The following is a 60,948-nucleotide window of genomic DNA, read 5'->3' as shown; positions in this document are numbered from 1 at the left end:
ATTTGAAAACATGATTTGGAAACTCTTTTTGTTCAAAACCGGGGGGTTGTGCCACATACACTTCTCTATCAATAAAGCCATTAAGGAAAGCACACTTAACATCCATTTGAAACATTTTGAAACCTTTATGGGCGGCATAGGCAAGAAGCAATCTAATTGCTTCCATTCTAGCTACCGGAGCAAAAGACTCATCAAAATCTATACCCTCTTCTTGATCGTAACCTTGGGCCACTAATCTAGCCTTGTTACGAACAACTTGTCCATCCTCACCAAGTTTATTTTTAAATACCCACTTAGTACCGGTAACTTTCTTACCATCCGGATGAGGTACTAGTGTCCAAACCTCATTCTTGTCAAATTGAGAAAGCTCTTCTTGCATTGCTTTAACCCATGATGGATCCTCAAGAGCTTGTTTGACATTGTTGGGCTCCATTTGTGACAAGAAAGCAAAGTTGCTAGGTTCGGTTTGCCTTTTGGTGGAGGATCTTGTAGTTATGCCATGAGAAGGATCACCAATGATGAAATCATGAGGGTAACCTCTCATAGACTTCCATTCTCTAGGCTTTCGGACAGGTGTAGAGCTTTGATGAACTTCTGGTGGTCTCACTGTTTCAGTTGCTCGTGCCTGTTCAGAAGACAAAATGGAAATGTCTCCTCCAATCTGACGAGACAAAACCGGGCTGACAGATTTTTCACTTTGAACAGATTTGGGATTTTCTTTACTTGTTCCAGCCTCTTCACAATCTGAATCAATATCCTTCACAATACAACTTTTCCAACAGCCACAATTTTTCCTTTTGCATAATCCCCGAAAGTGACAAGTCCTCCATCATAGTCATCAAGCTTTATGAAGAAGGTTGCCTTTCCGGTCATATGCCTAGAGCATCCGCTGTCCATATACCACATATTTTCCTTCCTTTTGGATGCTAGGCACACCTACAAAACAATGCTCAAGTAACCTTAGGTATCCAAATCTTTTTGGATCCTTTTACGTTAAACCATCTTCTATGTCCTAAGCCATTGTAATCAAAAACAATTTTATAAACCTTGTCACCAACCATTCTTTCACCGAAAAAGCATTGAATGGGAAAGTGTCCATTCCGATTGCATAATCTACAAAACCTTGGAGTTGCCTTTTTGTTAAAGTAGGTGGGATCTTGAAATCTTGTGTCATTAGAAGATGAAGCAATATTTTCAAAATGTAAATTTTCAGATTTATAAAATCCCAACCCAGCCTTATCATAAAGAGGTTTTTGACTAGCCAAGATGTGATTCAAACTTTCAGAACTTTGTGTAAATTTGGCCAAGTCTTCCTCAAGTCTTTTAACCTTTTTTAGCAACTCTTCATTTTGTTTAAAACAGTCCACATATGCAAGAACACAATGGTTACTTTCACAGCTTCTAACTTGAGCTCTTAACTGCTTATTTTCTTCAACAAGATCACAAGCAGTTTCGGCCTCTCTCACTTTTTCTTTTAGAAAACTGTTTTCGGCCTTAAGAATGGTAATTTGCTGTTCAAGTTCTTGATTTTCCAGCAGAAAACATCTTATTTTTTCAGAAAGGTGGTCTATCATAAGATGGAGATCTTCAGTATTAGGGTTATGAAAGACTACCTGATCTATGTGGTCTGCCATGAGACATGTTTGTGACTTGGTCACGGTTTCTTCATCATCATCATCAGAGTCATTCTCCAAGTCTTCCCATGTGGCCATCAGTCCTTTCTTCTTTCCTCTTTTCGGCTTTTCTTCCTTTTTCAGCTTGGGACAATCAGATTTGAAGTGCCCCATTTCCTTGCAATTATAGCAAGTTACCTTGCTAAGGTCTTTCTTTATTCTCCTTGTGCTGCTGCCTTTGCCTCTGAGCTTAGCCATTTTCCTGAATTTTTTTGCAAATAAAACAAACTCATTTTCAGAAGAGTTATCACTGGATTCATCATCCAGAGGGTTAGTCACAGAAGAAAATGCAATTCCTTTCTTTTTTGTATCTTTTTTCAAATAGGTATTTTCAAAAGCAAGAAGATTTCCTCTCAAATCATCAAGTGTCATGGAGTCTAGGCTACTGCTCTCAGAAATAATTAAAGCTTTAGTCTCCCACTCTTTTGTGAGACATCTCAACACTCTTCTCACTAGCACAGAATCAGAATGTGTAATTCCCAGAGCATCTAAGCCAACAATGATAGCATTGAAACGTTCAAACAGTTCATCAATGGACTCTCCTTCCTTCATTGCAAACGTTTCATATTCTCTGTTTAGCATATCTGCCCGAGTCTTCTTGACAATGGTGGTTCCTTCATGGGTGATTTGCAATTTGTCCCAGATTTCCTTTGCCGTTGTGCATCTTGATACCCGTCGGTACTCCTCAAAGCTGATAGCACAATTGAGCAGATTTATTGCCTTGGCATTTAACTCCACCTTCTTCCTATCTTCCTCGATCCATCTTGCTTCTGGTTTGAGAGAAACAACTCCTTCGGCACTTGTGATAGTTGGAAATTGTGGTCCTTCCAAGATAATTTTCCATAGTCTGTAATCCACTGCTTGTACAAATATCTTCATCCTCTCCTTCCAATAGGTATAATTTTTCCCATTGAAAAGAGGGGGTCTGTTGCTTGATTGACCTTCAGTTAGATTATAAGACACCACATTTGCGCCACTGTTTTCCGCCATGAGGATCTTTGCTCCAAGCTGCAAAGCTTGATCTCTTTGAGACCAAGCTCTGATACCAATTGATGGTTTCAGTGGCTAAGAGAAGGGGGGGTTGAATCTTAGCCCCTTTTTCGCTTGCTAACACTTGCTGGATTCAGAGGAGACTTTTCTGTTTTTAGCTCGTCCCTAGCCACGAGACATTTTTATTTTGTCTCGTCACTTGGCACGAGACATTTTTGGTTTTTGCTACTGTGCAGTAGAAAACAGAAATGGAGTAGGAGAGGAAGAAAAATACACCCAGATATATCCTGGTTCGGCTGCTAAGTGCAGTGCAGCCTACATCCAGTCTCCATCACAACAATGATGGAATTTCACTATAATCAAACAGATTACAACTTGTAAAGTGCTAACCCAACTTACAAGGGGATTCCCACAGAATCATGAAACACAACATAGATGAGCAAAGGAACTCTAAGACATCTATGGCTTTTTCTTTTAATTTTGCACTCTCTGTCTTTTTCCGCTCTATGGCTTTTTCATTACAAACCTCACTGTTTGCCTTTTACCATGAGACTCAAGACATGACAAAATTAAACAGAAAAATACAAAACAGAATACATTGAAGGAGAAGAGAAAACTGTTAGCTCAGGTAGCTCTGAGAACTCTGTGCCTTGCACTCTCAAATTTTCTCCTTGCTTCAAACAGTGGCTGTCCACCCTTAATATAGAAGAGGGGAGCCTCCACTTATTGAAGCCAAAACTGAACCAACTTATTCTTCCTTCAACAAAACCGGTTCGGCCACATAGAGAGAGAAGAGATAACCATGCATTAACCAACATGCAATTACCTCTAGTCCTTTCTTGATCATCACCCTTCATCAATCCGAGCTCTTCATCCTTGGCTTGCTCTCCAAGATGAAATTCTGGCCCTTGATGCTTCATGATGATGATGACTTCATCTGCTTCAATCTCTGCCTTCAACCATCACTTCGCCACTCTAGCTACTTCCTGTGGTGGTTGAGCAGAATCGAAGACAAGCCATGCTTCAAGAATCTCCTCCAGCTGGCCGAAATCTTCTTCTTCCTTTTTGAGCATGCAAAGCTCAAGATAACCTCACCAAATCTGACCATATTTGGTAAGTATCTTAGCCACAGCTCATTTTTATTTTAGTATGTTTTCTTGCCATCATTGTGATGGTCTTTAAGGCTTGCTTTCTCTCCATTTCGGTAGCTCACTTTTTCTTCCATGGCTGCCAATGTTTTCTGAGTAATGACCGAAGAGAGAAAGAGTTGTGAGAGAGAAGAGAGAGAAATTGAACATTAACTAATGTAAGATTGATAAAGCAAAATAAATGTTCACTTCCCTTTACTGAGTAACGTGTAGCTCAATGATGTCCATCAAATCAAAGTCACTCATATTCTCTCTCATAGTTCCCATGCAACACATTGTAATTAAATGAATTTTGGAATCCATCTAACGTTTGAATCCTTGGATCCGTTGAAAGCAATTTTGCTTTCTTCCTTTTTTGGTTTCGGATCATGCATGAGGAACTCTTATAAAATATGGGCTTGATTGCAACAATATTTGATCTTGGCCCATTAATAACATTTGCTTTCCTGATAAAACTTGGAGCATGCATAAAACAAATGGAAAGCATGTAACCCACTTGGGCTTAGAGTAATCAAAATCATTTGGGCCCAAGTAACATTAAAACAGCCATTTTCATTATTTATTATCAAAACCAAGGCTGAATGTAAATTGGGCTAGCACCATTTCTTTTTATTTCGGCCCAATAAGACCTGCAGCAAAATTATTTAATCAATATATGTTGAATGAAAAATTCAGATTAATAATTTTGCAATTAATTAATTTTAATAATGTTTAGTCATCACAAATATTAATTTAGAGTTTTCCAAACTCATCACTATATATTAATATACTATAATTATTTTGATTAAAAAATTTATTTATACCATAAAGACTATAATAAATATATTTGACAATTGAATGTGATAATAAAAAATAAAATAATTGTTTAAGAACATATATAGAAAAATAATATTTAGTTATATTAAAAATAAAAAAAAAAGCTATTATAATTTTTTTTGTTATTTTGAATATTATACTATGTGTGAAATTATATTTTTATTATTTTAAATACTATATAAGTGATTGTGTGTATATTTCTAGTTCTCATCAATATTTATAAATAGTTCTAATTTAAAATTCTAAAAATATCTAAACTAATTTGAATTGATCAAGTAATCAACTTACTCGTCCGCTTAAGTAAGTATTGGGGGTTCGAATTCTATCTCGTATATGTAGCAACTCATTGCTAGCCAATTGCAGACTCTTAAATGGAACTCAAATCTATGACGGATTAGTTTTTAACTTGTTGGGTATCGTGAAAAGCCAAAAAAAATATCTATACCTAAATTTTATTATATTTTTGCCCCCATAACTAAATTTCTTTAGGTTCGTCACTGGATGTGAATGATTTGTGTTGCTACTAAATGCTTACAACCATGAACATATATATAGATAAAATGATATGCTACAAACATAATGCCACTTGAATGATTGATAAGATTCAATCAAGGGCTTTAACCAATCAAGAGTTAATTTTCAACAATTTTAGTTAGATGGCTAGAAGAATTTGCTGCAGAGAATGATATAATTGGGATTGGATTTCATCAATTACACTACTTTCTTAGTATTCTAGAGAAATAACTTGGTGTATCTAAATCAAAAGACCATAATTCAAAATGGGCCTGCTACACATACAAACAAAAAGGCCCTACAAGTTTTACAAGTTTCCCACCCACACTTCATTCACATGCGCACTCATCTCTCTTTGAATGGAACGTAAACTACACGCGCCCCACTCAACGGTTGCTCTTCGCAAAATAGCGCTCCTTAATGGCGCACTCTTCCACTTCTCCAAGTCCTTCGAAGAAAATACAAACCGTCCGTTTTCGAGCAACATTCCAAACTACAGAGATAGGACTCGTCGCGAAGATTAGAACTCTCCATCAACACAACATAGAACTCTCGATCAACAATCTCCAGAAAAAACGAAGTTATAATACTCAAGGTACGTTACGTTACTATTTTACTCATATTGTATATTTTTCACATTTCGAAAACGAAGAACTAGGTTTTACTGTTCTTCTACGTTCTTCTAGGTTTTACTGTTCTTCTTGTTCTAGGTCTCATTTTACAGTTTTTAATGTTCTACTTGTTCTAGATTTTACTGTTATTCTTGCTTCTAGGTTATTCTGTTCTTCTTAGTTGTTCTAGGTGTTACTGTTCTTGTTGTTCTAGTTCTTCTGGTAACTGATTTTTGGGAGTATATTGCGTGATTTGGTGGGTGTATATTGAGTATTTTGTTGGGTGTATATAGCATAATTTGTTGGGTGTATATTTCTGAACTGATATACTGTAATATAGTCAACAGTTTCAACTGTTCTAATATTTGCTTGTCCATGGGTGTATATTGCTTGACCTTGTAATGTTGTTTGACCTTGTATATTAATGCATGTTTGAGTGATATCTGACTGATATCTATGGGTGTATCTGACTCATATCTATGGGTGTATTTTTTATTTCAGAAAAAATGGCAGGCAGACACCAAGCTGAAAAAAATGTAAGAACAAATATATGTCTTAGATGAAATTAATTTTATATAATAGAAATATATCTGACTATAATTTTGCTTTGTTTACATTAAATCAAAGACCTTAAGTGTACAACACATTTATTAAGTGAGAAATTCAGAAACATGAGCGAGGAGAAGAAAACAATTGTTAGGGATTTGGGATTTGGTAGCCTGATGCACATCCCGCCACTAAGAGTGCATCACCAAATTGTCAGATAGATTCTAAGGATATTGACACTGATTAATGTAAATGTTATATAGTCCTGTAACAAATTGAACACATGCTGTAAAAATTTTCCAATTATAATCCAGTTTATTGTAAAATTTCTTTCAATAATTAAACTCTCTCTGCTGTATTCAAAATGTATGAATTACAGGTACTATAATATGAAGGAAAACATCAAACCAAATATACACCCATAACCTGCCATTTTTTACACCCAAAGAAAGTTAAATATACACCCAAAAATCTATCCCCCTGATATTTTATCCCTAAAACCCTGAACCCTAAACACTTAAAACCTAAACCTTAACCCCTAACCCGTAAACCCTAAAACCCTAAACCCTAATACCTAAAACCATTAAACCATTGTTAAAAAAAACAAACAGTATTTTATAACATAAAAACAAGATTCTGAAATATATATATGTATATATATGTAAAATGTGAAATACAAGAAAATTCAGAAATACACCCAAAAGAACACTGCTTTTACACCCAAAAGAATGCATGCTCTCGCTCTTTTGTGTGCTTCTCATCCCTGCCCAGAAGTGGTGATACAGATAGATTAGAATCTATATATGACGGACTTCATAGAGATCTGCAGAATACACCCAAACACAGACTATATATACACCCGAAAAAAAATTAAATTTACACCTCTGCTGCAGATTTTAAACAAACATTACCTGAAAGCCACTTGTTGTCCACAAGACCAAAATTCAGCAGAAAATCATTCCAATTCCTATCAAATAAGTCTTTAAGCACACCCACGCTTCTCGCACTTCTCTCGTAATGTAATTCCTCACATTCTTTTCAATAAAATTTAACTCGCGATGACCCCGGCAGCCGCAACAAATGATTGGTAAGTTTTGCTTGGTCTAATACCAGCCTCCTCGTTATTCTCTATTGTACGACGAATGGACATACTTAGTTCCCTGTGCTGTTTGAGATATTTTAGATTTCCATTTTTCTTCTCTGCTACATGTAATCAATTGATTCTTAATCTCGTTTCCCTTCTTATTTGTGCTCCGAACTCTTGTAGAAAACCCTGCAGCCTTGACGTAGTTCCTGTAAACTTTTCCAGCATCTTCAAGGGTGGTAAATGTCATTCCAACCTTGGGAACAAACTAGTCATCAACAGAGAGAGGCTGCAGAATACACCATGTCAAAAACAAAAAATACACCCAATCATGTCTGATCTAATACACCCGAACGACAACAACTCAACTAAAATAACAAAAAAAAGCTATAAACTGTAAATACACCCACACTTCCTCCAAAAATACACCCAAAAAATTCTGATCTACACCCGAGCGTCTGCTACAGAAATACACCCAATATAGGGAGAGACAGTATATTTCTTCTTGAAATCAATACACCCAAAAGATTACAGAAATACACACAAAGGATTACAAAAATACACCCAAAGGATTTAAGAAATACACCCAAAATTCGTTGAAGTACACCTTATGCATAATTTAGAACTCTTTCTCTTTTTTCTCCTTATCTTCTGCTTCTTCTTCTTCAAAAACGATTTCAGAGCTTGATGTCAAAAAATAATGGAAATCGAGAATAACGAAGAAAGAAAACAAAGAGAAAAGCACGTACATGAAGAAGAAGAACAGGAAGAGGAAGAAGAACGTGCAGCAAGAAGAAGAAGAAGGAGAAAGAGAAGGCAAGAAACGTACCTTGAATAATGTTTCTTCGTTTTTTCTGGTGATTTTGATGAAGGAGAAAGAGAAAACGAAAAGAGGAGAAGAAATTTCAATAAAAAAAGAGAGAGGAAGAGAAGAAAAAGAGACACGGAGAAAGAAGAAGAAGAAGAACGAGCAAATTTGGAAAGAAGGAGAACAAAGAAGGAAACAAATCTTTTAAATTTGGTAATTATATATAGCACGTGTAAGGGACGTAGCACTTACAGCGTGTTTTGGGGGGTTAGGGGTTAATTGACTTGTAATGCTTACAAGCCCTAATCACTTGTATGTAGAGCTTTTCCAAATTCAAAATGCAGGAAACTAATTCAATTAATTAATGTTCAATTTAACCAATTTATTAAATTTAATCATATGCTTCGTTCCTTCATTTCACTAATTCACATGGTGGAGTGCTTAATGTGTTTTAGAAAATAAAATTCTCCAGCATTCCATTATAAATAAACATAACTGAAGAGAATATACCAAAGAAATTGAGTCTATAAGTATTTAGTGATTAAGTGTATAAATTCATTGAAATTGTGAAAAAATTTCTGATATTTACATCCTTGACATCTCATTTAGATGATAGCTACTAATTTCCACTACAAAATTGTCTCTCAACTAATCTATGTCAGTCTCCTTTAGAATTACTTATATTAAGCAAGAAGTGAGGTCCAAGAAAGCTTCCTCACTGCATGGAATAGTGAGACCACCCATTGGATGATCATATCCAAATTCTTCTTCTGCTTGGCTTAGTAATTCTTGAAACGAAGTCTGGTTCAAAGACGAAACGGGAATCAGAAACCGCTTCATATTCTCTCCAACATAGACAGCAAGATGGCCTTTTGGGACTTCTAAAGCTTTTGAAGATGCTTGGTTCGAATTAAATGATAGCTTTCTTCTGATACCAGCTAAATGAAAACCCATTTTTGTATGTATTGATGAAAGAGTAGTCTTAGAAATGACTTATAAATAAGATCTAAGCCTTCGAGTTTCTTATTATTTGAGGATGTGAATGAGTTGTGTTGGTCCTAAATGCTTGCAACCATGAACATTTATATAGATGGAAGGATATGTTATGAATATGTATCTCCTTGAATGATTGGTGGAGGAAGGCTATGAGATGGGACCTATTAGGAAACAATGGCATGTAGGAGATCACATGGTATTGTCTTAAAGAACTTTCATGTGTACCAACTTCTTATTCTACATAATTCAAGGTCCTCATTATAGAGGGTAGGCCAAAAAATTGTAACTTATAATCTGGTGTACTTGAAAAGTTGAGGTCCATAATGGCTTGTGAGACCAACTTTTGGTTCTCTTCTGGCCTCAGAACCCCATGTTTCGGAGCTATAAATGTCTATCTGAAGAAACATGTGAGATGTTGGAAGCATGTTTGATAATAGAGACCTAACCTTTGATATAGAAATTTCCAAGACAGTACCATGTGATCTCTTGTGATCATTTGTCACTTTGCAGACCCCATTTTACAGCTTCATCAAATTTATTTCTTTGGGATAGCAACTATATATACACTACTACTTGTGTTCTCAACCAACACAAATCAGTTGCATCTCCTCAAGTATTAGAACTCACATATTTCTCTCAAACAAATCCTTCAACAACAATGGCTTTTCGCATTCCAAGTATTAGAAAGGCATCACTTTCTGCAGCAAAAGGGACTAATGTTCCAAAAGGCTATCTTGCAGTCTATGTGGGAGATAAGATGAGGCGATTTGTGATTCCTGTATATTACTTGAACCAACCTTCATTTCAAGAGTTACTAAGCCAATCAGAAGAAGAATTCGGTTATGATCACCCAACAGGCGGTCTCACAATTCCATGCAGCGAGGATGCCTTCTTGAACCTCACTTGTCAATTAAGTGGGCAGTAAATTGTGCTCATAGAGACTGACATAGATTAGCTGAGACAAATTTTGTAAAGAAGGATCCTTTTTTTTGTTTTGAAGATTGTCCATTTTGGTCTCTTCCTTATATCATTCCTTTGAAAGTGTAAAAATTTAGATGAATGAAAGAAAGTTATTGCATCTCATTTGTTGACTAATTTTATTTTTTATTTTTGGCTTTTGTTTTATCTGAATGACCTCTTATATTTATGCAGCAAATCAAAATTAAGTTCAACTTTGTTTTGAAGAAATTCACTGAAATTGATGATTTATTTAATTTAAATTAGAATTTTGAATAGTGGGTTGCAACTACAATTGTAAATCTGTTAAGAAATAATTTTCTTATATTAGAAGTAAAGGAAGAGTCATTCCATGTCATTATAAAAAGTAACACAAGCTCGAGATATTCCTGGATTGAATGTCACAAACTTCAATTTTCACGGTGATTCTAATTTTGTAGAGGACAGTGTTATAGAAATGCAAATTCATATCTGAACATTTAACATCTCCATTTGCATTCATTTTTGGACACATGATTGCTCATAATTTCAGAATGCAGAAAAAAAAAGGTGAAGGGACATTTAATTATCCAAACTTGAATCCAATTTTGATGATTTGTTGCATAAATAAGAGATCATTTAGAAAATTTAACCAAATATTGAGTAAAATTGCAGCTGGCCTTGGAAGAAAATAGAACTTAATCAGTTAAATTCAAGACTGATCTTTGCTTTTTGAAAATGTTAAGGCATGGCTAAAACTTCAATAAAGAAATAAGAGAACAGACATATATGAATAAATAAGCCATACATCCCATCTTAGAAATTTCTTTAGCTATAGAGGAGATGTTACCAGTTGAAATTCACCCTTTGTTAGTGTAAACTTGCATTGGCAGTTGGCAGAAGCAGCATCTTGTGTATCATTGGTGCCATGAATTAAAGTTTTCCATGCATGTTCTTTTATTTAAAACACTCATAATTTTCTATCCTTTTTTTTCTATTTCAAATCTTATAATTTTATATACTTGTGTATTAGTGCAATCTATGAGAACAAATGAACAATGAAGTATGGCTTTTCTTACACCAGGCAGCATTGTCACTACTAGATACTGCATAATGTTCTGTTTGTAGAGAGAAGATAAAATATTTTAAAAAGAAAGAAAGATGAAATACTAGAGTAGTTGAATTCTTTCTTTTCCATTAAACCAAAAACAAAAGAAACACTTAGAACTTGTCGTAGTAAATAGTAATGATCATTCTTCTTTCATTTACTTAGAAAAATGTGTAATCTTTACAAGTTGCCTATTCTACAAAATTTGTATACTAATCTAGGTCAGTCTCCTACAGCGTGAGATTCATCGTCAATTCAAGCGAGAAGTGATTTGTTGGAAAACATCTTCACTGCAAGGAATTGTTAGGCCTCCCATAGGATGATCATATCCGAACTCTTCCTCAGCTTGGCTCAACAAGTCTTGGATTGAAGGTTGGTTCAAATATGAAACGGGGATCACAAACCGCTTCTGTTTCTCTCCAACATACACTGCTAGATGCCCCTTTGGGACTTCCACAGATTTTGAAGCTGCTTGGCTAGCTGAGAATGATGATGTCCTTCGAATAACAGGTAAACGGAAACCCATTTTTTTAGTATATGTAAGAAACACAGCAAGGAGGAGTTCCAAGTTTCAAAGAATAATGTGTTTTTTAAGTGTTTGACACTTAAAAGATTGCCAATGAGTTATGTTGTTTTTGAAGGCAAGAGCAAGTGTATTTATAGATTTTAAGATTCTTCAGAAAACTATTTCTATGATAAAAGATTGTTGAAAATGATAGGAATGCATACACATCACTACATGAGAGATCACATGGTATTGTCCTAGAGGCCTCTATCAAGGATTAAGCAGTTGTTTGAGAATGCATACCCCACCTTGTCAAGGAATGGCTAATAAAGCAGCCACTTGCAATCAAATGCTAGGTGCTCAAGTGAAACTTAAATGTCAATTCATAGTAGATAATACAAGGCCCACCATATATATGCAAGAGGAAGTGTAATTGGAACATGTTTGCCCATGGTTTTCAAATTCCAGTTGGTACTGCTTATTATCTGGTGTACTTGAAAAAGATGAGGTTCATATTGGCTCATTACAAATAGTTTCAAAGCTAACAGATAAGGTCATGGTCAAGGTTTACAATTTCATTCTTAGAAGCAATCTCAATTTGAATAAACAAGAGCTGTCTAGAGCATGTCTATTAACTAATGGAGTAGCTTTAGTACAATGCATAAGCATTATGTAAGGTATGTACTGTTTTGATGTAGATCTCATTAATTTCAAGAGGCTAATCTGTTGGCCATTATATGAAGAGGTGGGGTATGCACTCTCGATGAACTTCCTAACACCTTCAAGACAATATCATGTGATTTCTTGTGATGCATCATTGTCACTTGGTAGATCCTATCTTATTCAAAATTATCTCTTCAGGAAATTGGTTTGCAGAAGATCCTAGCGACTATATATATATATACACTACTTCTTGTGTTCTTGAGCAACACCGATCATTCGCATACTCTCAAGTATTAGAAGTTTAGGAAAACTCAAATATTTCTTTCTCATATTAGTCCTTTACCAAGAAGCATAAAAAAACAATGGCTTTCCGCATACCAGGTATTAGAAGAGCAACAAAGAGCAATGATGTCCCAAAAGGATATCTTGCAGTTTATGTTGGAGATAAAATGAGGAGGTTTGTAATTCCTGTATCATACTTGAACCAACCTTTGTTTCAAGAATTACTAAACCATACAGAAGAAGAATTCGGTTATGATCATCCGAATGGTGGTCTCACAATTCCATGCAGGGAGGATGAGTTCTTAAACCTCGCTTCTCAGTTGAGTAGGCTGTAAATCATGCTAATGGAGAATAGATTAGTTGAGAGTAACTTGTACAGAAGGCATTTTCTTTTTGAGATTTTATATTTTGTTTTCTTCCTTGTATCAATCATTTGATAAATGAGAAATTCATGACAAGATATTGTTTAAACAAATTTAGCTTGTGTCAAATCTGAATGAAATCAAATTTATGCATCAGTAGAATTTTCATGTTTCAGTTCATATATATCAGATAGGGATTAGATTCCTTATTTGTCCATGAGCTGATCATGGAACAAAATAGTGTTATATTAAAAACTTGACACATAATACTTCATACTATTGTCACATAATCATAATCTTGCCATTGTCAATCTCTCATTCACTCATTTTCACTCTTATGTTGTCATACCAATGAGGACTATGTAAATCAATAGAGTTCGATAATTAAATAGCATATTAAAAATAAACATTCATTCTTATGTTATAACAAATGTATTCAAGAAATAGAGTTCTTAGAGTAAGCTATGATAGTCTTGAAGAATCCTCCTAAAGACATTCAAAGTGTTCTTAGAGTAAGCTATGATAGTCTTGAAGGCAATGAAAAGGATATTTTTCTTGACATAGCATGCTTCTTCAATGGGAAGAAATGGGAATATGTAAAAAATGTATTACATGGATGTGGTATGTTTACAGAAGATGGTATTAGAATACTAGTTGATAAATCTCTCTTAACTATCAACGATGGTTACTTGAGGATGCATGATCTAATACAGAATATGGGTAGAGAGATTGTGAAGCAGGAGGCACCAAGAGAAGTTAGTGACCGCAGCAGATTATGGTTTCATGAAGATGTTCTTGAACTACTACCCGATGATAAAGTGAGAACTACACAAACTTTCTTTCTTATTTAACTTTTACCTGTCAGATGCAGGGTATTCTAGTTATTTGTCTTCCTCCCATCAATAGACATTGCAAAAGTTTTGAAAAGTTTTGTTTTATTTTGTTCCTTCAAGCCTTCCTCGAAAATAATAACATTTAATGTGACATACTCTTATTTCATAGGAAAATAAAAAAATTGAAGGAATAAAGCTTGTTCAATGTGAAGAACATGATTGGACTGACACTGCCCTTGAAAAGATGAAGAAACTTAGAATTCTCATTCTTCGGAACACAAACCTTTCATGTCGAACTATTCTTCTACCTGAGCAATTAAGGCTGCTTGATTGGAAGGGGTATCCTTCAAAATCTATTCCGTCGAACTTAAAAAAAAATTGTTGCCTTCAGTTTAAGTCATAGTCCTCTCACGTTGGAAAACTCGTTTCAGGTACAACTAGTTGTCTGATTCCCTTCTTATAAAAAGTTCACTTTTATTGTGGATACTACTTTCTGCTAAAACTTGAAATTTATACACAAGGATCCATTTAGACCATGCGTAATTCTTGTTAATTACACCATTAGACAACTTGCCATTGCTAGCTTCTCAGAAAGCCTCAAAACTGTGGTAAAAAATTTGAAGCGGCTTATGGCTCCAAGAGAAGAAGAGCAAAGCATTTGCTTAATGCAACAGGATGAGGATGAAGATGAGGAAGGAGAGTCAGACATGGAAGCATAGAGGCAGCTAAGGTTCCCCATAGGAAACATGTAATGAGTTGACATTTGACAAGGTTATAGGTGACCAATTCTCACTGTACTTGGTCCGTTTAGTTTTGTGCAAATAATTTGTCGTCATAAATTAGCTTTTATTCTTCACGTTGGGTTATTAATTTGCATTTTCTCAGAGACCATATTCTACAAATAGAGCCATCGGATGTACGGCATCAGAGAAATAGTTATAAACTTTCTGAGAAGTGCAGAGGTGTTACATACATAGATTAAATGAAACAATATGTATTAGAGACACTGAGAAGCATATATAGATTCTCCACTCAAAAGAAGAAAGCTGGCATGCTCTGGTTACTATTATCTGCCAGCTATGGCTTGATGATGGTGAATTGTTATGAGAAGAATAAGAGAGTGACCGATTCTCTTATTCTCCATAAGCTAACCAGCCAGTCAGTGCAAATAGCCACCACTCCAGCAATTAATTTTTAGATTTATTCAAAATTTTCTTTCTACATTTTGAATTTTTTTATGAAAAAGTCTAGGCAACCAACTACAATATAAATAAACTAAGTCAACTTTCTTTTATTTCTGATTTTGATATTTGAAAAAATTAGGACAGTAGAGAATTGTTTTCTTTTTTTTTTTTCTTTATAACGGACATATTTTTTAATTAGTTAGTTAGAGTTGGTTTCACCCCCTAATTAGTTCTCTAACGGAACCCTTTTTTTATTGGTTCGTTACGTTGGACTAGTTGCCTTTCTATTAGGAACTAGGAAGGTGTGGGTAGGGATGGCAACGGGTCCCCATGGGGGCGGGGACATGCCCCCCGCCCCCCGCCCCCGCCTCCATTATTCGTCCCCGTCCCCGCCCCATCCCCGTGACGGGTAACGGGGGCCCCATATCCGCCGGGGACCCGGGTCTCCGCGGATATCCGCGGATTTTTATAAAAAAATAATAAAAATTGAAAAAAATTAGAAAAAAATTTAAAAAATAGTGTATTGTATATAATTTAGTATTTTACTTACATCAATATCTACTTCAATATTATGAATTACATGTATAGCACTCAAATGCTTAACCAAAAATTCAAAATCAGTAAAATAATAAAAATTTTAGAATAATTATAACAAATGTTTATCCAAATCACAGTAATTATAATAGAAAAAGCAAACAAAGATAATGAAAATGATAACAAATGCTTAATTATAATCATATAAATTATATTTAACTTAATTCAATAATTATAACAAATGCTTAACAAAATCATAGTACACACAAATGGGGTATTCTAGTCTTTTTACATAAACGGAGTTTAAACGGGTCTCCACGGGGCGGGGACCTCTATCCCCGCCCCCGCCCCGTTTAATATACGGGGCCCCGTCCCCCGTCCCCGCGGGTACAAAATCGTCCCCATATCCGCCCCGTGACGGGTAAATCCCCGCGGATATCCGCCCCGCTGGGGATTTTTGCCATCCCTAGGTGTGGGTACGGGTAATTCGAGTCTGGGGTCAAATCCAACCCAACTCAATTATACCGGGTACGATGTATTATCTGATGGCTAATTGAGTCTAATCGGATAAAAAAATATTATATGATAAAAAAAAATAAAAAAGATTATAGTCGACTTTAATTGAATCTATAAGTATTTAGTGATTAAGTGTATAAATTCATTGAAATTGTGAAAAAAATTCTGATATTTACATCCTTGACATCTCATTGAGATGATAGCTACTAATTTCCACTACAAATTGTTCTCAACTAATCTATGTTAGTCTCCTTTAGAATTACTTATAGCCCATTGAAGCAAGAAGTGAGGTCCAAGAAAGCTTCCTCTGTAACACCCTACCATACAGAGACTTATGCTTAAGTCATAATTCAGAGATGGCAAGGTATTACGACCTCTAGAACAAAAATTTAGTACGTATAGTAGTATGAATGATTGATTATAACTAGGAGCCTTGTAGAAAAAGGGGTAGACAAAAACCGCAACACTCCGATCACTAACACAACGAGCAAAGGATAAGCTAACGCAAGATCATATATATAAAGAGTATCAAAAACAGGAATATCAAGACTCAAAATCCGGCGGCGAAGATAACCGGTTCGAGCATACCAATATATACATATAATAAAATAAGGGAAACCCCAAAGGAAACCCAAAGGGACACAAATACAGAAATCTAATCTCCAAAATCCCCCTCTAGAAGGAGTCATCACAGTTTGTATTATTTAATGTAGATAAAAGTATCTAAACAAGATATATAAACCAAAACAGAGCCCCGAGAACAAAGATCTTCGCTAATCCGGAAGTCTCCAGCATGCCTCAGCGAGAAACCTCACGCCCTGCATCTGAAAACCACAAAATCCGCATGGGTGAGAACCAGAGGTCCCCAGCACAGTAACAGCTTCCACATATATAACACATAATAATAGAGGAAAGCCGAAGGCAATCCTAGAACTTCCTCCAGATAATATCAAAGCTTATAAACAAGCTAAACCGTAAGTGGCAACTGACTAAAGATTCTTCAGTCTAACTAATACTTCCCTTTCCAATTCCTTCAGACCTCCCAACCACCAGCAGGAGTATAATATAGCAAACACAGTTATATCAGACAAGAGATATACAAATAAGAACAATTAAGGCATTTAGACAAATAGCAAGTAATATGCAGTCAAATAGGCAATCTCAAACAATTCATGTAGTATACTTATGATGCATGCCTGTCCCTAGTGGCTGATGATATCATCTGTCGGTTATAGAGCCAACCCGACAAGTCCTGGTAGCTAACCGTTGGACTGTCCCTCTGTCGTGCATCCCCAACTCGAGTTATACTCATCATAAACTTGATCATAATCATGATCCATATCCATCACCCTCACTGGTGAATATTTATCCATCACCCTCACTGGTGAATATTTATGGGGGCGAGCTCATCCGGGCCTTTCACAGTGCCCGGCCACACTTACGACATTGGGTTAACAGAGCTTCGAGTCTCAACCTGGAGCACATGGTGGCTAGCCATTGCTACTACCCAGGGAAACCCTCATCTCCAATGGTGGAAGTGCAAACATTCACAATTCAATCAACAGCATATATGCATTTATACTTGGCCATAAACATGGCTCCGCTGTAACACGGCAATAATCTAGCCATCCGGCTCACGGTTAAATCCATAACCAGCCAATTCATTAACAATTATGGCCCTTCGGCCCATGGCATAACAAGCACTTCCACCGCCATTCTCCGCATCTCACATAATCATCTTTGATCCTCAATGATCATTCATTTTCCCCCTTGCTTCACTCGCAAGTTACCACATTCACTAGCCCTTTTTCTCATGCTAGGCATATCATAATGATTTAAGATATAAGTGGTGAGATCGGAGGCTTAGAAGTATGAAATTTGGCTTTTAAAACTCAAAAATCAACTTTGGGATGAAAACAGGGCCACGCGTACGCGCACTCCACGCGCACGCGTGGATGGCCTTAAAACTCATCGACGCGCAAGCGTCATACGCGCGAACGCGTGGGTTGAAAATTAGCCAAACGACGCGCACGCGTCAGCCACGCATACGCGCGAATACATTGTGCCCCAGGCACAACTCTGGCACAACTCTCTGGAAAATGGCTTGGCATTCGATGCAGCGCATCGACGCGCCCGCGCACACCACGCGCACGCGTGGATGATGCTTTCTTGAAGAACGGCGCGTACGCGCCAAGTGCGCCTACGCGCGAGGGGTCATTCTGCTAAAAATTTTCTAAGTTAAAAGCTGCAGAATTCACAGATTCAACCCCCAATCTTTCGACGGTCATAACTCTCTCATTTTAAATCATTTTTCACCCGTTCTTCGAACGGCATGGACATCCCGGATCCAATTTTATTTCTAAACAGATTTGGCACAAATCAAAGATCCGTAGTCCAAGTTATGTCCCATCAAAGTATGCCCAAAAACCATATTTTCATTCAAAACCACAAAGTGCCATTTTCAAAACAAGCCACTTTCAACTCTTTTCAAGATCAATCAAAACATGCCAATTTCAACCCTTCTCTTTGAAATCATTCAAAATGTACCAAAATCAACAACAAGCCATCCTCAATCTCACACATTGACATTTTACCAAAATTCTCAAAACCACATCCAACCATTTTAACACTTCTCTATCAAATGGCTAAAGGACAAACACAATATCATGTCATACATCCTTCCTCATCCCAATTTCCAACAATACCATTTCCAATCAACAATCACTATATATAATCAACATCATACTCACCATCAACATGGTACCACCCACCAATTCAACCTTAATCATCCATCAAGCATATATCACAACATGCATTTCTTATATATCACACAATCAATGCATCAATATTCATAATCACATATATGAACACATCATATATCTCAACCATTCAACAACACCAACAATTCAATGCCTATCTTAGGGCCTCTAGCCTAAGTATTTCCTACCACATTACATATTAGATACGGGAAACCGAAACCATACCTTAGCCGATTTCCCAAGCTCAACCGGAGCACTTCCAAACCACTTGTCCACAAGCTCTCAAGGTATCAACACCTCCAAGAATAGATTTTGTCACACAAAACCCTCTTCCAAGCTTTCCAAAATCACCAATCAAGCTCCAATATTCACATATACACAACCTAAGCCACAATCATCATACCCATACACAATATCTCAATACCCAAACCTCATAGAACAACAAATTACACTAGGGTTGAGAATCTTACCACACCCAAGGTCCAAGGAGACAAGATTAACCTTCTCCTTCAAGAGAGTTGGGTCCTATAACATCAAAGAACCCAAAATCTCAACATTTTTTCTCATGAAACTCGAAATCAAGGGCTGGAATTTCGAACAGTAAAACGTGGCTTACCTCAAGATTGATTATATGGGTTTTGTAGAGCTCTCCACGATGAACGCATGGCCGCAAACGGAGCGGCAATCGGAGCTCTAGATCAAAAGTTATGGTGGTTTGAAGATCAAGTGAGAGAAGGAAGTTGAGAGAGTGTTCTTCCCCCTTCCATCTCAATTTTCAGCGTATTTTGGTGTTGTGTGAGGAGAGAGAGTGCTGAAAACTAGGGTTTTGGTTTAGTTATGTTGGGCCAAGGGCCCACTTTGGGTCTGGTCGGTCCGGTTTGGCTCGTTCGGTCCAATCTTGGTCCGATTTCTATAAAATTGGTACCGAAATTCTCGTCTCAATCTCCTCTATCACATTTAGCCATAAAAATAACATTTTTGGCTTTCTAGAATAAATTCTCATTTTATGGGTTAGTTAGCCGTTAATTGACCGGGTCTTACATTCTACCCACCTAATTGGGAATTTTGCCCACAAAATTCAAATTCAAATTCAATTACCTGAGAATAAGTGCGGATAATCCGTACGCATCTCCGACTCAAGTTCCCAAGTGTGGTCCTCAACACCGCCTCGACTCCAAGCCACTTTGACTAATGAAACCTCTTTTCCACGCAATCGTTTAATACTAGTATCATCAATTCTGACTGGAGCCACTGGAAGCGACAAATCTTCCCTTAACTGAACCGATTCAGGTTCTAATACATGGCTAGCATCAGGAGTGGACTTCCGAAGCTGTGACACGTGAAACACGTCGTGCAGGTTCGATAGATGAGGTGGTAGTGCCATTCGATACGCCACCGGTCCAATCCTCTCCAGGATCTGAAATTGACCAATGTATCGAGGATTCAACTTCTTTGCTTTAATCGCTCTACCTACTCCTGTGGTCGGAGTAACCTTCAGGAAAACATGATCTCCTTCCTCAAATTCCAAGGGCTTCCGCCTTTGATCGGCGTAACTCTTTTGGCGACTCTGCGCCGTAAGCATCCTGTCTCGGATTTTCTTGACTTGTTCAGTGGTCTCAGCTATCATTTCCGGCCCCAACAAGCCTTTCTCTCCAGCTTCATACCAACATAGCGGAGATTGACATTTCCTCCCATACAATGCCTCATACGGAGCCATTCCGATGCTCGCATGGTAACTATTATTGTATGCAAACTCTACTAATGGCATATACCGATCCCAACTCGCTGGTTGGTCCAAAACACAAGCTCTCAACATATCCTCTAGTGTTTGGATCGTCCTCTCAGATTGACCATCTGTTTGAGGATGGTAAGTTGTACTCAAGCTTAATCGGGTTCCAAAAGCTTTCTGAAATGCACCCCAGAATCTCGAAGTGAAACGAGGATCTCTATCAGAGATTATAGTAGCAGGTACACCATGAAGTCTCACAATTTCCTTTATGTATAACCGTGCTAACTCCTCAAGGGTGTAAGTCATCCGAATGGGCAAAAAGTGAGCTGACTTGGTCAGTCGGTCCACAATCACCCAGATAGCATCAAAACCAGTCCTAGTCCTTGGCAATCCCGACACAAAGTCCATTGCAATACTTTCCCACTTCCATTGCGGAACCTCTAAAGGTTGCAACATCCCGGAAGGTCTTTGATGTTCAATCTTTACCTTTTGACAAGTTAAGCACTTTGAAACATATTCCGCCACATCATTCTTCATACCCGGCCACCAAAACATCGCCTTTAAATCATGGTACATCTTAGTACTTCCCGGGTGAATGGAGAATCTGATTTTGTGTGCCTCCTTTAAGATATCTTGCCTCAAAGTGCCAACATCCGACACAATGATCCTACCCTTGAATCTCCATAACCCATCCTTTTCTTCCGACACTCTCCACTGTTTTCCTTGCTCGATAGCCGGTAACACCTTCCATAACGCTTCATCGTTTTCATGAGCCTTTAGGAGTTCGGACTTAAAGTCACTTGAGATTTCTAATCGGCTCAAACACAAGGTTCCAGATACTTCTCGAACACCAATTTTTAGACTCTCGAATCCCTTGAGCAACTTCTCCTCTTGAAGCATCATCCAAGACGCATATAACGACTTCCGACTTAACGCATCCGCCACTATATTCGCCTTTCCAGGATGGTAATTTAACTCAAAGTCATAGTCTTTCAACAATTCCATCCACCTCCTTTGCCTCATATTAAGCTCTTTCTGATCAAAGAGGTATTTCAAGCTCTTGTGATCGGAGAAGACTTGGAACTTAACCCCATAGAGATAATGCCTCCACACCTTCAAGGCAAACACGACCGCAGCGAGTTCCAGATCGTGTGTAGGGTAACTAACTTCATGAGGTCTTAACTGTCGTGAGGCATACGCCACCACATTATGATGCTGCATCAGCACGCATCCTAGACCCTTTAACGAGGCATCACAGTATACCTCAAAAGGCTCGTTCGGCTCAGGTAACACTAACACAGGTGCAGTGGTCAACTTTTTCTTCAATGCCTGAAAGCTCTCCTCGCACTCAGGAGTCCAAACAAACGGGGTATCTTTGCGGGTTAACTTTGTCAACGGCAAGGCTAATTGCGAAAAGCCCTTGATGAACCTTCGGTAATAGCCAGCTAAACCCAGAAAACTCCTTATCTCGGTTACTGTGATTGGTTGCCTCCAATCCATCACAGCTTCTACCTTAGTTGGATCTACGGCTATTCCCTTCTTACTCACCACGTGACCCAAAAACTTCACCTCACTCTTCCAGAACTCACACTTAGACAGTTTCGCATAGAGTTTCTTCTCCTTTAAAATCTGCAACACGGTCCTCAAGTGTTCCGCATGCTCTTCCTCAGTCTTGGAGTAAATTAGTATATCATCAATGAAGACAACAACGAATTTATCCAGAAATGGACGGAATACTCTATTCATGTAATCCATGAATACTGCAGGGGCGTTCGTCAACCCAAAGGACATTACAGTATACTCGTAATGACCATAACGAGTCCTAAAAGCGGTCTTAGGGATATCCTCACCCCTCACCCTTATCTGGTGATAACCGGATCGCAAATCAATCTTAGAGAAAACCCCAGCTCATTGTAACTGATCCATGAGATCATCAATTCTCGGCAATGGGTACTTATTCTTTATGGTGACCTTGTTCAGCTGCCTGTAATCCACACAGAGCCGCATACTTCCATCTTTCTTCTTCACCAGTAACACTGGAGCACCCCACGGGGATACACTTGGTCGAATAAAGTTCTTACCCAACAATTCCTCTAACTGAGACTTTAGCTCGGCCATCTCTAACGGTGACATCCTATAAGGAGCACTTGAGATTGGTCCCGCCCCAGGCACCAATTCAATAGCAAACTCGACCTCTCGGTTAGGTGGAAATTCCTCAATATCATCGGGAAACACTTCTGAAAACTCACACACTACCGGAATCTGATCCAACCTTTGATCATCACCCGAAACACCCGCGGTTAACAACAGGATACCCTGACATTCGATTCCAGAACAGTTCACCATCATCGAATTCAAGTAATAATTATTCACCACAACCGGCCCTTCTGTATCTTCCGGCATAAAGTACACCGACTTTGTAGAGCAATCAAGCAGGACATGGTTCTCAGATAACCAGTCCAATCCCAAGATAAGATCAAGACCGATCATCGGTAAGCAGATTAAATTATGGACAAATTCACGCTGCTTGAACCTAAACGAAACTTTCGGGCATCCTAGCCTAGTTACCATGGCTTCATAGGTAGCATTATACACTTTTAAGTCATAACCTAAGGTTACGATCTTCAATCCTAACTCATGGGCTTTCTCAAATGCAATGAATGAATGCGATGCTCCCGAATCAAATAAAGCATTTAAAGTTTGACCAGCCATTTCACAGTTACCTCGAATGAGTGTCTCGGATCCCTCTGCACCCACAGCTGAGGTTGTGAACACCTGACCAGTCTGTTGTGCTTTCCCAGCACCTTGCTTTTGCTTCTCCGGACAACTTGCGGCTTTATGCCCCGCCTTTCCACAATTGTAGCACAAACCCCATCCGGCCTTGCATGGTACTCCCGGATGGTGACTTCCACACCTAGTACAAGCTTGATCATTCTGAGGCTGCTTCCCAAACCTTTTCCCTTGGGAGTTGTTGTTGTTGGGCCTCCTAAAAGAACCTCCCCTCTTGAAGGGCGGACCTCTAGGTGCAAAGCTCTTCCCTCGGTTTTGTAGAAATGATCCCTTGTGATTTCCTTTCTCAGTGGCTGCCCTCTTCACACACTCTTCAGCAACCCTACACTTGTTCACCAATTCGGAGAAAGTCCTAATCTCCATTGGTCCCACTGAACTGAAAATATCGCTCCGGAGTCCTCATTCGTACTTAACACACTTCCATTCCTCATATTCCACCGGAGTCCCTTGACACATACGAGAGAATCTGAACAGCTCCTCAAACTTGTCAGTATACTCCGATACGGACATAGTACCCTGCTTCAGCTGCAACAATTCAAGCTCCTTGGCTGTCCTGGCAGAAGTCGGAAAGTACTTCTTATAGAACTCCTCTCGGAAGACATCCCAGGTGATATAGTCATCACCCTACTGCAGGAGGCGTCGGATACCCTGCCACCAATGCGACGCTTCACCAGTGAGCAAATAGGTAGCAAACTCAACACGCTGTCCTTCAGGCACCACCTGCGCTTGTAGTGCTCGCTCCATAGCCTGAAACCATGTATCGGCTTCAGTCGGGCTAGTAGTTCCCTTGAACTTCGGTGGATTAACCTTCAAAAAGTTCGCCAGTGTCATCGGGCCCTGAACTCCACCTCCATCATTACCATGGTTGTTCATCTGTTGACCAAGAGCCTCAGCAGTGGCTTGCATAGCAGCAGCCATGTTCTCCAACGCAGTCATAAAGTTCACCGGATCATTAGGGTTAGTCTCCGGCGCCCGAGCATTCGTATGTCCTCTCCCACGACCTCTACCGCGTCCACGAGGCGCCATCTAGTTCCTAAACACACCAAACAATCGATATTAAGTTGATCAGTCTTAATATCGAAAGTTTAGTGCTTCAAAGTCCCAAATGCATGCTCATGAACGTTTATGCCAATTATATCAAGCAGATATACTAACAGCACATAACACACATACAGAGAATGCACAGAAGCATAGTCAGTCCATTCCTCAGGCTCTACAGGAACGAACTGCTCTGATACCATAATGTAACACCCTACCATACAGAGACTTATGCTTAAGTCATAATTCAGAGATGGCAAGGTATTACGACCTCTAGAACAAAAATTTAGTACGTATAGTAGTATGAATGATTGATTATAACTAGGAGCCTTGTAGAAAAAGGGGTAGACAAAAACCGCAACACTCCGATCACTAACACAACGAGCAAAGGATAAGCTAACGCAAGATCATATATATAAAGAGTATCAAAAACAGGAATATCAAGACTCAAAATCCGGCGGCGAAGATAACCGGTTCGAGCATACCAATATATACATATAATAAAATAAGGGAAACCCCAAAGGAAACCCAAAGGGACACAAATACAGAAATCTAATCTCCAAAATCCCCCTCTAGAAGGAGTCATCACAGTTTGTATTATTTAATGTAGATAAAAGTATCTAAACAAGATATATAAACCAAAACAGAGCCCCGAGAACAAAGATCTTCGCTAATCCGGAAGTCTCCAGCATGCCTCAGCGAGAAACCTCACGCCCTGCATCTGAAAACCACAAAATCCGCATGGGTGAGAACCAGAGGTCCCCAGCACAGTAACAGCTTCCACATATATAACACATAATAATAGAGGAAAGCCGAAGGCAATCCTAGAACTTCCTCCAGATAATATCAAAGCTTATAAACAAGCTAAACCGTAAGTGGCAACTGACTAAAGATTCTTCAGTCTAACTAATACTTCCCTTTCCAATTCCTTCAGACCTCCCAACCACCAGCAGGAGTATAATATAGCAAACACAGTTATATCAGACAAGAGATATACAAATAAGAACAATTAAGGCATTTAGACAAATAGCAAGTAATATGCAGTCAAATAGGCAATCTCAAACAATTCATGTAGTATACTTATGATGCATGCCTGTCCCTAGTGGCTGATGATATCATCTGTCGGTTATAGAGCCAACCCGACAAGTCCTGGTAGCTAACCGTTGGACTGTCCCTCTGTCGTGCATCCCCAACTCGAGTTATACTCATCATAAACTTGATCATAATCATGATCCATATCCATCACCCTCACTGGTGAATATTTATCCATCACCCTCACTGGTGAATATTTATGGGGGCGAGCTCATCCGGGCCTTTCACAGTGCCCGGCCACACTTACGACATTGGGTTAACAGAGCTTCGAGTCTCAACCTGGAGCACATGGTGGCTAGCCATTGCTACTACCCAGGGAAACCCTCATCTCCAATGGTGGAAGTGCAAATATTCACAATTCAATCAACAGCATATATGCATTTATACTTGGCCATAAACATGGCTCCGCTGTAACACGGCAATAATCTAGCCATCCGGCTCACGGTTAAATCCATAACCAGCCAATTCATTAACAATTATGGCCCTTCGGCCCATGGCATAACAAGCACTTCCACCGCCATTCTCCGCATCTCACATAATCATCTTTGATCCTCAATGATCATTCATTTTCCCCCTTGCTTCACTCGCAAGTTACCACATTCACTAGCCCTTTTTCTCATGCTAGGCATATCATAATGATTTAAGATATAAGTGGTGAGATCGGAGGCTTAGAAGTATGAAATTTGGCTTTTAAAACTCAAAAATCAACTTTGGGATGAAAACAGGGCCACGCGTACGCGCACTCCACGCGCACGCGTGGATGGCCTTAAAACTCATCGACGCGCAAGCGTCATACGCGCGAACGCGTGGGTTGAAAATTAGCCAAACGACGCGCACGCGTCAGCCACGCATACGCGCGAATACATTGTGCCCCAGGCACAACTCTGGCACAACTCTCTGGAAAATGGCTTGGCATTCGATGCAGCGCATCGACGCGCCCGCGCACACCACGCGCACGCGTGGATGATGCTTTCTTGAAGAACGGCGCGTACGCGCCAAGTGCGCCTACGCGCGAGGGGTCATTCTGCTAAAAATTTTCTAAGTTAAAAGCTGCAGAATTCACAGATTCAACCCCCAATCTTTCGACGGTCATAACTCTCTCATTTTAAATCATTTTTCACCCGTTCTTCGAACGGCATGGACATCCCGGATCCAATTTTATTTCTAAACAGATTTGGCACAAATCAAAGATCCGTAGTCCAAGTTATGTCCCATCAAAGTATGCCCAAAAACCATATTTTCATTCAAAACCACAAAGTGCCATTTTCAAAACAAGCCACTTTCAACTCTTTTCAAGATCAATCAAAACATGCCAATTTCAACCCTTCTCTTTGAAATCATTCAAAATGTACCAAAATCAACAACAAGCCATCCTCAATCTCACACATTGACATTTTACCAAAATTCTCAAAACCACATCCAACCATTTTAACACTTCTCTATCAAATGGCTAAAGGACAAACACAATATCATGTCATACATCCTTCCTCATCCCAATTTCCAACAATACCATTTCCAATCAACAATCACTATATATAATCAACATCATACTCACCATCAACATGGTACCACCCACCAATTCAACCTTAATCATCCATCAAGCATATATCACAACATGCATTTCTTATATATCACACAATCAATGCATCAATATTCATAATTACATATATGAACACATCATATATCTCAACCATTCAACAACACCAACAATTCAATGCCTATCTTAGGGCCTCTAGCCTAAGTATTTCCTACCACATTACATATTAGATACGGGAAACCGAAACCATACCTTAGCCGATTTCCCAAGCTCAACCGGAGCACTTCCAAACCACTTGTCCACAAGCTCTCAAGGTATCAACACCTCCAAGAATAGATTTTGTCACACAAAACCCTCTTCCAAGCTTTCCAAAATCACCAATCAAGCTCCAATATTCACATATACACAACCTAAGCCACAATCATCATACCCATACACAATATCTCAATACCCAAACCTCATAGAACAACAAATTACACTAGGGTTGAGAATCTTACCACACCCAAGGTCCAAGGAGACAAGATTAACCTTCTCCTTCAAGAGAGTTGGGTCCTATAACATCAAAGAACCCAAAATCTCAACATTTTTGCTCATGAAACTCGAAATCAAGGGCTGGAATTTCGAACAGTAAAACGTGGCTTACCTCAAGATTGATTATATGGGTTTTGTAGAGCTCTCCACGGTGAACGCATGGCCGCAAACGGAGCGGCAATCGGAGCTCTAGATCAAAAGTTATGGTGGTTTGAAGATCAAGTGAGAGAAGGAAGTTGAGAGAGTGTTCTTCCCCCTTCCATCTCAATTTTCAGCGTGTTTTGGTGTTGTGTGAGGAGAGAGAGTGCTGAAAACTAGGGTTTTGGTTTAGTTATGTTGGGCCAAGGGCCCACTTTGGGTCCGGTCGGTCCGGTTTGGCTCGTTCGGTCCAATCTTGGTCCGATTTCTATAAAATTGGTACCGAAATTCTCGTCTCAATCTCCTCTATCACATTTAGCCATAAAAATAACATTTTTGTCTTTTTAGAATAAATTCTCATTTTATGGGTTAGTTAGCCGTTAATTGACCGGGTCTTACATCCTCACTGCATGGAATAGTGAGACCACCCATTGGATGATCATATCTGAATTCTTCTTCTGCTTGGCTTAGTAATTCTTGAAACGAAGTCTGGTTCAAATACGAAACGGGAATCACAAACCGCTTCATATTCTCTCCAACATAGACAGCAAGATAGCCTTTTGGGACTTCTAAAGCCTTTGAAGATGCTTGGTTCGAATTAAATGATAGCTTTCTTCTGATACCGGCTAAACGAAAACCCATTTTTGTATGTGTTGATGAAAGACTAGTCTTAGAAATGACTTGTAAATAAGATGTAAGCCTTTGAGTTTGTTATTATTTGAGGATGTGAAAGAATTGTGTTGGTCCTAAATGCTTGCAACCATGAACATTTATAGAGATGGAAGGATATATTATGAATATGTAGCTACTTGAATGATTGGTGTAGGAAGGCTATCAGATGGGACCTATTAGGAAACAATGGCATGTAGGAGATCACATGGTATTGTCTTAAAGAACTTTCATGTGTACCAACTTCTTATTCTACATAATTCAAGGTCCTCATTATAGAGGGTAGGCAAAAAAATTGTAACTTATAATCTGGTGTACTTGAAAAGTTGAGGTCCATAATGGCTTGTGAGACCAACTTTTGGTTCTCTTCTGGCCTCAGAACCCCATGTTTCGGAGCTATAAATGTTTATCTGAAGAAACATGTGAGATGTTGGAAGCATGTTTGATAATAGAGACCTAACCTTTGATATAGAAATTTCCAAGACAGTACCATGTGATCTCTTGTGATCATTTGTCACTTTGCAGACCCCATTTTACAGCTTCATCAAAATTATTTCTTCGGAATAGCAACTATATATACACTACTTCTTGTGTTCTCAACCAACACAAATCAGTTGCATCTCCTCAAGTATTAGAACTCACATATTTCTCTCAAACAAATCCTTCAAGAACAATGGTTTTTCGCATTCCAAGTATTAGAAAGGCATCACTTTCTGCAGCAAAAGGGACTAATGTTCGGAAAGGCTATCTTGCAGTCTATGTGGGAGATAAGATGAGGCGGTTTGTGATTCCTGTATGTTACTTGAACCAACCTTCATTTCAAGAGTTACTAAACCAATCAGAAGAAGAATTCGGTTATGATCATCCGACAGGCGGTCTCACAATTCCATGCAGTGAGGATGCCTTCCTGAACCTCACTTGTCAATTAAGTGGGCAGTAAATTTTGCTCATAGAGACTGACATAGATTAGTTGAGACAAATTTTGTAAAGAAGGCTCTTTCTTTTTGTTTTGAAGATTGTCCATTTTGGTCTCTTCCTTATATCATTCCTTTAAAAGTGTAAAAATATAGATGAATGAAAGTTATTGCATCTCATTTGTTGACTAATTTTATTTTTGGCTTTTGTTGTATCTGAATGATCTCTTATATTTATGCAGCAAATCAAAACTAAGTTCAACTTTGTTTTGAAGAAATTCACTGAAGTTGATGATTTATTTCATTTAAATTAGAATTTTAAATAGCGGGTTGCAACTACAATTGTAAATCTGTTAAGAACTCACAATTTTCTTATATTAGAAGTAAAGGAAGAGGCATTCCATGTCATTATAAAAAGTAACACAAGCTGGAGACATTCCTTGATTGAATGTCACAAACTTCAATTTTCACAGTGATTCTAATTTTGTAGAGGGCAGTGTTATAGTACTGCAAATTCATATCTGAACATTTAACATCTCCATTTGCATTCATTTTTGGACACATGATTGCTCATAATTTCAGAATGCAGAAAAAAAGAGGTGAAGGGACATTTAATTATCCAAACTTGAATCCAATTTTGATGATTTGTTGCATAAATAAGAGATCATTTAGAAAATTTAACCAAATATTGAGTAAAATTGCAGCTGGCCTTGGAAGAAAATAGAACTTAATCAGTTAAATTCAAGACTGATCTTTGATTTTTGAAAATGTTAAGGCATGGCTAAAACTTCAATAAAGAAATAAGAGAACAGACATATATGAATAAATAAGCCATACATCCCATCTTAGAAATTTCTTTAGCTATAGAGGAGATGTTATCAGTTGAAATTCACCCTTTGTTAGTGTAAACTTGCATTGGCAGTTGGCAGAAGCAGCATCTTGTGTATCATTGGTGCCATGAATTAAAGTTTTCCATGCATGTTCTTTTATTTAAAACACTCATAATTCTATCCTTTTTTTTTCTATATTAAAATCTTATAATTTTATATAATTGTGTATTAGTGCAATCTAAGAGAACAAATGAACAATGAAGTATGGCTTTTCTTACACCAGGCAGCATTGTCACTACTAGATACTGCATAATGTTCTGTTTGTAGAGAGAAGATAAAATATTAAAAAAAGAAAGAAAGATGAAATACTAGAGTAGTTGAATTCTTTCATTGTCATTAAACAAAAAACAAAGGAAACACTTAGAACTTGTCATAGTAATGATCATTCTTCTTTCATTTACTTAGAAAAATGTGTAATCTTTACAAGTTGCCTATTCTACAAAATTTGTATACTAATCTATGTCAGTCTCCTACAGCATGAGATTCATCGTCAATTCAAGCGAGAAGTGATTTGTTGGAAAACATCTTCACTGCAAGGAATTGTTAGGCCTCCCATAGGATGATCATATCCGAACTCTTCCTCAGCTTGGCTCAACAAGTCTTGGATTGAAGGTTGGTTCAAATATGAAATGGGGATCACAAACCGCTTCTGTTTCTCTCCAACATACACTGCTAGATACCCCTTTGGGACTTCCACAGATTTTGAAGCTGCTTGGCTAGCTGAGAATGATGATGTCCTTCGAATAACAGGTAAACGGAAACCCATTTTTTAGTATATATGTAAGAATAACAGCAAGTAGAAGTTCCCAAGTTTCAAAGAAGAATGTGTTTTTTAAGTGTTTGACACTTAAGATTGCCAATGAGTTATGTTGTTTTTGAAGGCAAGAGCAAGTGTATTTATAGATTTTAAGATTCTTCAGAAACCTATTTCTATGATAAAAGATTGTTGAAAATGATAGGAATGCATACACATCACTACATGAGAGATCACATGGTATTGTCCTAGAGGCCTCTATCAAGGATTAAGCAGTTGTTTGAGAATGCATACCCCACCTTGTCAAGGAATGGCTAATAAAGCAGCCACTTGCAATCAAATGCTAGGTGCTCAAGTGAAACTCAAATGTCAATTCATAGTAGATAATACAAGGCCCACCATATATATGCAAGAGGAAGTGTAATTGGAACATGTTTTCCCATGGTTTTCAAATTCCAGTTGGTACTGCTTATAATCTGGTGTACTTGAAAAAGATAAGGTAATGGTCAAGGTTCACAAGTTCATTCTTAGAAGCAATCTCAGTTTGAATAAACATTTGATATGTCTAAAGCATGTCTACTAACTAATGGAGTAGCTGTAGTACAATGCATGAAAGAAGCATTATGTAAGGTCTTCACTGTGTTCTAATAATGTAGAAACTCATTAATTTCAAGTGGCTAATATGTTGGCCATTATATGAAGAAGTGGGGTATGCACTCTCAATGAACTTCCTAACACCTTCAAGACAATATCATGTGATTTTTTCTTTTGATGCATCATTGTCACTTGGTAGATCCTATCTTATTCAAAATTTTCTCTTCAGGAGATTGGTTTGCAGAAGATCCTAGCAACTATTTATATACACTACTTCTTGTGTTCTTGAGCAACACCTATCATTCGCATACTCTCAAGTATTAGAAGTTTAGGAAAACTCAAATATTTCTTTCTCATATTAGTCCTTTACCAAGAAGCATAAAAAACAATGGCTTTCCGCATACCAGGTATTAGAAGAGCAACAAAGAGCAATGATGTCCCAAAAGGATATCTTGCAGTTTATGTTGGAGATAAAATGAGGAGGTTTGTAATTCCTATATCATATTTGAACCAACCTTTGTTTCAAGAATTACTAAACCAAACAGAAGAAGAATTTGGTTATGATCATCCGAATGGCGGTCTCACAATTCCATGCAGGGAGGATGAGTTCTTAAACCTCGCTTCGCAGTTGAGTAGGCTGTAAATCATGCTAATGGAGAATAGATTAGTTGAGAGTAACTTGTACAGAAGGCATTTTCTTTTTGAGATTTTATATTTTTTTTTCTTCCTTGTATCAATCATTTGATAAATGAGAAATTCATGACAAGATATTGTTTAAACAAATTTAGCTTGTGTCAAATCTGAATGAAATCAAACTTATGCATCAGTAGAATTTTCATGTTTCAGTTCATATATATCAGATAGGGATTATGATTCCTTATTTGTCCTTGAGCTGATCATGGAACAAAATAGTGTTATATTAAAAACTAGACACATAATACTTCATACTATTGTCACATAATCATAATCTTGCCATTGTCAATCTCTCATTCACTCATTTTCACTCTATGTTGTCATACCAATGAGGGCTATGTAAATCAATAGAGTTCGATAATTAAATAGCATGTTAAGAATAAACATTAATTCTTATGTTATAACAAATTTATTTAAGAAATAGAAATTGACTATACTTAAATATAATTAGAAATTATTCAATTGATTTTGATTATTGTCATAATATTTCTTTATCAAAGGCGATTGCACAAACACATTCCAAACAATCTTTATCATACATTGTTACCATCACATTATGTAATACAACTGGATTAATGTTTATATTTTATTTTATCTTTTTTAACATATGGATAAGCTTCAATCTCATTCTCATTTCAGAGGCCACATTTTAGTGACCACCATGTACAAACTGGGAAGGGGTCCACAGAGATTTCAAAGACAGATAAAAGCAAAGTGGGACATGGTAAATACAGGGACTAGTCCTTGAAGATGTTTAATCATCCTATAGTGATAATTGGATAATTGAATTGACCAAAAATGTTATCATTATTGAGACTAATATTATGCAAATTCATATTAGTTACTGCTTTTTATTTTCCCTCATAACTTTTTTTTTTTTACTATCATCATAAGAGTTACCTGCTGCCTGCTGGTTCCTTTTCAATTGATTTTATGAACAACACTTTCTGCTTATTATTGCCTTTGAACTTAACAATAAATTTATATTTAAGGAGAAAATGGGAGACAAATGTTTATGTGCATAAATTTTTCATTGAGATGAATAGTAGGATAACAAAAATTGGAGAAAATCTTTCTCAGGGTAAGAATTGTTTCAAGAATTGTGTTAAGTAATCTATTTCTAAGTCAGCCTAGTCTTGATGGTGCTTGCATCAACTCAAGCAAGAAGTGATATCTAAAAACATATTTTCTTCACAAGGAATTGTGAGGCCACCCATTGGATGATCATACCCAAATTCTTCCTCAGCTTCACTTAGCAAATCTTGAAATGAAGGCTGGTTCAAGTATGATAAAGGGATCACAAATCGCTTCATTTTCTCTCCAACATAAACTGCAAGATAACCCTTTGGCACTTCCATAGCTTTTGAAGATGAAGTAAATGATGCCTTTCTTACGATACCAGATAACCGAAAACCCATTTTTTTATGTGTTGAAGAAAGACTAGTTTTACAAATGACTTGTAAATAAGATGCAAGTATTTGAGTTTCTTGTGATTTAGGATGTGAATGACTTGTGCTGCTGCTAAATGTTTGCAACCATGAACATATATATAGATAAAAGGATATGCTATAACATAATGCCACTTGAATGATTGGTGGACAAAGCATATGAGATGGTGGACATGGGACTTATTAGGAGACATGGTCATAAAAGAGATCACATGGTGTTGTCTTAGATAATTCAAGGTCCATTTATGTATACAACTGCAAGTTTGATTCTATCATGTTGCCTATGGTTTTGCAAATTCCAAGGGATATGCTAAGAATCTGGTGTACTTAAAAATGAGGTTCATGTTGGATCATTATCATGTGGCCAATTTTGGTTCTCTTCTGGCCTCAGAACACTTTGTTTCAGAGATATAAACCAGGTTGTGGACAAGGTTTACTGAAGAAACATGTGTGATGTCCAAAGCATGTCTAATTCAGTATCTTTAGTACAACTACGTTGCTTTAATTTACATGTCTTTGATTTGACATATGTAGTTTCTTGGCAATTATGTCAGGAAGTTGGGTATGAATATGATGTATGAACTCCAAGACAATACCATGTGATCTCTTGTGATCATTTCAATTTGTAGACCCTATTTTACAGCTTCATCAGAATTATTTCTTAAAGGTAGCAACTATATATACACTACTTCTTGTGTTCTCAACCAGCACAACTCATTTGCATCTCCACAAGTATCAAAGCTCACATATTTCTCTCATACAAATCCTTCAAGAACAATATATTACTTTTTCTTTCAAGCAACAAGAAACCATGGCTTTCCGCATTCCCGGTATTAGACGGGCCACATCATTTTCTGCATCAAAGGGAACTAATGTTCCAAAAGGCTATCTTGCAGTCTATGTGGGAGATAAGATGAAGAGGTTTGTGATTCCAGTATCATACTTGAATCAACCTTCATTCCAAGAATTACTATGCCAGGCCGAAGAGGAATTCGGATATGATCATCCAAATGGTGGTCTCACAATTCCATGCAGTGAGGATGAGTTCCAAAACCTTACTTCTGAATTCAGTGGACAGTAAATTGTGCTAATAGAGACTGACATAGATTAGATGAGACAAAATTTTGTACAGAAGGCTGTTTCTTTTATTTTGAAGATTGCCCATTTTGGTATCTTCCTTGTATCATTCCTTTGAAAATGTAAAAATGCTATATGAATGAGAAAGTTACACCATCACATTATGAAAAGTTGTTTGTTTTTGTCTGATATTAATGATCTCTAATATATGCAACAATACCATAATAAAATTAAACATGTTCAGATTGGCAAGAACTTTTGAAAAACAATGAAAAGAATTGAAGATTTGCAATCCACACAGATTCTATGACTATCTAACTAATATTATATGAAATTGGAATTCATTAAAATATGGCCCTAGAAATGAGGAATCTATTTCTATCATAAAATTAAAAATTAGAAGTACAATTCTGCAATGGTTTCAAATCTACTAGTTTAATTTAATTCTGAATCAATGGTGAGGTCTAATATATATATGCTTTCACAGTATTTACACTTTACAAATATACTAGTCTATATCCCGCAACACATAAACTCAAGCAAAAAAGTTGGGCTTATTAGATATAATAACATCATTCACTTACTAACCAAACAGAGTCCCCATCTATCTAGCCATTGGTGAATTAATTAATATCATTTATGTCTTTTGAAATAATTGATCAATGTAATTGGCAACCACCTGCTTAACCCCATTGTAAAGCCTCCTAACTAACTTTTGAACAGTCTTATAGAGTGGGAATTGCATCCATGCAAATATAGCCACAGGAAGGAATCCAGCACAATAGAACAAAACAGAAGTCCATTCCGTGTTCTCCAACTGAATCGTCAGCAAAACGGTTGCGCTGAATGCCAGCATTGTGCACACCAATGAGAAGAACAACAGTGCAAATCCCAGATTGAGTTTTCTTGGGAGGGACTTGTAGAAATCCCATAACTCGAATGGCGATGTTAGGATTGAAAGGAACATCACCACTGAGGCAAGTGAGCTCACAAGGGCTACAACATCTGTGACAGTGAAGAAGAGGAAGACTCGTGAGCCGAAGAACACTGGTCTGCCGTTTTCACTCCCACCTGGGATTGTGTAGGCAGCAGCAAAGACAACTGTGGCAACAAGAACTGCTACTGTGGAGCATGATTGAGCTGTCTCCTTTATCCAGCACTTTGCCTCTTTGTGCATATCCTGATGCTCCATTTCCAAAACATCATTAGCTGTTAGGCCATCTTTGTCACAATGCATCAAGTAGTGAGGAGGAATAATCCTTCTCACTCTCTGCACGCATAAAGGTGAAGTAATGAACTAATGATCAGTTTATTAATGACTTGTTATGAACCAGTTAATTTTAATCAATTTGAATAGAGGACAAAAGCAAATCACAATTCAGACATAGATAGATGTAAGAAAGGGTCATAGAGCTGCTTACTTCGTACCAACGCAACTCGTCTTGCAGTTGGAACGCCACGCCAGGGAGCCGTTGCTCCTTGTAAAACTCCATTCTAGCAACTTGGTGCAAGAGAGTGCGACCTTCCTCGGTTATCCTGTGTATCAATGATTTGAATGCAGAATTTCTCTTTATCAAATTGAAGATCTTAAGCTGCCGGTGCTTCACAGCCATGTGTAGAACATTGTGTTCATCCTGACTAACATGACTAATAGCCTCAGGGTTCATGTCAATGATTTTTTCAACAATTTCTACTATTCCTGAGCCGGCTGCCATGAGAAGAGGTGTGTAGTTTTTAAAATGGGATGCTTTGGAAATGGACTCCTTGAGCAAAGGTTTGCTGATTCTAGAATGAGCTATTTCAACTAACTGCCGCTTCTCTTTCATCAGCTGAATTTCTTTAATTCTGTCTAGTTTGGAGGAAAGAATTGGCAACACAATCAATGGTTGAAAATTTGAATGAAAAGAAATCTGCCATGAGAAGTCCTTCTGCACTAACAACTCAGCCAGACACTCTGCTAACTTGTGTTGTTTCTTCTTTTGCCAAATATGTCCAATCCCATTGAACTCTGCACATGATCAACCATAAAATTGATCAAAAAGATAACAATCCTACAACAAATCTAGTTATTTCAATTAATAATTCAATCTAGTTACTAACATTAAATCAGATGCCTGAAGATAAAAAGTTAATCTGTTACTAAGAAAGTTGTAATTTGCCAATAATGCTTTGTTTATATTCTAACTTGTATGGTCTATACCTTTAGCCAAAATTTTCCAAATAGCATAATTGATCCTTGAAAAAGCTGCAAATTGGTGAACTTTAATCACATGAAAAAAGGGGGGAAATCAATCTCATTAGGAAATCCATGAGCTTAGTATATGTAAATGAAAAAACAAATAAACGCCTCAAGGGTTGGGGGTTTAGGGTTTAGGATTTAGAGGGTACCAGGTTGCTTTGCCTCGTCCAATGGACCACTTTCTAAATCTGTTCTCAATCTGAACACAACACTCTCTTCTTCCTCCTCCCCCTTCTCATCATAATCATCATCAATTTCATATCCTTCATCTGGAAGCACTGTGTCAAGTGTCAACCAAATTACAATCAATGTAAACAATCATGGCAATGTTGGAGAACTGAATACAGATATGGGGAAATAGGAATGTACAATAATATACAAGGTTCTTCACTGCTCCCATTGAGGACTGGGTTTGGCTCCGAAAAATAAGTGGCATGTTGGCAAGAAGTTGAAGACATGTGAAGCCATCCATATCCTTGTGTTGAGCCAAACTTCCATCCAATCTCAATAACCAAATAGCAACATCTGCACCATAAAGTGACAAAGTACTATACTATATATCACACTAATTAACATAATCAAGGATATTAACAATGACAATAATGAAATTAGGGAGATACCTACCAAAGAATTGACCAAGAATGCAAGCATGAAGAATCGAACATCTATCAAATCTTACAAAATGACTTCTTATGTCACCAACCACATGATTTGCCATATATTTAAGCATCTTCAGCTTTCCAAGCTTAGCAGCCCTGAACAAAGGGGATTCACCAGAGTCATTTCTTACTTCTACAAGGGGATCATATGATTCTACTTCTTCCTGCAGCTCCTTCTCCAACTTGAACACAACACCAGCCATGTCAACCGTTGTGCAAAAGATTATCTCATGCAGAAGGGTGTTATTGACACAATTCCCCATCCTCATGGCGCGCCACCTTTCTTGTCGAGGAAGCATCTCCAGAAGTTCCTGCAAGAGATTTGGATTATCAGAGTGAGTTGCAATGTGGATGGCAGTGTTTCCAAACAAGTCAAGGGGATCAAGTAACCGCATCCTGTCAACTTCAAAGATTTTCTTGAATTCCCTCCAGTTTTCACTCCTTGCAGCCCTTTGAGCACTTATCATTTTCTCATCAAACATAGAGATTCGTTCTTGTATTGATGCTGTCTCACTCTCAGCCATTTTACCCCTTTGCTTCTCTCTTGCACTCTAATTTATAAAATTTTCTCCTTCTTACTAGTATAAATAATCTGTGTTTTCTTTGTCCAAGTGTAGTTCATTGAATATGATTTAAATTCTGTGTGTATTTTTTTCTGATATTAAATTTAATGAACCAACAAGGAGAAAGGGACTCATATAAACAATAAGAGTGCAATACTGAAATTCACTTGGAAGCTTCGTAAGGAAAAATTGTTTAGTTAAACTTCAATATTTTTAGACGTATGCATGAACTGTATAACAAGTCCAAGTCCAAGTCAAAGTCTTCGAAATGTATTAATTTAAATAAAAATTTACATTTATTTTTATGTAAAGTTAATAGTCAAAATATTAAATAATTTAATAAATTTGATTAAATTATTATTTAATAATTATCAATTATTAATTTTTTCGTACGAAAATAATTGTACATGAACTTTTACTATTTATTTAAAGATTTATTTATCTTATGTTCTAAAGTTATATATTAAATTTATAAATTAAAATTTTTTTATTAAAAATATAAAAAATTTAAATTTTTTATATATTTATTTTATATTTATTAAATAAAAATATTTATAATTTTTCACTTAAACCCTTAATTTAATATCTCCATTAGATACTTTTGTAGTAATGATGCTCCCAGAGTCCCGTTATATTTAGGCGAGGACTTGAATAAAGTTACCCTGTGTGACTTCTGCTGAAGTTGCTCCCATGGCACTGTTCTTAGCGTTGCACGCGTCAAAAGTTTTAAGAATCATCTGAAATTTCAACTCGTTGAGTTGTTAATTTTCAACTCGTTTGAAATTTTAATCACATTTGTAGGCAGCCATAATAAAATGGGTCCTCTAAATTTTTTTAATAATTAAAAAAGTATAATTTTATAAGTATAACTAAAAATAAATATAAAAAAAATAATAAAAAATTAAAAATTACACTTTATATTTTTTATTTTTTAATAATAGGAAAGATTCATTTTCGTAGATAATTTGATATTATAACAGCAGACATGATTTAGTCTCCGTTTAAAAAAATAACTTAATTAAATTATTTTTGAAAAAAAACTTAAGCAATAAATGACTATATTAAAAGTAACTTATAAATAAGTTATTTTGTGTTTGAATTTTTAGTTTTAAAAGTGTTTATTTTATAAAAATGTGATAAAAAATAGTAGTATTATGAGAGAAGTCATTTTTTTAACTTCTCTATAAGCTACTAAATAGGTTTTTAGAAAGCTGTAATTTAGTTTTAAAAATTGTACCAGACATTAATACTATTACTTTTTATAAATCAAAAGCTAAAAAAAATTACTTTTGAAACTTTCCAAATGGACCTTATTATATCAAAACGTGTGAAAAATGTTTTATATTTAAAATGGAGTAGATTATCAGTTTCATCCTAAAAATATAAGAATGCCAATAAAAATAACCTCTATTTTTATTAACGACAAAAACACACTTAAAATATTGGAAAACGTTACAAAAATATTCGACTGTAAATAAAAATTTATTCCGTAAATAGAGTTGGCTGAACTATCAATAGTTCAGCCAACTCTATTTACGGAATAAATTTTTATTTATGAACAAATATTTTTGTAATATTTTTTAATATTTTAAATGTATTTTTGTCGTTAATAAAAGTAAAGATTATTTTTGTCAATGTTATGATAATTTAAAGATAAAGTTGATAATTTACTCTTTAAAATATGTAAAGGAGAGATATGAGAGATCTCATCTTGAGATTTATAATGAATTTTGTGATGTTCAGAAGTGAACATATGGGATGTAAAGTTTATAGGACAGATTATCTAATTAGATTAAATCGAATACGCTTTAATATCAAATTAAATTGAAATAGGTTTAACTTATTTTAAAAATATTTCACTACATGTTTAAATATTTTTCTCAAATAAGTTGATTCAAATTTAATAAAAAAATTTATATTACATGTATATTAAAATCAGTCAAAGTCAATTATTAGTATAAAATACATGCTGAAATATAAATACAGGTTGAAAATAGATTAAATCACACATGTATTTATGCACAAATATATTAGTGACTGATTTTAGTGGTTGATTTTAGTGTACGAATAGTATTTTTATAAAAAAAAATACTCATATAATGTATCTGTAATTTATACATTTTTTCTGTATTCTTTTTTTTTCATGAATTTTCTTTTCGTTGTTATTCTTTCATTTGTTGCTGTTTTTTTTTTTTTTCTTGATGATTATTGTAATATTTTTTTTATTTTTGTTAAAAAGATGAAAAAAGAATTATAAAAAATTTAAATCCTCTAAAATAAAGATTAAGAATTATTGTCCACGTACAAGTGTTTTTCCCATATAAGTCATACAAGTCATTTATATTCACGCGCGTACGTTTTTTTCGTGCCGTTACTGCACGTTCTTCTTCTTCTTCGTTATTTTTCTCTCTCGTTATCGTCGTCACCAACACCACCACCTCCTCCTCCTCTTCCTCTTCCTCTTTCTCCTTTTTTTTCATTGAAATTTTTTCTCCTTCTTCCTTTTCCTCTTTCTCCTCTATCATCAGTTATCTCGTTGTTGAAGATAATGAATTCAATCAAGTAGCTGACGTGTAGTTCAATTCTAGTTAATTTTTTCGTTAGTAATTTATGATTCTGTAGATGAATAATGTTTCATCATTGATGATTTGAATTGAATGTAATGTAAAAGTTCTGCATTACAGAAAATATTTTTCTGTATTTACAGTAAATTTAGGTGTAATACGAAAATATTTGAGTGTATTCTTTAAGAATTTTCGGTATATGTGTACTGATAAAATTCTGCATCATTCAAAACTCTTCTTCTCTCTCCTCCTCATCTTTTGCTGCTTCTTCTTTTTCTTTTTCATCATCATCATCTTCTTTTTTTTTATTCATCTTTTTTTGTCCTCAAGTTTCTTCTTATTTTACTCTTTTAACAAGAATAAAAACAAAAAAAATCAAACAAAGAAGAAGAAAAAATAATGGTACAAAATTACTTGAAAAATGATGAACTTATATTTGTTCAACTAAAAGAAAGAAAGAAATAAGAAAAAAAAGAAGAAAAAAATGCAGCATTAGAGGAAACAATTTTCTGTATTTACAGCAAATTTGGGTGTAAAACGAAGATATTTAGATATAACACGAAGATATTTGGGTGTATTGTTTAAGAATTTTTGGTGTATGTGTGGTGATAAGTTCTGCATAATTCAGAACTTTTCCTCTTCCTCCTCCTCATCTTCTGCTGCTTCTTCTTTTTTCATCATCATCACCATCTTCTTCTTCTTTTTTTCTTATTCATCTTTTTCTTTTTGTTTTACATTCTCAAGTTTCTTCTTATTTTACTCTCTCACCAACACCACCTCCTCCTCCTCCTCCTTCTTTTTTTCATTAGAATTTCTTCTCCTCCTTCTTTTTCTTCCTTCTCCTCCATCATCAGTTATCTCGTTGTTAAAGATAATGAATAATTCAAATTCAGATTGTCAATTGAACCAGAACGAAATTGATTATTTTGAATCCAATTAAGTGGCTGAGGTGTGACTCGATTCTAGTTAATGTTTTCGTTAGTAGTTTATGATTCTGTATGTGAATAATATTTTTGTTTGTGAAAATTGTTGTTCATCGTTGATGGTTTGAATTGAATGTAATGTAAAAGTTCTGTATTAAAGAAATTATTTTTCTGTATTTGGGTGTAACACGAAAATATTTTGGTATAACACGAAGATATTTGAGTGTATTGCTTAAGAATTTTCAGTGTATGTATGCTGATAAATTCTGCATAATTCAAAACTCTTCTTCTCCCTCCTCCTCATCTTCTGCTGCTTCTCCTTCTTTTTCATCATCATTATTATCATCATCTTCTTCTTCTTTTTTTCTCATTCATCTTTTTTTTTTTATTTTATCTTCTCAAGTTTCTTCTTGTTTTACTCTTTTAACAAGAATAAAAACAAAAAAAATTAAACAAAGAAGAAGAATAAACACATAATGGTACAAAATTACTTCGAAGATGATGAACTTACATTCATTCAACTAAAAAGAAAGAAAGAAATAAGAACAAAAAGAACAAAAAAAATGCAACATCAGAGGAAATATTTTTCTGTATTTGCAGCAAATTTGGGTGTAATACGAAGATATTTGGGTGTATTTTTTAAGAATTTTCGGTGTATGTGTGCGGATAAGTTCTGCATAATTCAAAATTATTCTTCTTCCTCCTCCTCATCTTCTGCTGCTTCTTCTTCTTCATTTTCTTATTTCATATTCTTATAATTCTTTTTGAAAGGAACAATTCAAACAAAAAAAATACATAATGTTGCAAAATCAATAAAAAGAGAATGAGGAAAAAAAATGCAGTAACAACAACAATAATCGACAATGAAGATGAAACACCCGAAACAAAAACAACGGTTGTGATTTTGATCGAGAAAGAAGATGTGAGTGAGCGCGCTGTAGAAACCGTTTAGTAATGTTAACACTCTTGTATGGGTGAGTATTTTTTTGTTGAGTTTGGTCCAACTTATAACTTGTAAGCCAAAAAGACTTATATGTGTATCATGACATATATCTTAATTTAAAAACAACTAATCTTTCACTTTATTAACTCTTTTATTTTAGAAGAATTTGTTTCAATAAGAAATACATTTTTCTCATTCAAATCAAGTTCTTTTAAAATTAAAAAAAAATTAATAAAATAATAAATTAAGAAATTAATCACTTTAAATTAAAATAATAAAATTTATATATAATATAAATTATAAATTTAACTGTAATTAATCCTTTATTTTATCACAGTATCAATTTTCTAAATCCTAACTTTATATATTCTAAATTCCTCATCTTCCTATGTTAAGCATTTAAGTTACAGCCACTAATTTTGAATCAACAATGCATCTTATGACTTTTTCTTGATTGAGTCAATCACATCGACGATAAAAAACTATTCTAATTTCAACTTAATTGATTACCGAAACTGTTCACAAATAAATTTTTGATTTGATACGTAAATATCTAAAAAAATTTTCACCCAAAAACCTTTGTAAGGATTTTTCTCTTTCTTTTGTTTATCATGATTTTAAAAATCAGACCAAAACAATCGATTGAACTGAAAATTGATAAGTAAATTGATCATGTTCAGATAAAAAAAAAATTGGTAATAAATTAGTTAAAAAACTAAAAAATCATTAACTATTCAAACTCATTATTTTTCAGTAGTTAATTAATTTAAAACAATAAAGCACAAAAATTTATCAGTAACATTACTAAACTGATAAATTCTAATAACTAAGGTTAAAGAGCATATCAGTATTTTTATTAAAATTTGGCCAACATTTAATAAAAAAAATAATTTTATATTATTTGATAAAATCTCACACTATTAAAAATATTAATAATAACTAATTGATGAATACAATTCTACAAATCACAAAACTTACTGGAATTTATTCTGTCGCGTAACATTGCTAAATTAATAAAGATCAATGTTTCTACTTGTGCAGTTGTATTTCATGTGCTGTTGTTAAATTAGAATTAGTGAAGTCAATTACTCTCATTGATTCAACGTTCCGCTTGTAAATGCATTTACAGGGATGGCAAATCGAGCTTCAACTTCTGCGACCATGTCTACTAACTACAATGTCTTTCTGAGTTTCAGGGGTGAAGACACGCGTCATGGATTCACAGGTCATCCCTATGATGCTCTCTGCCGCAACGGAATCAACACCTTCATCGATGATGAGAATCTCAGAACAGGAGAAACAATTCGACCTCAACTCCTTCATTCCATTGAAGCATCAGAGATCTCCATTATTGTTTTCTCAACAAACTATGCAGCTTCAACATGGTGCCTTGATGAACTCGTCAAGATCCTGCAATGTCACAGGGAAAGGAACCAACTTGTGTTTCCGGTCTTCTACAAAGTAGAACCCTCAGATGTACGGCATCAGAGGAACACTTACAAGGAAGCCATGGATGCTCATGAAATCAGGTTTGATTGTCATTCTCAGAAGGTGAAAGAATGGAAGGAAGCTTTGGCCGAAACATCCAACATGAAAGGCTTTCATTTGAAACAAGGGTAAGTATAATAAAATCATAAATACATTCTCCCCGATTGTTTCAGTGTCTAAATCACAATTTTTAATTCTCTTATAATTGTGAGGATGTGTGGTATGCTTCACTATTAATATAACTATATACTATTAACTATTACAAATTGATATCCTTAATTTTCATTATTTGATACTTCTATATTGATTTGAATCGATATCTTGTGTAGTAGTATGTACATGGTCATATACTGAAGATTGACTTATCAATTGTTTTAATTTTAACTAAATAAATCCTTTATTAGAATTTTAACTTCTATATTGATTTGAATGTGCTTGTTTTCTTTTAAATGCTGGAAAATTTTCAAATCAAGAAGAGGGCCTAGTACGTCTACAGCAAAAGCTCCTCTCAGAGTTGCTTGGGGAGGGGAAAATCAAGGTCTGCAGTGTTGAGGAAGGAATCAGTATGATCAAAGAGAAACTTAGCAAAAAAAAGAGCTCTTATTATTCTTGACGATGCTGATAAGATAGAACAATTAAAAGCTTTGGCAGGAGAATGTGATTGGTTTGATCAAGCAACTCAAATTATTATAACAACAAGGGATAAATATCTGCTAACAGCTCATAAAGTCGAACAGATTTCCGAGATGAAATTGCTAAGTGACCCTGAATCTCTAGAGCTCTTCTGTTGGAATGCCTTCAACATGGCGAGTCCCAAATCAAACTATGAAGACCTATCCAATCAAGCAATACATTATGCCAAGGGCCTTCCATTAGCCTTAAAAGTTATAGGCTCTAATTTGATTAATAAAAATTTAGAAGAGTGGAAGTCTGCTTTGGACAAATATGAGAAGAATCCTCATACAGATATTCAAAGTGTTCTTAGAGTAAGCTATGACAGTCTTGAAAGCAATGAAAAGGATATTTTCTTGACATAGCATGCTTCTTCAATGGGAAGAAATGTGAATATGTAAAAAATGTATTCGATGGATGTGATATGTTTACAGAAGATGGTATTAGAGTACTAGTTGATAATCTCTCGTAACTATCAAAGGATGCATGATCTAATACAGAATATAGGTAGAGAGATTGTGAAGCAGGAGGCACCAAAAGAAGTTAGTGAACGCAGCAGATTATGGTTTCATGAGGATGTTCTTGAGCTACTAACTGAAGATATAGTGAGAACTTCACAAACTTTTTTTTATTTAGCTGTTTCTGTCAGATGCAGAGTAATCTACTTATTTATCTTGCTCCCATCAATAGGCATTGGAAAAGTTTTGAAAATTTTGTTTTATTTTATGCCCCCTTCAAGTCTTCCTCAAAAGTAATAACATTTAATGTGACATATTCTTATTTGATAGGAAAATAGAAAAGTTGAAGGAATAAAGCTTAACCAATGTGAAGAAGATGATTGGACTGACACTGCCTTTGTGAAGATGAAGAAACTTAGAATTCTCATTTTTCGGAACACAAACTTTTCATGTGGGACTATTCTTCTACCTAAGCAACTAAGGTTGCTTGATTGGAAGGGGTACCCTTCAAATTCTATGCCGTCGAACTTAAAAGAAATCGCTGCCTTCAGTTTACGTCATAGTCCTCTCATGTTGGAAAAGCCGTTTCAGGTACAATTAGTTGTCTGATCCCCTTATAAAAAAATCACTTTTATTGTGCATACTTCTTTTTTTCTTTAACTTGAAATTTATATACACATCCATTTAGATTATGCGTAATTCTTGTCAATTTACACCGATAGACAACTTTTTATATATTTATGTTACCTTTGTCATTAATTTATCAAAATAGAAAATTCAAAAGGACACTAATAATAGACATATAATCTAAAGACGATAATTAACTTAAATTTCAAATTGTGTTATGTCAAAGTAAAGTAGTATTATAACATACTAAATCACTCCCAAATTTTATAGAATTTTACATGATTAATCTATATGGTGAAGTGTCTCAATCCAATGGTTGGATTGATGGAACTCATATAATATAATGTTACCTTTTTTAATTTATTGATTTTTGTTTGCAAAACTTTAAGCATTTGATTTACATGAATTTCTCCCATTGTGAATCCATCACTCATTTTCCTAATGTATCTGAAGCCCAAAGTTTAAGAAAATTGATACTCAATGGATGCATAAACTTGGTTAGATTTGATGAATCAGTTGGATTTCTCCCAAACCTTACAAATTTAAGAGCTTCAAAGTGTACTAAACTAAGAAAGTTTCTTTCAAGAATTTATCTGCCTTCACTAGAGCACCTTTCTTTTAACTGGTGTAGAAGACTTGGACTCTTCCCAGACATAGTGGGAAAGATGTATAAGATATTAAAGATTTGTTTGAAAGCTACTGCTATTCAAGAGCTTCCAGATTCCTTTGTTGATCTTGTAGGACTTTGCTATTTAGATTTGACAAGTTGCGAGAAAAACTTGGTTATCTTCCATGCTTCTTATTTATGCTGCCAAATTTTGTCACATTGAAAGTTGGAGGATGCCCTCAACTTGGTAGATCATTTGCAAGATTCAGAGGAAGCCTTTCAACTACTGCAGAGAGCCGTCCAACTTTAGAAACACTACATTTCAGCCATGCAAGTTTATGTGATGAAGATCTTCATGTAATTATGCAGAGTTTTCCAAACTTGGAAGCCTTAAATGTTTCATTAAACAACTTTGTGTCTATTCCAGCATGCGTTCAAGAATCATCCTACTTAACAAGTTTGGATTTGGGTTACTGCCTAAATCTTCAAGAAATTCCAGAACTTCCCTCTAGTGTTAGGAAAGTGGATGTGAGACACTGCAATTCCTTAAGTGCAAACACAAGTATGCTATGGTCACAGGTTTGTTACTTTTAACCATTTCATATCTTTTTAACCAAAATAATGATTAAAAAGAAGAGAGAAAAATACTGAAGCAATATCTTTGATTTGTAGGTGCACAAAGAGATAAATAAATTACAAGTTGTGATGCAAACTTCCAATACAGAGATTCCAGAATGGTGGGACTATCGTACAAGTTGGTTTAATCATCGGTACCTGAATTTCGAGGCACGTGGCAAGTTCCCTGTTGTGGCTTTGGCGTTTGTGTTTGGAGAAATGAACTATCAATCTGTTGGGCTGCACTTAGCAGAGAAAAACACCTCAGCATCACAGGATAGAAGGAAAAATCGTCACAACCAACCTGCCGAAAATAACAAATCAACCAACCGAGATGGATGACCTTGAACCAAAAACTCCATCAACAGTATTGGTTGAGTATTCAGGAATTGAGGAATATTCTAGTGAATTTTTTGACAGGCAAGTGAATACTAAATAACTTTGTTTCCGGTAATAAAATGCAAGGTTTTTGTTATCGACTCCTTAAACTTCATAAAGGTTGACCACCTCTCACAGAGTTATTTTTGAAACAGGAATCCTGACATCTTATCTCAGCGGGATCCAGAGAGCAAAAAGCTATGGGCAAATATCGAACGGCATTACGGCTCGAGACCCATTAGCGTCGATCCGATCCAAACAATTATTCCAAAAGGTTCATCCTACCACACACCCAGTCCACAGCGCCCCTCATTCTCACTTGGGATAACGCATATCTTCAAAACACCCACACCGTCCCCTGACTCATTCATCCGTTACTTCGGGGACGGAAACCCACTGAGCGGGATGAACAACGAATCAGAAGGTGGGTTGTGGACACATCTCTTGATAGCCAGCAAACAGTGGCGTCATATGAGGGTAGACCACACCTAGTGCTGGCAAGGGAGGACTTGTGCACACTGAGACCACGTGCTTGACTCAATAACAATGTATGTAACCCAAAATCTTGTTACTCCAATTTATTTTGACCTCATATTTTGGCGACATTTATACTTTACAAGCTGGTTATGTAGGTCATGCACTGGATGCGTTGCACATTCAATGACTCAGGGTTAAAAAGATTCACGCATAACTTCTAATGCGTGTGTCCGGGGATTCTGATAAGGATACGTTTATATGAATTATTTATGTACATTATAACTTATGAACAATTGCAAATTCGTCTTTAGACAGGAAATGGCGTTGGTCCCAAAGAATCTGATTCACTTCCAAGACGGGCCAAATCCAGTGTACGTCAGATTGGGTGAACACTTTGGTACCGATAGAAGGTTTTTTGACAAGGTGGCAGTTTCAAATAGAAAATGGGTAAGTCTGTTTGGCACATGATAAGTTACTATCATCGTAGTACCCGAACAATGAATATGTGTTTTTCTTAATTAGTGCACCTAATATGTCTAGTTACAATTGTATATTGTTGCAGTGGTTTTTTCCTATATGTATGATGCATTCAGTGACGGACCCAGAAAATTTTAAGAGTGGGGGCAAAAATATATATATATATATATATATATATATATATATATATATATATACTAAAATAACTTTTGTTAAATATTATTAATTATATGGAGATATAAAAATTAAAGAGTTAGTAAATACTTTCATTCTTAAAATACTATTCATTATATATAATTTATAAAAAAATATTTTTTATTTCTAAAACTTGAACTTAAAATATTTTAATTAAATTATAAATACCTTATTATCGTAACTAATTTTTTATACACATTTAATAATAAAAGACTGAATTAATTGGTATATTAGCGCCTAATGATACATTAATATTTATAATTTGAAACTAGAATTATATATAAATACTAAAAAATTAAATTTGTATACAAAAAGTATGTTTATATAAAATAACAGAAATATAATTCACAATTTTTTCTTTCTTTCTTTTTAAAATAATTAAATTTGTTATATATTTTTTAATTTAATTTTGATATAATGTTAGATGAAAGATTTTATACATCTGTTTAATTATGTATTGTAATTAAAATATTTTTCTATTACTATTTCTAAAAATAAAAAATATATTCTAAATTAGTAAATTAATCAATTTATTTTAAAATTTTATACGCAACATAGGTACATATAATAGAACAAAAGATAAAAAATAAGTAATAAAAATGAATAAATCGAAAATAAAATAAAATATATAAAGTCACAAAGAAAATAAAATATTAGATTAATACCTAAACTACAATTGTTTGAATTAAAATTTGCAATTGAAAATATCAAAAGGAGAAACAATTAAATTGAAAGATACATAGGGTCATGGAGAACTATATAAAAAATATAAAAAATTTAAAATTTATTTTTTGATGAAGAGAAGATGACCACTAGATAAGGAATAGAAAAAAAAAGGTTGAAAATATAAAAATAAAAAGAGGGTTTAAGGGAATAAAGGAGTGACGACACAAAAATTAAATTTGATTAGGCTAAATAATAATTAAAATGATAGAGAAAATAAAAAAGTAAATTTGGAACTTTAGCTAATTGAGTTTAATTTATTTATAGTGGGGTCATTTAAAATTTGAAGTGGGACATATTATATATAACTATATTTATAAAAAAAATTAAAACACTGTGGGGGCAAGTGCCCCCTCTTCTTTGTTAGTAGGTCCGTCCCTGGATGCATCATTGGTGGGTGCATGCATTTGATGTATCCGGAAAAAGACTGTGGGTACTAGATTGCTTGCACACTAAACTACATGATACAGGACTAAGCTAGATGCATAAGCGGTACCACACCATCTCATCACTCTTAGGTCCTATTTCATGCTTGTTATTATATTCCGTTTAAGTGTTTTGAATGTGTTTTAGGTGAGGCTCATTGAAGACATACCAAGGTGGCTATCCCGACTTATAATCCCACTCAAAATGGGCTGCCTTGTACATACGCCTCTGTTCCAATACAACCAAATGAGTGATTCCTAACTGCTTACAGGAGAGCTTCATATGCGATTTTGAGGGAGATGCACCCATTTAGTTGTATTGGAACAGAGGTGTATGTGCAAGACAGCCCATTTTAAGTGGGCTTATAAGTCGGGATGGCCACTTGTACTATGTCTTCAATGAGCCTCGCCTAAAATACATTCAAAACACTTAAACAGAACACAATAACAAGGATGAAGTAGAAGAGTGATGAGATGGTCTGGTGCCGCATATGCATCTAGCCTAGTCCATGCTGTATCATCTGGTTTAGTGTGTAAGCTATCTAGTACGAACAGTCTTTTTTGGGATAGATTGAATGCATACACCCACCAATGACAGGTCATACATACAGGAAAAAACCACTGCAACAATATACAATTGTAATTAGGCATATTACGTGCACACCACATATCCAATTCGGGTGCTACGATGATAGTAACTTATCATGTGCCAAACAGACTTACTCATTTTCTATTTGAAGCTGCCACCTTGTCAAAATACTTTCTATCGGCACCAAAGTGTTCACCCAATCCAACATACACTGGATTTGGCCCGTCCTGAATGCATCAGATTCTTTGGGACCAACACCATTTCCTGTCCAAAGACGAATTTGCAATTGTTCATAAATTGTAATGTACATAAATAATTTATATAAACGTATTCTTACCAGAATCCCCGGACACACGCAGTAGAAGTCATGCGTGAATCTTTTAAACCCTGAGTCATTGAATGCGCAACACATCTAGTGCACAACCTACATAACCAGCTTGTAAAGTATAAATGTTGCCAAAATATGAGGTCAAAATAAATTGGAATAACAAGATTTTGGGTTACATACATTGTTATTGAGCCAAACACGTGGTCTCAGCGTGCACAAGTCCTCCCCTTCCAGCACTAGGTGTGGTCTACCCTCATATGACGCCACTATTTGTTGGCTATCAAGAGATGTGTCTACAACCCACCCTCTGATTCGGTGTTCATCCCGCTCAGTGGGTTTCCGTCTCCGAAGTAACGGATGAATGAGTCGGGGGAATGGTGTGGATGTTTTGAAGATCTACGTCATCCCAAGTGAGAATGAGGGGAGCTATGGACTAGTTGTGTGGTAAGACGAACCTTTTGGAATAATTGTTTGGATTGGATCGACGCTAATGGGTCTCGAGCCGTAACGCCATTTGACGTCTCGAGCCATAACGCCGTTTGACATCTGCCCATAGCTTTTCGCTCTCTGGATCCCGCTGAGATAAGATGTAAGGATTCCTGTTTCAAAAATAACTCTGTGAGGTGGTCAACCTTTATGAAATTTAAGGAGACGATAACAAAAACCTTGCATACTATTACTGGAAACAAAGTTATTTAGTATTCACTTGGCTGTCAAAAAATTTACTAGAATATTTCTCAATTCCTGAATACTCAACCAATGTTGTTGACGGAGTTTTTGGTTCAGGATCATCCGTCTCGGTTGGTTAATTTGTTGTTTTTGGCAGGTTGGTTGTGACGGTTTCCCCGTCTGTTCGGTGACGCTGAGGTGTTTTTCTCTGCTAAGTTTTGATGTGGAGTCTCTTGCCAGTGGACTGGTCATCATCGTCATCCTCATTGGATGCAACTGAATGAGCATTTGTGCGCACTGAGGCGCTATTAACTCCCCCCTCATGTCCGATCCCTGAAACCGCAACATCAAACTAGTGGTACACAAAAACCTCAAAGTACTTTCACATCACACAAGAAACGCAAGTTCCACTTAATACAACATATCATATAGGTTTTTTAAAATATGGCATCACCAGTAACTTGTTTAAACGTAAGTTAAACCCGTGCTCATGTTCTAACTTGGAAACATGCAAATTACAAATTCTTAAAACGCAACATTTTACTCACTTTTGGGTTCTCTGCTTTGTTTGTCTCACTGGCCGTGCCGATCTCCCCTTCTGTTATACGAGGTTGAGGTGTCCTTGTCCAATCATATTTTTGGCGCATTCTCTTTGCAATGGGCTCGTCGTCATCGTCATCACCGTCCGATGCAACTACATGTGCATCCGTGTGCATCGATCCGTTTGTAACATCCTCTCTTTTATCAAATTCCTGAAATCACAATACCAAACTATTCATTCCCAACAAGCACATAGTGCCTTCAAATCATACTAACAACACAACTTAAATGTATACAACATCTCTTTAAGGAATATTAAACGGGAAATTAGCAGCAAAAGGTTAAAAATAAACTATACCGTTTTCTTGCTTTATGTTTAAAACATGTAAATAAAAAGATTCATTAAATGGTCATCTTAACTCACTTTTGTGCACCCCACAAGTCTTATTATGTGGTCCGCGTCTTCTCTTTTAGGACCTGCGTCCATTGTGTCCTCTCTTGCGTCATCTTCCATGACCCCACCATTGTTCCCATCGGGGTCGCTGCAATCCTATTTGGGCCATCAACTGGTGAAAAAACACATATAGCTAAAGACACATCCAACGAGACACACCCATTACCAACAAATTACAGAAATCAATAATTCAATGCATAACCATAAATGTCAGGTCTTCAAAAGGCCACGTGCATTTAATTATAAGAGAAAACGACCTTCGAATTATAAATAGCTCATAAGAACACATGAACAAAAACTAGAAAAATGAAAAAAGTTATACGTGATACAGGAAACCGTTAGTGCTACGTCAATGAATACCTCGGGTTGAACAGTTGCTGTCATAGCGCTAAACTCCTCGGTAGTTCATGCAGAAAGCCACGGGTCAGGTTCTTGACAATTCTCTAGTTCACCATGCTTTAGCTTCTAGAAGTACAGCACCTGGAAATATTACAGACACAACTTAATTTTTGGGATGCAATGGTTAGTCAGATTACATTCCATTTTGAATTCAAAAGGTTACCAGCAAGGCGAACATGCAACCCTAACAGGACTTGTTATTTTTACGTTGGTACTTCCTAATTACTTGTTCTAACGATTTAAAAATATGCAACGGCCAAAGGTATCTTCCAGGATCAGATACGTCAAGTATTGTATCAATGTGCCACGCGAGATGATGTGTTGCACGGTCGGACACAGAAACATCTTCAGCACGAGCAGGATGAAATGCCTCCTGAACTCCATCTTTCCATCTTCAGTATCCATAACACTGGTTGACAAAACACCTTAGTTGTATAGTTTTCAGCCGTGAAATCTTCTTTTTATTGAGACATGGGCAGCATTCCCGCCGTCGAATGGTGGGAAGTCATCAACTGCAACATGGACGTCTATAAAATAGTGTAAAATGATCAGCAAAACAGGTATAATAAGGGAAAAGCCACAGAGACTGAAACCTTTTTAACCAATTGAATGCTGTGTAACACATAAAGGTATACTCACCACCGGGCGGGATTTCGAAAACCCGCTGGAACAGCTCGGGTCCAATGCTGATGATTCCATTATCTACAGTTAGGGTACTCGTTTCAGTGTCATAGGCCTTGGCCAACATCACCATTATGCCTTGTTTAACATGCCACTTTAGGACTAGCTTGAGGAAACCAAAACCCATTACTTTTATCTCATTTAGCTTTGCTTGGGTCTGGTTTGTTTTCAGATCTTTGAACAAATCCGCGATGTAGCATGGTGAGCACCTTGTCTTTAATAATTTCTGTCAAGATAAAACAAGACCTTCAGAAACAAACAAAATGCTAAATTATAATAAAACACAAGTTTTTGAATGATGTAATACCGACTTTCCCATGTCTTAAAGGTGATTTCTTGCAACAGACCGAAAATTATGTTCAGGTACGAAGTTGTCTTTTATTCCCCAAACTCAACTAAATCAGCCGTACAAGAACATGATGAAATAAAGTTAAGCACAAGATAATAAAACAAATAGAATTCAGCCACAAAAAACACCATGTTTCAGCTTTTGTTTTTTTCTAGATTAACTAGGTCTCAAGTACAACGGTCACAAGACATAAAGTAATTCAAAAATCACCTATATTAATCAAAGAATTACTGTAATGCTAAAGGCACAAGTATCATATAGGCGTGCACATTAATATTACCAGAATTAGAATTACAACCATGGAAATTATGTTATTAGAGTTCAGATAAAGGAGAACTACAATACAACACTTCACCAGATAATAGCAATTGTTCCACAACGCAAACATAATAAAAGAAAACTTATATCTTGAGGATGAAATCTCAGCTGACTTTATTACTGGGATATTAATTCCAACAAGTGTATAAAAATCTCCCCAGAGTTAGCTCCAAAGGTACAATCCTCCTCCTCTAAAATAATCTGCTGGTTCAAATGATGCATATGATCCAAGACCAGTAAAGCACACAACCCAGGAATGAAAATAAAGTTCAAATCATTAGAAAGTGATACATTTTGTGAAAGTCATAAACCCAAATATCAACTCAAGAATAAAAATTTCAAACATCCAACTACTAATTTTTGCAGAATCCACACAATCAAAGGTTGAATGATTAATTGGATTTCTATATGTAATCAGTTGAAATCAACATCCATTAACCATATTTACATCAATAACACCTAACATATCAAAACAAACACCAATAAGTGACAACCATACATATTGTTGAATCAAGGAATGGTCTATGAAAATTAACTCTTACTCAGCATTACAATTCATCACACTCCATGCCTGCTATTGAATTCACTTTGCCGTAGAAGTGAAAAGACTCAACTTTCAAGTGCTTATTGAAAACAAGGAAATATGTTTTTTAAGGTAAGTTTTTTGAATAATTATCCAGTGAATAATCATTTGATGCATGAAGCATTTATTAATCATTTATTAATCGGAAGGTTACTTTTATACTTCCTTTTTTCTTTAATTTTTTACTTTCAAAAAGCAAGACATTAAAAAGAAATTTATATATTGAATTGATTAACATGCCAAGCTGCTCAACAAAGCAGAAAGATTTAGTACTACTTACTGCTGTTGTGTGTGTCATAATAAAATTTAGCATAAGACACAATGACCTATGCAAATTGTTCAAATTTCAAAACCGTATAAGTAATTGAAATAAGCCTACAGTTCAAGTTAACTTGTAATTTTAACAAGGGTTGTGGATCATTCATCTATGCATACCCTTCTAGCTATTTAACCTTCTAACAAATCATCACACTCCATCATTTCGAAGACACATCTGAGGTAAAGTTCAAAAGCTACGATTAAATCTAATACTTTCTCTTTTTCCCTTTCCTTTTAACTCAGCAGAACAAAACATCACTCTTAATTTACAGTGCGGTAACTACTAGAAATTATCAAAACCCAACTTTACTTTGTCCACATTCACATCATTTTTAACCCGGACATATAGACACATACGATTGATGAAATAATAATAAAATTAAATTTATTACTAAATTATTCAAAAGAATAAGAAAAGCAAAAAATGGGGGAAAGTCAATAAAAAGGTTGAGAACGGCAAAAATATTGTATTTGAGGACATCACAACTATGTATGTGTATGGTTATTGGTTTCACTTTGATGTATGAGTGGTGGAATCATATGAAGAAAGCTTAGTGGAGATTGTGGTGTTGATGTGGAAGCCAATTTATTTAACTTCTAAACCAAATCATATTTCAGAGACTCCAAATTACATAACACAATCAAAATACGTCAAAAATAAACCATCTCAATATAAGAGCTTATAAGTAATTGTTAACACAATAAGAATCATGATAACAACATTTTTGCTAAATAATTGATAACAGCATAAGAAACCATCTTAGTGCAGGGAACTATGTCAAAAAAATAGCTCTTAATTCACCGTTTTTCATTTTCTAAAACATACCACAGACTCAGAGAACCATCTTGAATCATTCTCAACCACAATGAAATGCTCATAAATGAAACCAGTACCAGAAATTAGTGTAAATCTTGAAGACCCACTTACCTCTTACTGTCGCGCGCGCCGGAGGGAAGACACGCTGCAAGGCGGGCTCGGACGCGAGATAGGGAGCGGCGCTGGGAGGCGATGCAAAAGCCAAACAGTTGCGGGGTTGTTAGTGACTCCACGAGGCTGGAAGAGTTCAGTCGCGGGGTGTATTGAGGCAGAGCTAGCCAGCTAGGATGCAGCGTCGGGTTGGAGGCCGGATGACTGGATGCGTCTTCAAAGCACTTCCGACGGCGACATGCAGCAGCAACGACGACGCTTGGGCGACTATGGGAGAGTACTCGTGGGTGGCACTGTCTGGTGTTCCGGCGATGTTGACTTCCGTTAATGGCAGCGACTGTCGAAGAAAGCAAGGCGGATGGCTATGCGGCGCTGAAAGTGGAGAAAGGGTGGGGAAGTGTTTGCAAATTAACAACACATGGGTAAAGGATTAAGGGATAAGTACGATTTTGGTCTCTCACGTTGAGGGTCAGAATCGAAATCGTCCCTCGTGTATATTTTGATTTAAAATCATCCTTAACATGTTTTTTTGTATTAAAATCGTCCTTTTAAATTTTTTTGGACAAAAATGCCCTCCACTACCATCAGCAACTTTACCTCCATCACCACCAGCACCTTTACTCCCACCACCACCACCACCACCACCAGCACCTTTACCTCCACCACCAAGAAAAACAACATCAATAAAATCAACACAAATTCAACAAATCCAAAAATCTAAAAATCAGAAATTCAACAAATTAACACAAATTCTCCAAATTCAACAAATTCAACAACCAAATCAAAAAATAACAAATCAAAATCAGAAGCAGAAACAGTCACAAATGCAGAAGCAGAGGCAGTCATAGAATCAGAAACAGAAACTCAAGCAGAAGCAGATGCAGAAGAAGAAGATGTTAATGCAGAAGCCAAAGTCGTAGAAGCAGATGCAACAGAAGAAGAAGCAGAAGAAGCAGATGCAGCAGAAGAAGAAACAGAAAAAGCAGTTGCAAAACCACCGGCGCTTGGCCACCCATCCCAGTGGCGGCGACGGAGCGTCCGACCACCGGCGACGCACTCCACCCTCGGATCCCTCTCTCTCCTCGGCCACCCATCACCCGCGGACCTGTGACGGAGCATGCGCGGACCAGCTCAGCCTCGGATCCCTCTCTCTCTCCTTCGCGCGCCGCCCTCCTCGCGTCGTGCTCCTCTTCCCGGCGACGCACTCCACGGCGGCAGAAGCATGCATGAACGGTCCTCCCTTCCACTGGCGCTCCCTCTCTCTTTCCCCTCTTCTCTGCTCCCCGTCACAACCCCTCTCCTTTCTTCTTTCTTCCCGCGACGGTGACGGCAGTTCCAAGCTTTGCCAGCGCCGTCCCCTCCCCCCCCCCTTTCCCCTTCCCCCTCTCCTTCCCCTCCCCCCTTCGCATTTCCTTTCGGCCCCCCACCCCCAAAAACGCGTTTCCTCTCCCCCTCCCCCCAAAACGTGTTCTTTTCTTTTTTTTAATAAATTTTTTAATTTTTTTTATTATTAAAGTAGGGGTATTTTAGGAATAAAATTAATTTTTTTTTAAAAAGACGATTTTAATACAAAAAAATACATTAAGGATGATTTTAAATCAAAATATACACGAGGGACGATTTCGATTCTGACCCTCAATGTGAGAGACCAAAATCGTACTTATCCCAAGGATTAATTAGGGTTACAGTAGTAAACTAGTGACATTAGGATTAACTTTGGTTAATTGGAGATATGGCTTTTTGAATCAAGTGGGTTTTGGGGTCCAGCCCAATGAAGGTGGGCAGAAATTAGGAGGATCCTTATTGGTAACGTAGTGGAATTGATATAAACTTTAAAATATTATATAAAATATTATCAACCAAAATCTTATAATCTTATAAAAATACAAATTCAAAAATTAAATAACAAAAAAAAATTCCCAAATATAAAATGACAAATCAGTAAATTATTAAAACAGTCACAATCTAAATATAATTAACTAATTAAGAATGACAATATTAAAAGCTGACAGTATTTCTTCTTTACAATAGAGATACATTCACGAGAATGTAATGGCAATTAAGGTTGCTTGATTAGAAGGGTTTCCCTTCAAATTCTATGCCGTCGAACTTAAAAAAGTCTGCGCCATAGTCCTCTCACGTTGGAAAAGCCGTTTCAAATACAATTAGGGTGTGTTTGGTAAACACGTTGAAGTTACAAGAAGCACGTTCAATCTTCTTAAATGCTATAATTTTTGTTTAACTAATTTTTTTTCTCTAACACGATTCTGTGTTTAAACTCCCGTTTATCAGAAGCAACAACTGTAACTTTTGCGTTCACTTGATAAATTAAAAAATTAATTAATATTCTACTAATTTTGTCATTCAATCTTATTTACAATAAAAGATACCAAAACAATCATCAGAGAATTTGAATTTTTTTTATGACTATGTTTTACAAACAAATATATTTTAATATTATTATTAGTACTCTTTATTAAGTTTTAATTTTTTTTAAATTTTTTATTTATTTTTCTTGTTAATAGTATGAATATTTTTGTTTAATTTTTTTTATGTTTACTTATGTATTTTATTGTATTTTTTAATAGAAATTTTAGTATTCATTATTCATATAAATTTTTTTAATCATTTTTATTAATACGTATTTTTTTATAGAACTTTATTTTTTTATTTTACTTTGTATATTTTTTACTATATGTTCTTAAATTATTATTGTTATTTTTTATAATATAAATTTTATTAGAAAGATATAATTAAATACAAAAAGAATACTAAAAAAGAGTACTAACAAATTATAATTAAAAGAGTACTAAATTTCAACACAGAAATTTAAATTCTTTTCAAAAAAAATTATAGTCAAAGAGTATTAAAATAATATAATTTTGAATGATATAAATTTATGTTTTTTTAGTAATTTGTGTCTAAACGTAATTTTGAACAAGTTTGTAAAATTAATTTTATACAAACTCTCGTTTGCAAACTCTAATCTAAACACACACTTAATTGTCTGATCCCCTTATAAAAAAATTCACTTTGATTGTGCATACTTGTTTCTTCTTAAACTTGAAATTTATATACAAGGATCCATTTAGACTATGCTTAATTCTTGTTAATTTACACCCGTAGACAACTTTTTATATATTTATGTTACCTTTATCATTAATTTATCAAAATAGAAAATTCAAAAGGACACTAATAATAGACATATAATCTAAAGACGATAATTAACTTATATTTCAAATTGTGTTATGTCAAAGTAAAGTAGTATTATAACATACTAAATCACTTCCAAATTTTATAGAATGTTACATGATTAATCTATATGGTGAAGTGTCTCAATCCAATGGTTGGATTGATAGAACTCATATAATATATTGTTACCTTTTTAAATTTATTGATTTTTGTTTGCAGAACTTTAAGCATTTGACTTACATGAATTTCTCCCATTGTGAATCCATCACTCATTTTCCTAATGTATCTGAAGCCCAAGGTTTAAGAAAATTGATAGTTTGATACTCAATGGATGCATAAACTTGGTTAGGTTTGATGAATCAGTTGGATTTCTCCCAAACCTTACAAATTTAAGAGCTTCAAAGTGTACTAAATTAAGAAAGTTTCTTTCAAGAATTTGTCTGCCTTCACTAGAATACCTTTCCTTTAACTGGTGTACAAGACTTGGACTCTTCCCAGACATAGTGGGAAAGATGGATAAGCTATTAAAGATTTGTTTGAAAGCTACTGCTATTGAAGAGCTTCCACATTCCTTTGTTGATCTTGTAGGACTTTGCTATTTAGATTTGACAAGTTGCGAGAAACTTGGTTATCTTCCAAGTAGCTTATTTAAGCTGCCAAATTTTGTCACATTAAAAGTTGGAGGATGCCCTCAACTTGTGGATCATTTTGCGGAGTGCCATTCAAGTTTAGAAACTCTGCATTTCAGCCATGCAAATTTATATGACCAAGATCTTCACGCAATTATGCTGAGTTTTCCAATCTTGGAAGTCTTAAATGTTTCATCAAACAACTTCGTGTCTATTCCAGCATGCGTTCAAGAATTGTCCTACTTGACAAGTTTGGATTTGAGTTACTGCCTAAATCTTCAAGAAATTCCAGAACTTCCCTCTAGTGTTAGGAAAGTGGATGTGAGACACTGCAGTTCCTTAAGTGCAAACACAACAAGTATGCTATGAAGAAGTTGAATAGATTATCTTCTGCTGAGGAACTTTCCATTATTGCTAGCTTCTCAGAAAGCCTCCAAACTGTGGTAGAAAAGTTGAAGAGGCTTATGGCTCCAAGAGAAGAAGACTAATGCTTCAGCTTAATGCAACGAGACAGAGATGAGGAGGATGAAACTGAGGATGAAGGAGAGGAAGGGGAGTCAGACATGGAAGCATAGAGGATGCTAAGGTAGTAAGGTTCCCCCATAGAAAACAGGCACATGGCCATGTTGCGATATAATGAGTTGACAAGGTCGGGTGATCCGAGAAGAGGACAAGACCCAGTGCCCAATATACTTCATCAGCAAAATACTCCAAGGGGCGGAGATAAGGTACATCAAGTTGGAAAAGCTGGCCTACGCGCTACTAGTCTCGTCCAAAAGGCTAAAGCAATACTTCTAAGGGCACATAATCATCCCGACCAAGCCATCCAACAAGTTCTCCAGAAACCCGACCTTGCAGGGAGAATGATGGCATGGGCGATAGAACTGTCCCAATACGAGCAATCAAAGCCCAGGCCATACCAGATTTCCTCTTTCTATGCTTGACCTGTTTAATTTTTTATTCATTAGATTATTAATTTGCATTTTCTAATGAAGAAAAATTGTCTTTCTTTTCATTTTCCTGTTCTATATACATATTAGGATAATCATTCCTGCTAATTAGAATGCTTCTTTGGAAAAGACCTCGTCAACTTATCCTTACATTTGCATTTATGTGTTTTCTGGGTGGTTTAACTAACTTGGCCAGAACATACTTCAGAATTGTCAATTTGTTAGTA

General features: G+C 35.9%; 5 protein-coding genes and 1 long non-coding RNA gene across 15 annotated transcripts; 1 reads left to right on the top strand and 5 right to left on the bottom strand.

Moving 5' to 3' along the window:
- Positions 1-8,867: 8,867 nt before the first annotated feature.
- Positions 8,868-9,143, bottom strand: LOC140177428 (indole-3-acetic acid-induced protein ARG7-like). The gene has a single exon (XM_072210530.1). It carries the CDS (start codon positions 9,141-9,143, stop codon positions 8,868-8,870), a length of 276 nt encoding a protein of 91 aa, XP_072066631.1.
- A 24,105-nt stretch (positions 9,144-33,248) lies between these two features.
- On the bottom strand, positions 33,249-33,961 carry LOC112737092 (auxin-induced protein 15A-like). Its single transcript, XM_025786845.3, has one exon. It carries the CDS (start codon positions 33,841-33,843, stop codon positions 33,388-33,390), a length of 456 nt encoding a protein of 151 aa, XP_025642630.1. The 5' UTR covers positions 33,844-33,961; the 3' UTR covers positions 33,249-33,387.
- A 1,216-nt stretch (positions 33,962-35,177) lies between these two features.
- On the bottom strand, positions 35,178-38,339 carry LOC112737090 (uncharacterized). 4 transcript variants are annotated; one of them, XM_072211168.1, is made up of 7 exons: positions 38,050-38,189; positions 37,625-37,970; positions 37,370-37,525; positions 37,150-37,278; positions 36,962-37,021; positions 36,183-36,769; positions 35,178-36,031 (listed from the first exon to the last, which is right to left on the bottom strand). In XM_072211168.1, exons 2-7 carry the CDS (start codon positions 37,956-37,958, stop codon positions 35,399-35,401), a joined length of 1,899 nt encoding a protein of 632 aa, XP_072067269.1. In that variant the 5' UTR covers positions 37,959-37,970; positions 38,050-38,189; the 3' UTR covers positions 35,178-35,398. The 4 variants fall into 4 exon arrangements, with proteins under 4 accessions (XP_072067269.1, XP_025642627.1, XP_072067267.1 ...); XM_025786842.3 differs by having other exon boundaries at positions 37,625-38,339; XM_072211166.1 differs by having other exon boundaries at positions 36,962-37,006; positions 37,625-38,339.
- A 5,373-nt stretch (positions 38,340-43,712) lies between these two features.
- Positions 43,713-48,523, top strand: LOC112737088 (toll/interleukin-1 receptor-like protein). Of its 5 annotated transcripts, none has more exons than XM_072211163.1 (7): positions 43,713-44,268; positions 44,614-45,417; positions 45,601-45,861; positions 46,731-47,083; positions 47,177-47,539; positions 47,653-48,045; positions 48,130-48,523. In XM_072211163.1, the coding sequence occupies exons 1-2, from the start codon at positions 43,784-43,786 to the stop codon at positions 44,690-44,692; spliced, it is 564 nt and encodes a 187-aa protein (XP_072067264.1). In that variant the 5' UTR covers positions 43,713-43,783; the 3' UTR covers positions 44,693-45,417; positions 45,601-45,861; positions 46,731-47,083; positions 47,177-47,539; positions 47,653-48,045; positions 48,130-48,523. The 5 variants fall into 5 exon arrangements, 4 of the variants coding, with proteins under 4 accessions (XP_072067264.1, XP_072067263.1, XP_072067265.1 ...); XM_072211164.1 differs by having other exon boundaries at positions 44,131-44,268; XM_072211165.1 differs by having other exon boundaries at positions 44,131-44,268; positions 46,639-47,083.
- A 1,984-nt stretch (positions 48,524-50,507) lies between these two features.
- Positions 50,508-51,027, bottom strand: LOC140177838 (uncharacterized). Its single transcript, XR_011869329.1, has 3 exons — positions 50,892-51,027; positions 50,721-50,807; positions 50,508-50,647 (listed from the first exon to the last, which is right to left on the bottom strand). It is a non-coding gene; the product is annotated as an uncharacterized lncRNA (long non-coding RNA).
- A 153-nt stretch (positions 51,028-51,180) lies between these two features.
- LOC140177837 (uncharacterized) lies at positions 51,181-57,285 on the bottom strand. Of its 3 annotated transcripts, none has more exons than XM_072211161.1 (9): positions 55,951-57,285; positions 53,762-53,849; positions 53,413-53,680; positions 52,937-53,300; positions 52,735-52,854; positions 52,345-52,486; positions 51,929-52,132; positions 51,469-51,713; positions 51,181-51,310 (listed from the first exon to the last, which is right to left on the bottom strand). In XM_072211161.1, exons 6-9 carry the CDS (start codon positions 52,432-52,434, stop codon positions 51,199-51,201), a joined length of 651 nt encoding a protein of 216 aa, XP_072067262.1. In that variant the 5' UTR covers positions 52,435-52,486; positions 52,735-52,854; positions 52,937-53,300; positions 53,413-53,680; positions 53,762-53,849; positions 55,951-57,285; the 3' UTR covers positions 51,181-51,198. The 3 variants fall into 3 exon arrangements, with proteins under 3 accessions (XP_072067262.1, XP_072067260.1, XP_072067261.1); XM_072211159.1 differs by having other exon boundaries at positions 52,345-52,470; XM_072211160.1 differs by lacking the exon at positions 55,951-57,285 and having other exon boundaries at positions 52,345-52,470; positions 53,762-54,739.
- Positions 57,286-60,948: the final 3,663 nt, after the last annotated feature.

The sequence above is a fragment of the Arachis hypogaea genome, chromosome 13 (assembly GCF_003086295.3).
Source record: "Arachis hypogaea cultivar Tifrunner chromosome 13, arahy.Tifrunner.gnm2.J5K5, whole genome shotgun sequence".
NCBI classification, from domain to species: domain Eukaryota; kingdom Viridiplantae; phylum Streptophyta; class Magnoliopsida; order Fabales; family Fabaceae; genus Arachis; species Arachis hypogaea.
Note: the sequence above shows the minus strand (reverse complement) of the source record. Positions and strands in the feature narration are given on the sequence as shown.

Bases quoted from the DNA above. Each gene is read 5' to 3' on its own strand.
- LOC112737092 (XM_025786845.3), bottom strand. From the start codon at position 33,843: ATGCTTTGTCCACCAATCATTCAAGTGGCATTATGTTATAGCATATCC.
- LOC140177837 (XM_072211159.1), bottom strand. From the start codon at position 52,758: ATGACAGCAACTGTTCAACCCGAG. The intron at 52,471-52,734 runs GTATTCATTGAC...TGGCCCAAATAG, and splicing joins CAGCAACTGTTCAACCCGAG to GATTGCAGCGACCCCGATGG. The intron at 52,133-52,344 runs GTGAGTTAAGAT...TTGTGATTTCAG, and splicing joins GACTTGTGGGGTGCACAAAA to GAATTTGATAAAAGAGAGGA.
- LOC112737088 (XM_072211163.1), top strand. From the start codon at position 43,784: ATGGCAAATCGAGCTTCAACTTCTGCGACCATGTCTACTAACTACAAT. The intron at 44,269-44,613 runs GTAAGTATAATA...TTTCAAATCAAG, and splicing joins GGCTTTCATTTGAAACAAGG to AAGAGGGCCTAGTACGTCTA.
- LOC112737090 (XM_025786842.3), bottom strand. From the start codon at position 38,183: ATGGCTGAGAGTGAGACAGCATCAATACAAGAACGAATCTCTATGTTT. The intron at 37,279-37,369 runs GTACATTCCTAT...CACTTGACACAG, and splicing joins GAAGAACCTTGTATATTATT to TGCTTCCAGATGAAGGATAT. The intron at 37,022-37,149 runs GTACCCTCTAAA...ATGTGATTAAAG, and splicing joins GGACGAGGCAAAGCAACCTG to TTCACCAATTTGCAGCTTTT.
- LOC140177428 (XM_072210530.1), bottom strand. From the start codon at position 9,143: ATGGGTTTTCATTTAGCTGGTATCAGAAGAAAGCTATCATTTAATTCG.